Source organism: Coffea eugenioides, chromosome 11 (assembly GCF_003713205.1).
Source record: "Coffea eugenioides isolate CCC68of chromosome 11, Ceug_1.0, whole genome shotgun sequence".
NCBI classification, from domain to species: domain Eukaryota; kingdom Viridiplantae; phylum Streptophyta; class Magnoliopsida; order Gentianales; family Rubiaceae; genus Coffea; species Coffea eugenioides.
The window spans coordinates 2,709,442-2,781,530 of NC_040045.1; the positions used below are offsets into that span (position 1 = coordinate 2,709,442).

At 35.9% G+C, this 72,089-nt stretch overlaps 3 protein-coding genes across 7 annotated transcripts; 1 reads left to right on the forward strand and 2 right to left on the reverse strand.

The window, feature by feature from the left end:
- The first annotated feature begins 6,323 nt into the window (after positions 1-6,323).
- On the forward strand, positions 6,324-21,690 carry LOC113753834 (helicase-like transcription factor CHR28). 3 transcript variants are annotated; one of them, XM_027298093.1, is made up of 14 exons: positions 6,324-6,538; positions 7,064-7,205; positions 7,313-7,538; positions 7,628-7,702; positions 7,781-7,966; positions 8,046-8,419; positions 9,357-9,428; positions 9,510-9,587; positions 9,682-10,573; positions 14,834-14,964; positions 16,010-16,231; positions 17,200-17,733; positions 18,490-18,699; positions 20,566-21,690. In XM_027298093.1, the coding sequence occupies exons 2-14, from the start codon at positions 7,101-7,103 to the stop codon at positions 20,707-20,709; spliced, it is 3,249 nt and encodes a 1,082-aa protein (XP_027153894.1). In that variant the 5' UTR covers positions 6,324-6,538; positions 7,064-7,100; the 3' UTR covers positions 20,710-21,690. The 3 variants fall into 3 exon arrangements, with proteins under 3 accessions (XP_027153894.1, XP_027153896.1, XP_027153897.1); XM_027298095.1 differs by lacking the exon at positions 6,324-6,538 and having other exon boundaries at positions 7,117-7,205; positions 7,303-7,538; XM_027298096.1 differs by lacking the exons at positions 6,324-6,538; positions 7,064-7,205 and having other exon boundaries at positions 7,493-7,538; positions 7,632-7,702.
- A 1,768-nt stretch (positions 21,691-23,458) lies between these two features.
- On the reverse strand, positions 23,459-25,301 carry LOC113753200 (protein ASPARTIC PROTEASE IN GUARD CELL 2). The gene has a single exon (XM_027297300.1). It carries the CDS (start codon positions 25,153-25,155, stop codon positions 23,584-23,586), a length of 1,572 nt encoding a protein of 523 aa, XP_027153101.1. The 5' UTR covers positions 25,156-25,301; the 3' UTR covers positions 23,459-23,583.
- A 13,511-nt stretch (positions 25,302-38,812) lies between these two features.
- Positions 38,813-48,395, reverse strand: LOC113751809 (probable protein arginine N-methyltransferase 6). Of its 3 annotated transcripts, XM_027295955.1 has the most exons (14): positions 48,055-48,395; positions 47,313-47,378; positions 46,934-47,002; positions 46,446-46,481; positions 46,099-46,164; positions 43,272-43,340; positions 43,088-43,165; positions 42,504-42,582; positions 41,927-42,021; positions 40,666-40,759; positions 40,356-40,558; positions 39,642-39,760; positions 39,475-39,526; positions 38,813-39,221 (listed from the first exon to the last, which is right to left on the reverse strand). In XM_027295955.1, the coding sequence occupies exons 1-13, from the start codon at positions 48,355-48,357 to the stop codon at positions 39,484-39,486; spliced, it is 1,320 nt and encodes a 439-aa protein (XP_027151756.1). In that variant the 5' UTR covers positions 48,358-48,395; the 3' UTR covers positions 38,813-39,221; positions 39,475-39,483. The 3 variants fall into 3 exon arrangements, with proteins under 3 accessions (XP_027151756.1, XP_027151757.1, XP_027151755.1); XM_027295956.1 differs by having other exon boundaries at positions 38,813-39,526; positions 40,675-40,759; XM_027295954.1 differs by having other exon boundaries at positions 38,813-39,526.
- Between the last annotated feature and the right edge of the window lie 23,694 nt (positions 48,396-72,089).

Below are 72,089 nucleotides of genomic sequence, written 5' to 3' on the forward strand. Positions count from 1 at the left end.
AAGTTCCCCCTCACTCATTGCATACAAAATTTTTAAGTGCCAAACTTATAATCTCAGAATAACTTTCCCTTTCACATGGCATCCATTTCTTCCCCTTTTTATCATCATAAAATGAGAGTAAAATCCAGCAACCATAATCCATAATGTAGTTGCCATAACAGAGAATTCAAAATACCAATCAAAAATAGAGAAATGATATCAAAATTCAGCAATCACCAACATACCAACATCAATCATCAGTAAAAAACAGAGAATTAATACCAAAAGAAGTACCAAACAGAGAAATATTAACCAAAATACATTAGCAATTCAACTAAAAACCATCAATGTTAACCAAGATCCATTAGTACAGAATACTTGAAACATCAAAAGAGAAAATACAAAAGATGCATCCTAATATGAAGTGCAAATGACCCTAAAGTGCTTAAAGTGTGATCACAAAATTTTGAAAAGTCATAACATTTAAATTTCGAATTATTGTCACTTCTAATTTTAAAAATATTCAAACCAGACAGATTTTGAACTTTTACAAAAAGAAAAACAAAAATTTTTGAAAGTATCATCTTTGTGAGTAAGAAAAATCACCCAAGTGTATCTAGAATAATAATCAATAATGACTAAGCAATATCTCTTGCCACCCAAACTAGTAATTTGTGTAGGTCCAAACAAATCAAGATGTAAAAATTCAAATGGTCTTGAGGTAGAAACACATTTTTTGGGTTTAAAAGAGACTTTGATTTGTTTTCCAAATTGACAAGCATCACAGATTTTGTCTTTTTTAAACTTAATTTTTGGCAAAACTTTAACAAGATCTTTTTTTAAAAAATTTCTTTTAACAAATTCATGTTGAAATGACAAAACTTTCTATGCCACAACCAAAGATCTTCATTTGAAACTTTAAGACATTGAAGGTTAGAGGAAATAATATTTTCAAGAATCACGACATAGATGTCATTGAATCTTTCTCCTTTGAAAATGATGTTAAATTTTGAATCAAGAACTAAGCACTCATGGTTCTTGAATAAAATAAACAAATTTCTATCACATAATTGACTAATACTTAGTAAGTTATAACTCAAATTATCAATCAAAAGAATATTATGAACAAGAATCTCACCAATCTAACCAATATCTCCTACTCCAATTGTTTTAGTTTTCATGTCATCTCCAAATGTCACTATGCCACTAGATTTTGGTTTGAACATGATGAATTGTGATGGATCACCGGTCATATGTCTTGAACATCAACTATCTATGAACCATTTGATTCCTTAATGATGTTCATCAAGTTCACCTACACAAGAGTTCAAGAAATAATATTTGGTACTATTTAATTTTTGGGTTCTCGAGAGTTAGCATCATGTCTAACTATCCACATGCATTTGATAACAAAAATTACACATAACCAACGAGTTATTTACATAAACAGGTTTAATAAATCTTACTTGTCTTCTCTTATAAACAGCAAAATCATTTGCACAAGAATTTATCTTCTTCTCATAAGTGCCAAGATGAGATTTTGTTCCATTTCCTTGAAAGCAGTTTTGTTTCTTATATTGGAGAAACTCATTTAAATTATCCATTCTTTTTTTTCAGATTACCTTGTTCCTCTTTAACATTTCACAAAACCTTATATTTCTATCGAGTTTATTTTGTAAATCAATCTCATTTTTTTTCAAGAAATCATTTTCAGTTTTCAGTTCCTTGTTTTCTTGAAAAAGACGTGTATTATCCTGAAGAAGAAAGTCAATTTTATGTTTTAATTCCTTGTTTCTAGCATAAGATTCTTTCAAATTATCATGTAATTTTTTAATGAAAAATTCAAGATCATCATCAGTTTCATCATCACTATCAAATTGAGGACTACAAGTTGTTACCTCATCATTTCTAATAGTTATGAAAACCATTTGAGCAGATTCTTCTTCCTCTTCAATTTCACCATCGGAGTTGCATTCATTCCATGTGATTTTGAAGTTGTTGAATCTTGATTTCCTTTCAGTTTTTCCTTCTTTCTTCTTCTTCATTGGACACTCACTCATGTAGTGTCCAAGTTGGCCGCATTCATAGCATTTGTCAATTTACTTTTTATTGGTCTCTTGCTTTTCTTTGTTTCTTGAAATGTTGAATTGATTGGAATTCGAATTGCTAGGTCCTCCTTTTCTGAATCTCCTTCTATTGAGGACTCTCTTGAAACTCTTTGTGATGAGAGTTAGATCATTGTCATCTATATCTTCATCATCCAATGAAACAGAGTCATTTTCATCTTGAGATGTTTTTAGAGTAATGTTCCTTTTTACCTTTGCATCTTTTTCTTGCTATACCTTAGTCTTGAGTTTCAACTCATAAGATGTTAGAGAATTTATAAAAGATTTAATAGGCATTGAATTCAAATCTTTTTCCTTTTTAATAATAGTCACCTTACTCTCCCAATTCTTGGACAAAACATTCAAGATTTTTTTATTTTTCTTTCCTAAGGAGTATTTCTTTTCTAACAACTCTAGATCCTTAATAAGATCATTAAATCTACAATACATTTTATCAATATTTTCATGAGATTCCATCTTAAACGACTCATACTTAGTAACCAAGATAGATTTCTTTTGTTCTTTAACATTTTCACTATTTTCATGAATTTCTCTCAGTTTATCCCAAATTTCCTTTGCTGACTTACAGCTTTTGACCCTAATAGATTCATTTGAGTCAAAAGTACTATATAACACATTCATAACCTTTGCATTTAAGGTGAAGTGGGTTCTATCATCACTAGTCAATTCATTTCTGGTTTTTGATTTTGGTCTATGAGTAACTTCTTCTATTATAGAGGCATCATATGGATCTTCATTAACAATAAATCACAATTCAATATCAATCAATTGCAAGAAGATAATCATTCTTTCCTTCCAACTCACATAATTCAACCCATTAAACATTGGAGGTCTAGTGACAGATTGTCCTTAAAAAACATGGCATTATTAATTGTCATCTTACTCCTAAACCGCTTGAGTTTAATCTCTAGAAAACCAAGTTCTGATACTAATTGTTAGCCCCGAAGACAACCTAAGAGGGGGGTGAATTAGGTTGATTATAAAGCTAATTAAGTTATGAGTACTTTTTGCACAATATGAAATTTACCCTCTTTTCTAAGTGATCACACAATGAATCAATCAATGAATGAACAAAATCACTTGAGAGAAGCAGAAAATATAAGTAATTTAAAGATCACAAGATAACAATAAGTAAATAAGAAGGGAAGAATTGTAAACCAATTGACTACCAAACTCCTCTTGAGCTTGTAGATCAATTCAAACAAGTTTCTTCAAATTGATGAAATACAACCAATCTTGTATACAAAGGAAGGCTCACTTCCTCGTTGCCCTAAACTTCACTCGATCAAGTTAGAAAATTTTATTATCCCTCAGGACAACCCTCACAGAGCTACACTATTGAAATATTCACTCACAAATGAAAAGCTTACAATGAACTTCACGCCACCAAGGCTACAAATCTTTCTTGGAGAGTATTTTCGCATTAAAATTACTCTTTATCTTTTGTATCTTCAGTGTGCAAAAGTGATTTGAAGTTTCTGACCATGCACTATTTATATAAGACCAAAAAAATGCTTCATTAATGCTTCCAATGGATAGAAAGTAGCTGAAGAGTCAACTAGCTGTTGGGAGTATCGGACGTCCGGTACTTCTGATACTTGAGTCCGACAGCAGGCAGTGAATTTGAAAAATCTTGTTCAATCCTTTTGGACGTCCGGTACCTCTAATGCTTTGCGTCCGAAAGCAGACAGTGAGTTAGAGGGAATATCTTAATTTTTTTGGATGTCCGGTGATAGAGTTTCTCATGCGTCCGAAGTGCTGCATTGTTTATCGGACGTTCGATGTTGTCTTCGTGAGCGTCCGACAGTTTTTAATTTCCTTTATCTCTTTCAAATGCTCTTGTTCTTTGAATCAGATTTGCTTCATAGATGAAAATATTTCTTGAAGAAATATTAGTATCATCCAATTGTTTTGTAAATATCAAAAGTTAGGGACCAAGATCAATAGTACATGGATTGGAGGGAGGGAATGCAAATGAGAGATTTCAGATTTGAATCCTCCTACTTACACTATGAAAAAAAATGAAAAAATTAGTACCTATACTAAATTTTAATTGAAATTTCATGACATATATTGACATTTTAGCACCTCATATGTTTCTTAACTTTCTCAACTTTTTTCTTGATTATTACGACAACATTTTAAAGGAAATATTTATGATACGAGTTCTTTCCTATACAAGTTTTAAGTGAACAAAGTCAAATAGTAATTAAGAGCATTCCTATATATGTATACACATGGATCATTAGTTAGTTCCATCACTAAATCAAACTGATTGAAAATTTGCTTCACTGTATTTATTGAAGACTAAATTTGTTATTTATACTTACAATATATAAAGGAAGGAGAAGGGGTTTGGAGTAAACATTTATTGTCACTTTATAAATTTCTATTTTTACTCTTAAGAAAATTTACTTTTACTTTGACTATGTACATACATGTTGTCAAGATAACCACCTGGGGGTATTTTTTTCTTCTAACTATTTAAGCATATATTTTCACTCCTAAGCATTATCTGTTAATAATTGTTTTTTATCATACAGATTTGCTTAACTACCAATGTAAAATTATTTTATGAAAATAATTTAAAAGATTAACGCTTTCTTTGGCAATGAAATTTTTATATAAAGTATATGACCATAGATATTATGTACTATTTCTTTATTGCACACACATTGAGTGTGCATTTAATGCTAATATTTGTTACCAAATACGCTGGTGAGTTACTTATATTCGTAACTCCTATCTATGTAAGATATGATTCATTGTCTCTTCCTTTTTTTTTTTTTTTTTTCTAAGCAAAAGCTTAAGTAGCTAACTAAATCTGGACCCTTGTTTGGCAAGTAAGTTCTTTGCTAAATTTTTATCCTACAAGTTTTTTTAAAATAATTTTAACTACGGTAACTTCAAAAAGTTTCTAAAAAATTTTAAAGATTTGTTTAATGGGTGCCTGTTAAAATATATTTTAAGTGTTATATTTTTGGAATTATATTAATTAGAAAAAGTAAATAAATACAAGGGATGGTAAACAAGATTGAATAGGAAAAGTATATAAATGTAAGAGAGTATAATAATTGTCAGTATATGTATATATATGGTAGGTTAGGTGAATACTAGGTGTATTAATGAGTGTTCTAAAGACATCAGTTAGAAAAATCCAAATTTTAAAATACATATCTTAAATAAACACACGAAAAAAGTTTTCCGATGATGGGGGAGGGAGTGTAAGTCAAAAGTTTTGGATTTGAACCCTCCTACTTACACTAAAAAATATTTTTTTCTTTTCTTTTCTTTCTTCTTCTTCCTCTCCTTATTTTAATCCACTACTACTTTTATTGCCGGACGGCACCGGTAATTCATTTTTTTTTGTCTTTCTTTTCCTTTCCCTCCCTCCCTTCTTCTTTCCCTTAACCTACTGCTACTTTTGTTGTCGACTGGCACTAGCAATTCATATTTTTTTGTCTTTCATTTCCTTTCCCTTCCTTTATCCCCTCCCTTCCTCTCCTTGGCACCGACAATTCATTTTTTTGTCTTTCCTTTCCTTCCCCTCCCTCTTCTCCTCTCCCTTTCCTCACCACTCTCTCCGTCCTTCCTGCTGTTTCGTTAGGTGACCAGATTGCGTAGGAGGAGGGGGAGGGTGGTGGGAAGGGAGGGGGAAGGAAATGGCGGGGAAGAGGGCAGGATGGAAAGAAGGGATGAGGAAGGAGGAGAAGGGGAGAGCAGAGAGAGGAGAGAGGGGGGGAAAGAGAGAAAAAAAACAAGAAAAGAGGACTTTCGATAGAGGTGTTGGTGATGGTGGTCAAAAGTGGGAAGAAAGGGAGAATGAAGAATAGTGATGTGGGGAAGGAAAAAAGAAGAGGAAAGTAAAGGAAAAGAAAAAAGAAAGACAAAAACAAAAAAGAAAAAAGATTTTTACATATCTCAAAAGGTTTTTCTACAAATTTTACTGTACGCTACCATTCTCTTGCCTAGACTTTTTACATCCAAATCAAGTTTTTACTCTCAAAGAAATAAGGGGGGTTCATTTTGCAACTGTTTCAAAGATTTAGCAAGTTTTACAATATCTCATACCTCAAAGGGTCTGGAACGAAAACTAGCCTTCATAAAGTGCACGTTTTCTGCGGTTGCTTACGTATTGGAAGGCTCTTTTGGGCCAAAAGTACAAATAAATATAATCTTTGGGAGTCATGGAGATGGGAGGAGACGACAGCAGCATCGTACGAACAAGTGAAAGTGTACTTTCAAAGGTAAAACCCGAATTAAAGCACAAACCCAAGGTCCCAAACCCGCCCTCCTTTCTTTCAGTTGCTTCAGATTGTAGAAGAAATTCCCAATAATTCCTACTGCTTTTCTTCACAAAAAAATTGTAATCTTTTCTAGTTCTGACTAAATAATCAGTGAGCTGTTGGCTGTACAACACTCCACCCGAACAGGTATATTTTTGAACAAAGCCCTTCTTCTGTTTATTAGCATTTTTTTTGTTATTTTTTTCTGAAATTTGTTTGTTTGTGCTAAATGCTTGATTTAAGAAAGGCCCATTTGATATTTTGTTGGGAAAGCATTTATAGAGGTAATTTGATTTGCCATTGAAGAGAATTTGCTAGTCTTTTCTTATACTTCTTGTATTTGGGTGTTAAAAATTTGATCTTTTTTGCTTTTCATTTTGTTATTTGGTTCTGTTCTAAACTTTCATGTTGTGATTGCTTTCAAGATGAATGTTTCATGTTGGCCCAGGTGACCATTTGGTGGATTTTGGGATTATAGTTTATTTGCATTCATGTTGCAATTGTTTTTGGGAATGGAAAGTAGGGCAGCTTTATTTTTATTTGATGGTTTTATTTTTTATTCATGCATACTTATGTGGACTGAATTTTTAACTGGATTATCTGTCCTTTTGCTTATTTTTGCCCTTTATTGGGTGGAATGTGCCTTTTTTTGGGCCCTTTTCTCCCCTAAAGGAGCTGTGGGAATTCAGGAGACATGCATTTATTTTAGATGTCTGACCATGGAGATCCTCTGCACTTTGGGGTGGACTCCACTAAAAAGACCTGGCTTTATTGGCCATTTGGAGAATTGCTTTTGAGACCATTGCGGCGTGTGGTGAGTAAAGATTTTGTCTGTTCTCATGTTTACGCACAGTTGGTCATTGAGGTTATTGTTATTTTGTTGGTCAGAATAACTGACGTAATTGTGATAGTTAATTATAGGTTGGATCCTTGTTTGGAAGCTCTTCTAAATTGGTCTCTGCGAGAGAAAATCCGCATTCAGCTGGAATGGCTTCAGTAGATCCTATTGATATTAGTTCATCTGACGATTCTATTTTGCGGGAGATAGATGAATATTTTGATGAGTCGCCTTTAAGGGACTCTGCAACATCTTCCAATGCTAGGAGTCTTCCTAATTGGGCATTGACATCTTCGTCAAATATGGCTGGTGAACTTTATGATTTTGACGTCAATCTCTGCAAGTTTTAACTGGATTGTTGAATTGTGACATCAGTGCATGCTTGCTGAATTTTGTAGGTAGGGGTTCTACTTCATCATCCAATGCTAGGACTCTTCCATCATGGGCAATGCCATCTCCATCAAATACAGCAGGTTTATAAATGCCAAAGTTTGAAGGTTTTGATTGGTATATTGAAAATGATTTAAATTAATGCTTGTCCAATTTAACAGTTAATGGCAGTCCATCTCGAACAGCTTCATCTCCTAAAAGACCATTTGCTTCTAATGGAAGTTCATCGCATTTTACTTCCCCTGGTATTTCAAAAGCCCCAATTCATGCAACCACTAGTGGCAATCTAGGAACTTCCTATTCACATACAGCTGGAGTTGACAGCTCAGAGTTTTTGAGTAATTATGGTAAGATGGTTCCACCTCTAAACTTTGGCCGTAGAATCCACAACGGACTGTTAATTCCAAATTTTGGTCCTTTTTACAGATGATGAATGGCGTTCTACTAAGCGGGTGAGGTGGACGCATCCTACATCCGTCCAGACTTCCCAGCCCAATTTCAGATCAAACAATTTGGTTGAGGACGTGTCTAGTAGTCACTTTCGGGAAAGTCATGGAAACGCTTCCCAGTCCACTAGGCCAAATTCAACCAATAGCTTGAATTATCATTTTGGCAGGGGCACTGATGATGCGGTTATGTATGAAAACAGAGGGAGTAGGGTGTTACCTCCATCTTTAGCATATGGTAAATATACTTCAGCTACTTATGCCAATTTGAGTGAACCATTACCTCATAGGGGGTTAGGCGAAGAAATGCAAGCTGGAAATGATGAAAGAATGATTTTACAAGCAGCTTTAAAGGCAAGTTTCAGTAATCCTTTGTTTAATAATTCTGTTATATCTGGTTTGACCTGCCTTCATAATTTATGTTAACTGGTTTCCCCACACCGTATTCCTGCTGCATAACCAAAGTGTGAAATTTTTGAATTAGGTTGAAGGGCTAGCCATAGTTAGTCATCTTGAGGTTGGGTACTTAAGTTCAAAAGGGGTGGAACACTATATATCAAGTGTTGTCTTGTGTTTTTGGTGAATATGTTGGCTATGCATAGCCAATGCATTGCATATGAGCCCCGGGGGGGGGGGGGGGGGAACAATAATGTAGGAGAAGTTGTGGTCCAAAAAGATTATTCTATGTTTGTTTCAGCTTGTCTTTTTTATTTTTTTCCGAATAATCAAATACATTTGAATGATATAACGGCTTGGCCGAGACGTCTCCACTGGAACAAGTTAATGGAAGTCTATCATCTGTGCTAATTTTGTTTTGTGCTTCTATCAGAGAAAAGCTTAGCATTGGATTCCAAAAGCTTCTTAATTTTCCTTTGTGTTTGAATATTGTCTGGTTTCAATATGTGAGTTTGCTATAAATTTTGGGATCCTGAGTAATTCATGAATAATGTAAAAGCTGAAACAGAAATCTGTGATGTGGTCAAAGTAGCATTGCTTTAACTGGAACAAACTGTAGAAATCAATAGTTGAAGCTCTTCATAACAGATAATACCTGTTTGGGTAAGTATGGATCTGTGAAGTGCTTGTGGCAGCCTCTTACATCTTCTTGCTGATACTGTTAAAAGTTTTGTATGCTGTTGATCATCAGGCAACATGCTGTAGTGATGCTTAGATTTTTTGAACTTTCTTGAGAAGTGGGATCTGTCTTTATTAATTTAGATTTGATATATGGAATCACCAAATAGTTAATAGTCAGGAGAATTAACACATATTGTTCTCTTTTTGTGGGCAGGGTATTAACCAACCTACACGTGAAACTGATCTGCCTGAGGGTGTTTTATCGGTTTCTCTGCTTCGGCACCAGGTTTCCAACCTTACCTTGAGTAATCTGTTATATTCTTAAGTTTTAAAGATCTCAAGGATAAAATGTATTTCCCCTCATCAGAAAATTGCTTTAGCATGGATGATGGAGAGGGAAACAGCGGGTGTTTATTGCTCGGGTGGAATTCTGGCGGATGATCAGGTCATACCATATAAAGTGTTGTTTGCATTACTTTGCATATAACCAATTTCAACCTTAGACAGTAACACTGGCTCATGATCCTATTATCCTACAGGGCCTAGGTAAGACCATCTCAATGATTGCACTCATACAAAAGCATAGGTCTTTACAGGAGGATTCTAAATCAGAGAAGTTATCTACTACCAAAGCTGAAGCCTTCAATCTGGATAATGATGAAGATGAAAATGCTGGTAGGACTCCTGAGAAGCCAAAGATAAAGGGAGAGTCTGACGATTTGGAAGAGCTTTCAGGACCGAGTAGTTCCATGACTCAGTTTCGCAATAAGAGGCCAGCAGCTGGTACATTAGTTATTTGTCCAGCAAGTGTGCTTCGACAATGGGCTCGTGAGTTGGATGAGAAAGTCTCTGAGGAACACAAGCTCTCAGTGTTAATCTATCATGGAGGAAACAGGACGAGGGAACCTTCTGAATTGGCAAAGTATGATGTGGTTTTAACAACATATGCAATTGTGACGATTGAAGTTCCAAAGCAACCTTTGGTTGAGGAGGAGGATAATGACCATAACAATGGAGAGAGATATGGATTATCTTCTGAGTTTCATGTGAATAAGAAGCAGAAGAAAGCATCTTGTAACAAGAAGGTAAAGAAAGGTAAAAGAGGAACTCAGTCTGATGGTGGCGCACTTGCGAGTGTGCGTTGGTTCAGGGTGATTTTAGATGAAGCCCAGACAATAAAAAACCACAGGACTCAAATTGCTCGAGCTTGCTGCACACTTAGAGCAAAAAGGAGGTGGTGTTTGTCTGGAACACCAATACAAAATACAATTGATGAGTTATTCAGCTACTTTAGGTTTCTGAGATATCATCCATATTCACAGTACAAAGAATTTATTGCCAACATTAAGCTTCTGATATCTAGAGACTCGATTCGTGGTTACACAAAGCTTCAAGTCGTCCTGAGGGGAATAATGTTGCGTCGAACAAAAGGTGCACTGATTCTTGTTATTCTTGTTCATTTTCTTCTTCTTCATGTCTTAGTTGTGGGCATTAGCTGGTCGCATTGGCTTGTGGGAAGCACACATATATAACTTGGTGCTTGTAGCTCTCATGTTTGAACTGGAATAGTGTATTTGCTGTAGATATAAAGGTCAGAATATGTACAACCTGATAATTTTTGTGTCGGATTCTATTTGTGCAAAGCAGTGTGAATGCATGTTCTTTCAGTTGCATTGTTTTTTCTCCATTTCTTGTGCTGCTTTGTGGGCTGGAGTTTTTCTATTTTCCTATGAAAAGTATGAGGTGATGCCCAATCCAGTCATTGAGTGGCATGCCTTTCTCTTCTTTAAGATTTATGGGAAGTGGAGGTGTCAAATTTCTCTCTTCTCCTTAAAAAGAAAATCCTCTGTTTTCTCTTAACTTAAAAGTCCCACTAGACTGGGGATTTCCTATTGCTGCACCTTATGCGTCATGGAAGTTTTTATTGTTTGTTGAGCATGAAAGTGCTAGATAAGGCTTGGTGCAGTCAACTTGTGCAAAAGAATGGCTAAAGTATCAATAATTAAATGTATGATTTTTGGCTTCTTTTATCTGGAAATCTAGTCAAAATGAATAAAATTGATGTAGCAGCAGTTGGTTTTGTGTTAGGTTCAGATTGAAAATGGTGGTTAACTATGTTGCTCAGAGTGAGGTGCAGGTGTTGGATACAGGTACATATCTAGGTGTTGGATTCATTTAACTCTGAAAACTAGGATATGGGGACACGTCTAGATATGCGGACACGGGTATGTGGACACGGCACAAAGATAGGTTGGATAATTAGATCGTGGAAATTGCTCTGCATATGCATCCTTACCCTCTTCATCTTTGCCTCAATCCTCTTCCAATCTCTGCAATCCTCTTGAAGTCAAAATTATCAGCCTCTTTCACAAAGATACAAGCATGGATGAATAGCAATTTTAGATGAAAGCCAAGTCCGAAACAGTCAATGCACCAAATCTGTCTGACCACATCCGATACGGATCCCACACCCACGCCTGTCTCTTGTCGACACGGGTGCGCCAGGGCTGAACGGAGGGTCCGAGCAACATAGGTGGTTGATATAAGTTGAAATTGGTTAAGCTTAAGGTAGGACATAAGGATGATATGACAAGGATTGTGATAGCTTCTAGAATTTTTTCCCCTTTTTGTGCTACTGTAAAAGGAGGGATTGTTGAGGAAGGCACAGAGGAGGCAGCTGACACACATGCACAGAGACACAGAGAGAGGGAGTGAGGGGGAGGTGGGGCCTTGAAGTGGATCCTTGCCTCTTTTGTGATTTTTGGGTTTTTGATCTCCTTTTGGGAGGACTTAAAATCGTCAGGAAATCATTTCAGTTCCACGCTATCCTACCGCTACTTTCCTTGTTTTTAAAGTGTAACTTTCCTTCTAATACAGCAGAAAACCAAGCCTAACATGGCAATTGAAAAGTTGAAATTTATATTGCTTTCCAAGTTCAAGTTCCTCACAAAGCAAATTAGGTCTAAGAACAGGCCAACATAAATAGTTCTTAATGACTGCCATACCGTATGGAAACTTCTAAGTATTGCAAAGACATTAGTTCCCTATAGCAGTCAATAGAAGGGAGAATTATACAATTGTTGTGTCTAATGCTGTTGAAAATCCAACAATTTTCCGTGCTTTTGTGACGGAAGTCTAAGATATAAAACATTGTACTCTTGAAGCATTAATGAATATGTGAGAAGGAGAACTTAGTGAGTCAGCTGGGTATCCTGTTAGTGATTGAGAAATGGAGCATAATTTCACAATCTCATGACTTTATAGGTGAGGTTGAGTTAAATTGATAAAAATGGAATTGGTTAGAGTATGGCAGTACCTTTTAATGATCTTGTCTTTGTTTTTTTGACAATATCTGCTCTTATACTTTTCAACTCATTGGTTCTTGTTACTTATCCTTTAACTTTCCAGTGGTTGTTGACCCAATTACCGTGTGCTGTTAAATTTTCGTCAGACATAAAGTTGTTACAAAGAGAAGCTTCACTGGATCATATTGTTTCTTTTCTTGATGTGCGATTATTGGTTAAAGGGAGCTAATATACTTATCTTGGAAAGTTAGTTTTGACATAACGTTTGAAGAGTTCATGGGTCTAGTATTCTGAAACGGCATTGTAGCCTATGTCACCTGAACTTGGCTACAGTTCCCGCAAACATGGCTACTTCAGTACAAAATCAATGGTTGGACACGGGTATGGCAGGGCAAAGGGTAGAGTCCGAGTAACATGGATTCTGACAGGGGATCATGGCAGTTCTTCTAGAAACAAATTGTGTGGCAAATCAATGGAATTCGTAATTTGGCTAGCAAAATAGTGGACAGAATGCTAAGATTTCTGTGTTAGACATGCATTTCTCCAAAATCATTCACAGCAGTTCTTTTTCTTTTCTTCCACCTTGTAGACATTTCTAATGGTTTCTTCCCTTCTCCATCTCTGTGAAGTTCATGTGTAAATCCTGAACCTTGTCTTTCTTTCCTGAGTGTTTGTTTTCTTCCATATGTTCATCATGCCTGAATTTGTTTTTCCTTCTTCCCTTTCTTTCTCTCTCTACACACACACACAAAAATGCATATATGTATATGATATATCTCTTAAGAAGGAAGTTGCTCTTATTCTTTGTCATCCCACATCTTAAACGTTATTCTCCTGTCTGGATTTAGATTTTAGTTGGATGATGATTTTTGTCTGCTCTTCCAGATTCCACATATCATGTTTGAAATTTGCTACTGGTTCTCTTTCTTGATGTAATTATATTGGAAGACTGAGTCCTCTAAAAAGATCCAGGTTTTCCCTTCTAAAACAAATGGCTTTTTGAGGGACAATTAATAATAATAATAATAATAATAATTAATTATTATTATTATTATAACAACAACAACATGTTATCAGTGCACTAATATTGAAAACTCATAAAATGTAAGCCTAGGGAGCATCTTTTTCTTAATTGGTTGAGAATGTTGCGGGCTTTGCTGATTAGATGTGGTGTCTAGTAATTGAGAGGGATTTGGTATGTTGTTGGAACTGAACGTGATGTTTCTGGTTTCATTGGGCTCAATGTGCATCACTTGATATAGTTGGGAAGAGATCTTTTGGGAAATTTTGGTGGGATTCAGGTTTTACAGAACAGAACTGTTTCTAGTATTCATTGGATCTCGTTGGGGAGCAGTTTTGCTCCTTGAAATTGTGTTTAATTGCTTTTCTTCCTATGTATTTCTTTTCATGCTTGTATACTAAGCTAATCTTTTCTAATTGTTAAAAGTTCTTTTCAAAATTAGTTGTTGTCAGTCTTGTTATACGTACTTCTTTTCTCTTGTCAATGGATCTATTTTTCTGCTAAAGAAGAATGTACTGTCTACGGTTGGAGAAATATCTGTAAAGAGTGTGTTTTTCTTCACAGTATAGTGGCTTTTAAAATGTTCTTCAGTGCTGAGAATGTTGATTATTGAACTAGACATCACCCATTAATGTCAACAGATATTCTTGATTGATGGAACTTTAGGGCAAAAACATTTAAATTATCCGCTTGCGGTGTCCGTCTTGATATTCTAGTTTAGGTTTTATTCCTTTTGCTCAGTAATCATGCTTTTGCGTCATAACCATAGTGCAACAAAAAAAAAAAAAAAATTCTCTCTCAGCCATCATGTTCTTGGTGGTGATATTGATTGAGTGAGACAAACTCATTGGTTTCTTCTTCGTAAATAGAAATTACGTGACATTTTTGGTCACTTATAATGATGCAATCATGCTGTGGTATTATTCTTTTTTCCTTCTTTTCTTTGAAGAAACCTTTCTGATTTCCCCTTCAAGTTGGATAATTAATTTTGATATGGGACTTTTGCTTTCGAAGTATACACATCATTTCATTCTGCAAAATGACGAGTGAAATGTAGCTTGTATTTACCTTTATGTTGGTGGCACATGCCAGAGTCTTGTTAAAGTTGCTTTTTCATTTTTGTCTCAATTTGCTGCATGCTCTATGTATAGGGATTTAGTATGTCAATGTCATTTGTCTTCCTTTTCACTCTTTATCTGCATAATAACCTGCTTGTGCTGGGAAACTTTAGGGAAGTCCTCTAGTCTTCTTTCCTCATAGTCCCTCTTGTTGCTTGCACATTTGCTTTTTACATTTGACTGATTATTGTTGATGTGTTGTCAAATCACTTGTACACAGATGCTAATAATCTTTGGCTTGTCACAGGAACATTGCTTGATGGGAAACCTATAATAACACTACCACCCAAAACTACACGTTTGACCAAGGTGGACTTCTCTGCTGAGGAACGGGCTTTCTATAACAAGCTAGAAGCTGATTCACGCTCGCAATTCAAGGTGCTTGTTTATTCTTTTTAGGAATGTTTTATAGCAGAATTTAGTACTTGAGTCTAGAGCATTGGCAAGTTTTGTTTATGTTAAGTTAGAATTGCGGTAACTTCCATGTTGTATCTGGTTTGCAATGAATTGTTAGGTTAAAAGCTGGCTGGAAAGTGGTGGGTATCTTTTTTTTCCTGCCCCAGAGGGGGGGGGGGGGCTGGGGTTTGGGGTGGTTTGTTTGTGCATGGTTGCTTGATGGTTAAAATGGTTGGAATATCTTGAATGTCAAATAGGAACGATTCGCTGACAATGTTATTGGCATTTTGGTCTTTTTAGTATTTTAGCATTGCAGGGTAAAAGATGCACTTGTTTCTTGTTGGTTGAGATTGGAAAGAAGAGGAGTCCGCTCTCTGAGTCACATCTAGAATGCCATAGGCCTTATGCCAGGGTTTCGAAAATATATTTGTGTCACAAAATTTTGAAAAAGTTCATTAGCAATTAGGAAAGAGAATAGCAGCAATAATGAAATCTAAGGAGACTTTTGGAAAAACCTGTGGCCTCTACCATCATTGGATTGCTTGACTTAGAAACATTTGATAACATATTTGCGATTCTCTGGAAGTATTTGAAGATTCTAGAAATTCTTTAAGTCAAGGAACTTGGTTCAAGTGAGTTAAAAAGGGACAAAGTTTATCCAGTAGTGGATTGTTTACTATTTTGTTGATTTATTTCCAGTTGTAACCATTACCTCGAATAACGCACTCCAAACTGTTTACATGGACTTCTTGAATTTATTATACTCAACTTATTTTCTTCCCCTTTTTTCGTTTATTTTTTGGTTTGTGCTTTTGTTCTGCATGAACAGGGAAAAAAGGAGTGATTTTTCTCTGACCTAGAAATGGAATATAGTCTTTAGTTCATTGTTGATCTCCTCTGTATAACATGAGTTTGCATTGGCCTTTTAATTTTTACTAGTTGGGTAAATACCAGAAGTTTAGACCATGTCTATTGGTTTCATTCAAGTTTTTTTCCATGTGTCTAAGGTGTTGAACTTTGCTTGCAGGCTTATGCTGCTGCTGGCACCGTGAATCAGAATTATGCAAATATTCTATTGATGCTTCTACGCCTTCGCCAGGCTTGTGATCACCCACAACTTGTCAAAGGATTTAGTTCTGATTCTGTGGGAATAGAGTCCTCAGAAACGTTGAAGAGGCTTTCAAGACAAAAAATTCAATATTTATTGGGTCAACTTGAAATGTCCTTGGCCATCTGTGGTTCATGCAATGTGAGTTCAATCATCATCCTTCTCTCCTTTCTCATACCTATTTCTTTTAACCTTCATCTTAGAATTTCTTCATTCTGTCTTGCGCTTATATGCTTATTGCAGCTTTGTCTTCTAGCAATATGTTGATGCCTTTGGTCAATGACAAGTTCAGTTGCAGTTTGGTGTTTGTGGTGGACACGGGTACTGCACGACACGAACATAGAACATCACTTCAGAGATTAGGATGTTACACCATTTAGAACATATTTTATAATGATTATGCATGCATACATACATCTTATTCTGGCTCTTTTTGAACATTGTTAGCCACGTGAAAGTAACCAAATGGAGTAGAAAGCATATTGTGCTTCCCTTGTAAGCTTCGTATTTTTGCATCCAACAGTGACTAGTTTTGATTTTACTGACTTGAAAATCTTACTGATAAGGTGCTGAAAAGCTAATTGGGGAAGTTGGGACCATGTGTGCATAATGTCTACATACATATTAAGAATATAATGCATATGTAAAGGATAACTTTTTATTGTATACATCATTTAGGTAAACTTATCCTATTTAGGCACAGACATTCAGGTATTGAAGCACTATGCAGTTATTTTACCATGTTTACATGTTTCTTGAATTAAGATAATGCTTTAATTAAGTGATTCTCCTAATCTTTGCTACTTTTTCTTGCTTGTTCTTATAAATGTGGCATTATGACGTATTTGTGCCATTTTTTACTTTATAGAAGACTCTGCTATATATTTTGTGATATTCTAGATGAACATCTCACAAGTATTAGTAAGTGGTGAATGTTTGGTAAGTGAATGACTGAGGTTTATAGCATTCTAAACTTCTCCAGTGTCAGTTTAGTTGTCTGTTCTTCTTTGTGTAGTTATTGTTTTTTTACCTTTCATCACAGAAATTCTTGATGTTGTTTGACTTTGTCTACTTTCTTAATCTGATTCCTCTGCTTCTTATTTTTGCAGGATCCACCTGAAAATGCAGTTGTTACTATTTGTGGGCATGTTTTCTGCTTTCAGTGTGTGTCAGATTACTTGACCGGGGAGGACACTACATGTCCTGAATCTGGATGCAAACAACAACTTAGTGCTGATATTATCTTTTCCAAAGCTGCATTACAGAAATGTCTATCTAGCGACTTTGACAGTTATCATGCCAATATATCAGGAAATGATGAAAAATCAGCAGTGCTCAAAGATAAATACAGTTCCAAAATCAAAGCTGCCCTTGATATTATACAGTCATGTTGTAAACTAAGTCTTAGTTCAGAAAGAAATGAAATGCAACTGAATGGTGATGCTTCATCATCAGGAAATGGAGCTGCTTATTCACAGATTTCCAGACAAACAAAAGCTATTGTGTTCTCCCAATGGACAAGCATGCTAGACTTGGTTGAGATTTCGCTTAACAGTTCTGGTATAGAGTACCGAAGGCTTGATGGTACAATGTCTCTAGCGGCTAGAGACAGGGCTGTCAAAGAATTTAACACCAATCCCGAGGTTAAAATCTTGTTTCCCCAATTCATGATAAATTGATTTTTGAGATTTTATTTGTTAACAGTATGTCTTTCATGTCAGCCCATTCCTTAGAGATATTAAGGAACTCCCAAGTTACCAACTGTGGAACTAAATGGTCTGGATTGCTGTTTGCTCAAGTCATGAGTGTTGTCCTCACCTTCGATTTTCTCCATATTTCTTTCTTGAATAACAAATTGTGCACACTTATATCCAATTCTGAAATGGTCAAATTAGTTGTATGATGTGTCTGCATTTTATGGACAAGGGGGTTTTTGTATATTGAATGCAGCAATATATTTATTTATTAGACTAGTCAAATTCCTAAAATGATGGCATGTTGTGGCCGCAAAATACTCATACAGCTGTTATGGGTAAAGCTGCATAACCTGCTTTCTAATAAATTAAAGAAAAAAAAAAAAACAATGAAGTACTTTCTAGAGGAGCTGGCATGCCAAATAATTGCATATGGGGCGCTGATATGTATAAGAAGTCTACACGCACACACGCATATAGATTTGGGAGAAGGCTTGTTTATTCCTCTACATGAGATATATGAGGACACAGGATAACATCTATGAAGCACCATGGTAGAACTTTACATGTGTACTAGTGCTCCTTTTTCTTGCTCTAATCATCTCTCTTTTATATGTGAAGTGGATCCTTTGTTGTGTTTTGTCTTTTATTTTGTTTACTTGTCTATTGTATGTTCTCTATATCATACTGTTTATAATCTTGCAGGTGACTGTTATGTTAATGTCTTTAAAAGCTGGAAATCTAGGTCTTAATATGGTGGCAGCCAGTCATGTGATTCTTTTAGATCTTTGGTGGAATCCGACTACTGAAGATCAGGCTGTTGATAGAGCTCATAGAATAGGACAGACCCGTCCTGTTACTGTTTCACGGTTAACCGTAAAGGATACTGTTGAAGATCGGATTTTAGCTCTCCAGGTAAAATATAACATTTTTTTGTTTATGTAATAAGGTCTGATTGTTGGGTATGTTGGCTAATTTCTGATAGTGCCTTTTTTCCTGAGTGAAGTGCTCATCGTTATTGGTCAGTAGCCTGTGATATATTATAAACTTTCATCTTTTTCACTTGAAAGAACCTGCTCATTGTACCTCTCGTTTGGTCTAATTAGTAACTCTGTGTAAATTCCAATTTGCAGAAAAAAATGTATAGTTTATTCCCCATAGATATGGTCTTCTAAAACAGTATCCTTATTTAATATATGCTGGCCCTATTGAGTGTGTAGCACTTAAAGCTAAGACAACAAAGAAAGCAAGGTATGCACGACTCCCTGAATCACCTTTTTTTTCCTGGTTCCTCTTGGTCATGATTGTTGTCTAAACTGCCCATCTCTAATTCCCCTTGTTCTCTATCGAATTATTTCGGGTAATGTATGGTTACTAAGAAATTGCTGAAGAACCAGTTAAAGGACCTGCTCTAGAAAATACATTCTTCAATAGGAACAGTGAAGAATGAGATTGTGAAACTAGCCCTGGCGCAGCTTTTTGTCATTCGTCTTCAAGTGAATCAAACTGTACATGTACCTTTACCTGATGCTTAACGAACTGACCAGGTTATGATAATTAACTAAGATTAACCAAGACAATAGAGTTACAATGTCATATGACAGGGTTGCTATAACAGTTTTTGTTCTCTTAGCTGCACAAGGATTGTATGTGAGTTCATGTACTTAAAAAGTGTAGAATGAGAACTGAAAGTGTTTATTTATATTTTCTTTTTGGGTCTTATTTCTAAATAATAGTATAGAGTTAACTCCGTAATAAATGATAGTTATGGGAGAATGACAAGAAGAAAATTTTGGCAAATGTTTGTGGAGTAAATGGGTACTGATTGGGTGTCAGTTTTATAATATTAACAAAGCAAGAGAGAGAGAGAGAGAGAGAGAGAGAGAGAGAGAGAGAGAGAAGAAAAGAAAAGTAAAACACTGCCAATGTTATCCAATTATCTATTTGATATTTATAGCACAATGAAGATCAAAATTTGCTGTATTTACATTTTTAAATTCTCTTATAAAGATGTAGATGTTAATTCTAACTTAAGTTAGTGTTTGAAAAGTTTGAAACGTCTTTTAAAAGTATAATTTGGTTTCTCCTGATTATTTGTTAAGGCATATCTTAGATATACTTACAATTCAAACTTTATAAGTGCATGTTTAACATCATGGTTATTCTGCTTATTGGTAATCAGATAAATGTAGTCCCATTTTGCTGGCTAAATTATGTAGTTGTCCTGATTAAATTTTCCACTATTAAAAGTCAAAGATCATTGCTTGCCAAATCTCTTTTATGAATTTAAATTAGTCTTAGAGACTCTCAAATATTGAAAATGAGCTGGAGGATATTATTGTGGGAGGTCTGACTCCATCCCCTTCGGCTCTTTTAGTCTGGGAATAACAAAAAACGGTATTTACACATCACTTTCACATTCCAGAGTTGAGAAGAGCTCGCTGCTATGGTCTCTCTGAGTAGAATTGTTACGACAGAATAATGAAGGTGGTTTAGTGATCAGAAGAGATCAAGTGTTAGGCTTTTATGTGCATGGGGATTATTGTAGACTGAAATAAAATACGTTACATATTCTGGCAATTACTAGCTTTGAGCAGAGTCTCACAACTGAAACGTAGTGGTAGTTCAGTTGTTTTGATGAGTTCACTGCTGGGGCTTCTTTGTAAATTAGTCTTTTATGTATTAATACTAATTTTTATTCCCTAGTAATCATTGCATTGTCTTTGCCATGCAAGTTTCACTTAATTGGATATGCCATAATTAGCCCCTTTTCTGTTTCAGGAAGAAAAGAGAAAAATGGTTGCATCTGCTTTTGGTGAAGATCCAAGTGGTGGCTCTGCAACTCGCTTAACTGTAGATGATCTCAGATTTTTGTTCGAGGGGGAATCAGGGCGGACACGGTCATCTGCAAATGGCCTGCTTTAGAAGAACACTGAAAAAGTTGTGGATTACCTGCTGAATGATGATATCCACAAAAAAAAAAATTTTTTTGGTGCACCTGCACTTCCTGAGTATGCAGCCCTATTATGTAATTGGACTGCTATATCTTGGTGCATTTCTAGTGGTTAGCAACTGGTTTTTTGCAGCCAGAAATGCGAATTTCTGGCTTACATCGATTAAAAATGTTTAATTTTCATGTACAGATGTTTCATATTTTTAGTAATGCATATTAGACATGTTAGAAGTGCAGCTATCAGCAGGCTTGCAGCATTTCAGCTCTTGCTTCGATGCCAGATGTAGGGGGATTTATGTCTTTAGTTGTTTTGTGGTTTAGGTTAAAGCAACTGGATATAGAAGCAAAAGCTTTTGTAATGGGATCATGAGAAGCAGCCAATTTTGAGTTGTGTATATTGCTGCAGTTTGTTGAATTTCAGGTGCTGCTTAATGTATCATATCCAACGAATCTGAAGAAAGACTGCAGTAGGCTAAAATGGTTGTTCAAATGCAACCCTGGATGACCGAATCTTGCTAAAGGCTTACACTTGAGTAGACCCGATCTTCAAAAATTCAATGGTTCAGATTGTGTCACACCATTTCATCAAATAGTGTGGTACAATCTGAGCCATTGAATCTATGAAGATCAGGTCTACTCAAGTTTTGGCCCTTGGTAAAATGCTGCTACGGCCGAGCTTGCCGTCCTTACAAATTCGAAAAAGGAGCCCATGTACATTTGCCTCAGTATTTGCAGTGTTTTGTAACAGGGATCTTCCTGATTCCATTCCCTATATTTTCCCTAGCATTAGACTTTGCAGAAGGAACAGGACTACTATGCCCTCTCAATAGCATTGCTTCATGTTTTTGCCAGCATAGCTGCATAGGAATATATATTTTGTAGTGATAACTGCATCTGAAGTCTATTTCCTGCAGTATTGTCCCGAAAGAAGAAAAATGATTTTAAGTACTTAATTGAAGCATATATAATACTAGTCCATGCTCTATATATTTTCCATTATTTAGTGATCATATCTTTACATTTATTTTTTTCCCTCGCTAATTATTTTTCACTAATTGTTTGTAATTAAGCAAGATTATTGGCCAAGTACTCTGAAGAGAATACGCTCCCAGTTTCTGTCCAGACTCGTACTATTTAAATTCTTCTTTTGTTTGGTCTTTTTAAATTCTTCGGAAAGTGTATCTGTTTTCCTTTCGCGGTATAAAAAGGTGCAATCAATTGAAGTAAATAGGGAGTTTGGGGAGTTCTACTTTAATTTATGCATCTCTGAAACCCCCCCCCCCCCTCCCCAAAAAAAAACCAAAAAAAAAAGAAAAAAAGAACACCAATATGAGTTTGGTCCTACGTGAAGTTCTAGTTTAAAGCCAACAGTAGTTTCATGAACACAGTTCTAGAAAATGTCCTAAAACAGTTCTAGTTTAAGCCCAACAGTAGACAACTTTTTAGGAGCTAAACTGTTTTGACAAAACAACCAAAATACAAAAGTAAGAATGAAGTATATCCTCAAGGAGCAGGATCATAACGTCTGAGCAAAAGGGTAAATTAACTTTTATTGATTCCCTTCCTTTCACTAATTTCATGAACAAATTGTGAACTTTTGTGGGCCTCTAAAGGTCCTCCATTATCCCAGTGTGGTAAAATTTGAGACAACAAAAAATGTAGCATTAAGAGATGTTCAGTTCAGTTGTGTACATTTCAGCTGAAAATCAGAAAGTGTTTTGAGATAAAGCCTTAAAACATTTTTATCCTCATTATGATCTCCAGTTGAAGAAAGAGCAATATTTGGATGTCAATATCTCAATATCTCAAAAGAGGCAAAAAGCGGAGTAACCTTTGCAAAAGTCATTGCTTGAATGGATGAATGTACCAATTAGGCTGCAAGAAAGGTAGACCAAAACCCCTAGTGATGGCTTCACATGTCCACCTGCATGGTGGATCCCTCTTCTCATCATTTTAACTGCCAATCTTGTTTTTTGTGAGGTAGGAATCTTGGAAAAATTTGGAAAATTTGGAAAAAGATTGGTGGGGTGTTGGGCAATGAGCAAGGTATTTTGTCAGGGTCTTGACCATTCAGCAGTAGCAACTTTGAACCATTTCCACTTTTTTTTTATGTTATCGATAATATTTCTATAACCTAATTAGAGAGGGGAGTTTAAAGAGATTAGTAGGTATAAAAATCTAATAAAATTAAAGGGGTGTTCTGACACCTCTTTTGAATTTTTTTGACTGCAAGTGAAATTCGAATCCTTAACCTACAAGTCAAAGAGGGATTTAGTTCCTTTTTAGTGACCACCGGCTCGTTGGTTAACCATTTCCATCTCTCACTCAGGACTATATATATATATATATATAGGAAAGAAGTGAAAAGGATTCTCTTGGATCCTCTTGTCTAAGAGAAAGAGCCCTAAACCCTGAAGGAATGGCCTTTCTGTGGGATACTTTTGACTGACTTCATCTGTCCTACAGCCAAGATTTGACTTTTGTTTAAGGCATGCTTTTCTATATAATCAATGCCTTGGCTGCAATTTGCCCTTTTTTGCCCTCTAATTCCATACCTTTGCGCGTGAAATGTGAACTAATGGCAACCGTGCATGGGAATATGAAGAAAAAATGGATCCTTAGAAAGTTGATTTTGTTTAGCACCGTTATTACATTCCCTTTTCTCCTTCTTGAGGAGTAAAAACACACTTTAGGCCTCTAATAGTAATCATTACATGCCTAGAACAAAAGAACCATATAATATTCATACCATACATGTCATATTAATAATTGTAACCTTGTATCCTAGTACAATATATCCCACTAAACTTTAGACTAAGCAAAACTCACTTTTTACAATTTTTGGCTCAGCAAACATTAGGTCCAAATCCTACAAATCCATTTGATCCATCAAAAGAAATTTGAATGCCTTCTTGCTGGATGTTTCCTATTATGGAAAGTCCCGTGGGTGATGGAGCAAAAGCAAAACAGAAGGTACCCCTTTCATCCACTGGAATTAGAAAATTTCTAGCCGGAAGGGTCAGGATTGGCCCGCCCGAGAGGAAAAATGATACTGTTGGTACCCGAACCGTTACAAACCCGTTCAAATCATAGCACGTGTCGAATATTGAAACGGCGGGAGCTCGGGGAAGGCTGGCGGTTTCCGTGAGAAATGCATCGCGAAAAGCCACATAAGCTGCCGTAGGAAGCCTTGTGACGGCTGTGCCGGAGTCCATCACCACACCACCATCTCCCAATTCGGATAACCGAAAAACATCTTCGGATATGGGTAGCTGCATGCCTCCGACCCCTAAACCCGACAGCCCGATATAGTAGAAACTCGGGGCCCGTGGGTTGCGAAGCAACGGTACCCATGCAGCACCCACGGGTAATGCTCCGCGTCCGAACTCTAATGACCCGGACGAGCTGGTGCCCCGACTTACAAGACAATAAGTAAATGCTCCACCCGTTTGCCCACCTAACTGACCCACAAGCGACATGGATCCTCCTCCAAGACCCAATAAGCCGGCAGCTCCAATAAACATGCCCCGATTCATATGACCGCATCCGATAGCCACATTTTGGACCGTGGTACCACCGAAAGAAAGTGTTTCGAGGGCCAGTGTGCCCTTTGTGTATGATCCATCACCATACATAACCTCATATTTGCACCGACCTGAATGACATCCGGAGTTTTCGACCCGATCACATATTGAGGATCCACAAGAAACCCCAGCAAACGAAGCGGAAAGAGACGGGTCAAAAACCGGGTCGGATTGGTGGTAACACAAATTACAAGGTTGACATTGGACCCACACAATGTCACTGCCGGAATCAACGACCATGTATTGGTTCCTTGGTGGACTACCAACGCCAATCCTAACAAAATATTCTCCACTCCCCTGCTCCATCCCTGACACCACCTCCGTCCCAAATTCCTCCACCCCATAATTATTTGTAGCTTCTTTACTCTCCCCACCGCCACCATTGGTGGCGGCTGCTGCGGCGGCCCCGCTACCGGAAATTTTACTAATGATGGCAGCAACCCTTTTGACGTCCCTTTTCATGCGGGCATGAAAACGGTCATGATGATCAACAAAATGGGAATATCCCATCTTATCTCTGTGAAGCAGCTTAAGCCTCCACTTCTCATTCTTTCCATCACCACTACTATGATTTTGCTTGTGTTCTTGGTTCAGTTCATCGTCTAACACATCCGTTGGTATTGTCTGGATTTTCGTTATTTTGGTAGCCAAGATGGTTTCTCTTACAGGGAAGTGTTCGAAGGCTGGGTAAGGTATTGCATGGCCGGCCGAGGTGGCGGTTTCGGTGGTGGCTGAAGTTGGCAAAAAAGAAAGGTTTAGCAGCAATAGTAGTAGCACCACCACAACTAAGGAAAATGATGGTTGTAGTAGTGGTTGTAAGGACACAAGTAGCATTTTTTTGGCTTAAAAGTCCGGGTGTGGAGACTAGAATACTGAGGTTTTGGGTTTTGGGGAAAGGGTGGAATGGTGGGGAATTTATTTGCTTTGGGTTTTGGGAAGTGATTATTTGAAGAGGGGAGAGAGGTGGGGTGGACGCCAGAAACCGGTGTGGGGTTTGAGAAAGAGGTGGGAAATAATTGAGTGGTGGGCTTCTTCTTCTGTGGTTAGGCCTGTACGTTTAGGTTTTATATTGGATTGACTGTCTTTTGTTGTCTGTCTAGTTGCTAATTAAACTGCTAATTACACACACACACACTTGTTTGTTGTGTACGTGTGTCTATATATACACACACGGCTGAACATGTCAGAAATTGACTATATATATATATATATGTTGTGTTTTGAAGAAAACTACAAGTTAAGAACACGATATTTCATTTCTAGAGGACAATCAATGTACATGACAGTGTCTAAATTCATAGGAAATTATTCCACAATTTACTTGCTCACACTAAAATCCAATATTCTGGAGATCATTACTATATCTGATTGTCATTTACTGTTTGTTTTCTTACCTTCCCAATTGGTAACAGTCAGAAAAGAGCTTGTCATAAGCATTCTTTGGACTGTTTTGAGTAGAAAATAGAAACTGCATGGTCCCTTGGTCATAGTCTCATTGGCCAACGATTTGGAGACTTCTTTTTACCTTTTGACAAGAAACCCCACAAATACAAGTTTCCACTGCTGTTTGAATTATGATGATATGGAGTTATGAGCAATTTTTGGTTTGTTGTGTCTCTTATAACAGTGTCTCGATTTCATCTTTGTGGTAAAAACTTGCTTTTTGGATTGTCAATGGCTATATTATGTATGCAAGCCATTACCAAGAGGTTGCTATAATCAAACTTATTTTCCTTCCTACTTTTATACATGCAAGTGCTAAATTATGCGATCAATTTTGTTAGTTTCAATTTTTTGATCTAAGCAAATTACCCAATTTTGATGAATAAAAAGTGCCCAAGTTAATTTAATCTTGCCCAAAATTTTCACTTATTTGTCTAGTGATATTCTTAGCAAAAGCTAAACTATTTGATACTTGCAACGTGAAACTAGTAGGATTCGAACGTTGAATCTGAATGGGATGACCCTTTTTTAAGAAGAAAAAAAAAGTACAATTAGTATTCTTATATTACTTATTTTAATGATGATTTACATCATGCAAAGTGGAGTATGATTAAATAGGTATATTCTACTGATACAATAATGATACAATAAGTCCTTAATGAATGTATGCTTTTTCTGTACTGCTAAAAGGACAGCATTATAAAGTACATTGTACAGTATATATATATAGAATTAATATTGTTTATTTTCTTCGTAACTGCCTAGAAATATCAATTTGTGGTTCCCAACAATAAGAATGGAAGTGGTCACAAGCAAAGTAGCAATCCTACTAGGAAGTGTAGGTCCAAAATATGTTGAAAAGAGAAAAGGTACTATATATATATAGCATTTATGCTTTCGTAGAATTGGCCCGTTGTCAAGTTAATTTGGAAAAGAGGCTTTAATTGGAATAACTAGGAAGAGGGATTTCCGATAAATGTCTCTTAACATGGTCAAAAGGTGAAACAAGTCTTTCTGCATGTAAAGTTTAGCCAAAAGGACTTAGAAATTTGTATCATGAGATTATAATTTTCCTTATTTATGTTGTTTGGTAGATGGAACTTCTAGCATTATGATTTCTTCCCTAAGGATTTAGATTTTTTTTTTTTTTTTAAATCCTCCCTCCCCTCTCCACCAGTGTTTTCAAAGGCTTTTTTTTGTGAGACCTCCAAGGCAAGTCCTAGGGAGGGGCGAGCCTCAAATGCCACAGGGCAATTGAATAAAGGCGCAAGTGTTTTTGGGCATTTGCCCCATTCTATGGGGCATGCACCTAGGCATTTAGGGCGTTAAGCATTCGGGAACTTGTGGCGGTTCTTTTTTTTTTAAAAAAAAAGTTTGAACTTTGTTTTGCTTTTCTTTCTTTCTTTTTTTGTTTCCTATCTCATTCATTCTTCATTAATCTTAAAAAAGGATTTCATTTGTTTTCTCTTTGAAAATTGTTTGAAAAAAAATATATAAAGTAGAAGCATTTATGACTTCGTTTCTTATATTTTTTTCCTTTTTGTTGATGTCAAGGTATAGTTATTGTTTACTAACATGACTAGATGACTAATGACTGATTTAGACTTTAGATTTTGATACTTCATGATTTTGTTTTTAAAGAAACATAGGCTGTAGCTTCAAACAATTGATCGTTAGCCTTATAATTTGAACGTTTTGTCGTCTTGAAATTCTATAATTTTTAACAAAAATGCATTAAAATGCAAGATTATGATTTTTTTCCTTATAATGTTTCTATAATTTTCTTTAATTTTATCAAGATTTTGTATTTATTAGTAATTATTATATACTATATATTTACTATTATTATATATATTTTTTATCCTTTTAAATATATAGAAAAATCAAAATTTGTGGGGCTTACGCCCCTTGCCCCGGGGCTTTTGCCTCATTTGAGCGAACATTAAACGCTCAATTAAATGCTTTCACCTTTTAAAATATTACTCTTCACACCCTTCTACCTCAACTATAAGATCCAGGATTTGAACATTGAATTTGGCAACGGCAAGCATTCTAAGATCCCTCCCCTAGCCATGGGACCGGATATAAAATTATTCACAAGAAATCTCAATATCAATTTTGTTAATCCAGGTTAAACGACGGGTCCTATTTGGTTGACAGAATATGATTTCTCTCCTTTATTTCCTCTGCTTCTTTTCTTGTTATATATACATGAGTTGCTCTTTTCTTTTTTAGTTATCTACACTGACAAATTTTAGCAATGGGCATTTTTGGGTTCACAGTCGATTTCACTTTTCTTTTTGATGCTATTTAAAATTGAAGCTTATTCATGGTTTAGCCATGTTCCTTTGTCTCTAATTTGTCCTTGCTTTTCAGCATTTAAAATTCAAAAAAAAAAAATTTGTCCTAATCTTTGAATACTTTCACCATCTTTCTCTACATGATTTTTGCTGAATACTTTAGAGCTAGCTCTTCATAAGCTTCATTATTATGTCGGATCTTCTCCGTGTGTACGTCTAAATTGTCTACCCTCACAAAAGTCTAGTCAAAGCATTGCTTCCTATTTTTATCTGCTACTGCTAACTAAGCCTATTGTTGACATGTCTTGGACATCCTTTCACATGATTTCCGGTTTGCCACACAGGAAGTCAAGTCCGGTTCAAAATGCAAAAGTTCTGCAGCGCAAAATAGGCACAATTATGCAATTGATTTGCGAAAAACTAAGATTTATTTTTTTAGGGCAAATTGCATGTTATCCCCCTATGATTTAGTATTTTTGTACATAACCCTCTATGGTTTCAAAAGTTATACATAACCCTCTCAAGATTTGGATTAAAGTATCAAAGTTACGGAAATGATCATTTGTAATGGAACCTTTAAAAATATCAAAATTACCTTTGTTTAAAAATTAAAATAGTTGAAGTGACCAAAATATATAAATATAATATACATGACGCACTAATTCCGTATGATTTTATGTTTTTATCATATAACTCCCTTATGGTTAATGATTTACCATATAACCCCCTTATAATTTTTAAAATATACACATAACCCCCTGAAGTTAATAAATAATTATCAACTTTACATAGGGGTATTTTTGACATTTTAGGTGACTCCGTTATGGCTTGCAAATTTTGTTATTTTAACATTTTAATCCAAATCATGAGAGGGTTATGTATAACTTTTGAAATCATGGGGAGTTATGTACAAAAACACTAAACCACATGGGGGTAAAATGTAATTTGCCCTATCCTTTATATATCGATAGTATATACACTGTTACCATTGAATGTATAATAATTAATTTGAATTTAAATTTAAATTTAAATTATATATATATCATATATCCAACCGTGAAATCCTATACAAATATACGAGATTAATTCAAAAATTAAACTCAAAAAGCAAAAAATTGTAACCTTTACAATAATACAAGTATTTAATATATGTGTAATTTTCAATCTACAACCACTCAAAATTTGAGAATATACACCACATCTGAAAATTTTATTTTCTCCTTAGACCTGATTTGATTTGCAAATTATTGTAGTCTATAATTGCATAATATTTGAATGGCTACAAATATTTTGATGTAGAATGAATTAATGCTAACTTTTAACTAAAGATCTACCAGACTTTTGTAGAATTGATACAAGTCTTACTTTTTTTTGCAGCCTACCAACACTTTTTTACAATTATGTCTTATATATTAAGAGACCCTTGACATTAGTGGAGCTTCAACATAATTTATAGTTTATTTGAAAAGGCATAGATTATATTACTCCTATGTTTCAGGCTAGCCTTCCTTGGAACACCCTATTAAGCTTTTTGTACAGTAATATATTAAATTTGATCACTTCTGCTTTCTTTTTGTATATGCATGAAGAGCCACCTTTTGTACCTAAAAAGGACAATAAATCTTGAGCTTCTTTAAGTCCAAAGTGCATATTCACTTTATTAGTGATTCTATTACTTCTAAACACAGGCATGTCTTAATATAAAGTTTGAAACCTATGTGCGGAACTGCATCAATTAACTTTAATGTGTTTGCTGCAACTAAAGAACTTTTGCTTTGGGAATCACCATCCTAAGGGCATAAAAGCAGGCAACGGAAATTTCTGTCCATTTTTTTTAGTAACTTTTTTTTAGTTAGTTTTAAGCATATAATTTTGGGAAGGAAGCAATCTACATACACAAGCTTAAAAATATGTATGCTAAATGTTAATTTTTAATTGCAAAATATTACTGGTTTTAGGAACATTAGAGATATATAACAAGCTTTTGATCATCCATTGACTTATATATTTATTTTTTATTTTTTAGGTAGGGGAGAAAATGAAAATTTTAAATTGCGGACCTCTAATTCCTTAGGTCTCAATTTGTATTTATTTTTTTATTGTTAATTGAGTGACAGAGACTCTCCCCCTCCCTTACCTTTATTTGTTTTTATTGTATCGACATTCTTTTACTTTAATCGAATAAAAGTACTTTGCCTAAATATCTGAATGCTTTACGAGATCAATCATATGAAACTCGAAAGTCGAAATGCCCACATGGTCTGGTCAGTTTTAAGAAGAATTAATGCTCTTTAATAATTATATGACAATAAACTCAATTTGAATGATTTCAAGACTAAAGTTTTTTTTAGGACGAAAATTTAGTGATCAAGTAAATTAAAATTGCATGTTCATTGCTTTTTTAATTTTGACTAGATTAGGGAGAGGGTTGGATTAGATGGTAAGACGAGAGCGACTGTAAATAGGAAGTTTTCGATTTGAAATCTTAATAGAAAAAAAAAAACTCTGGCTAGATTAACAAACCTTGTAGACAAAATGATTAAAAAAAAAAGTTAAAATAGTTAGTCGGAGTATGGAGTAAACTATGGTACTGATACAGGACTAAAAAGTTTTACTGCTGAAATCTCGAGGTAAACAATGGTTGTAATTACTAACTGGCAATGATGCAAAAGAGGTCAAAAATGGCCTAGTCCCTTTTATCCTTTGTCTGTGGGGTGTAAATGAACTGTCAAGTATACTTTGCACCATGATTGATTTGACCAATTCGTGGGTTCATATAGTACTATCATATATTATTGTCATCAAAAGCATAGACTTGGTTTAATAAGCCCATGCTCCACGTTTCTATTAATTAATTTTTATAAAGCAGAAACCATGAATATTTATTCGGCAAAACTTTTCTTTTAGCTTTAGGCAATACATTTTTAAAAATGGTAAAAGTGGACGCAGCCCATACATGGAGCTCAAACCACAATATACATATATATATATATAAATATATATATTTGTCTCAGCGGTTATAGAAGATAATTGCGAAATCATTTAATAAGTGAATTAATTAGTTGGCTTTTGCATAAAGGAGTGCCTAACGGGTACTTGTTGAACAGTCGTTAAAGTGTACTTCAAATATAAGATTTTTAGAACAAAAAATTAAAAAAAGTGTATAAATGTGATGGAAAGTAATAATTATTAATATGCCAACGGAAGCTCATTAACCGCGCGTTAGAAAAACCCTTTGCAGAAATAGAATTATCCGTTGTGGGTAACATTCTATTTTTTTGTATTCATCATTGCACAGCTTCAATCATCGTATATATACTTAAGTTTTATGCTTGGTTTTTTCTACGTTTGTAGGCAAATTTTTTATTCAAAGAATTGTCACTTATATCGGTACGCCAAGACAAGTACAATTGGAGATCCACAATAATAATCCTCAAGTCCCCTTTGTTTTAGTCACCCAACCCATGGGTGAAGTCTTGGAAATAAACTTTCCTCTACCAATTGTTCGATCATGCCCTCTTCATGAAACAAGTCAATTTGGCTTTTTCTATGTGCAATGCATATTTTGAATTTTTAATATGCGTATGCTTGAGAGAGTTATCTTTGCAAACTATCCATTTCTTATAAGGTGACATTTTTTGTGTAATGTAAAATACAAAATATGACAATATAAATGTCACTAAGGGGCTATAGATATCCTTTGAGAACACAAGGAAATACCCAAATTTGCCAGAGCAATTGAGACACTTTTGCAAGGATTTTTTTTTAAAAAAAAAAGTTAAAAAACCTTGGAGGGCCATCTTGGACTTGCTCACCAGCCTAATACATTAGTTTCTAGTCAATGAAATTGTAGTTTGGAACATAAAAATCCAAAACCAAAACAGCAATGATAAACAAGCATGCAGCATTCATAGTCTGACCTTCCCAAATGATTGTGGAGGCCTTTCAACTTTTTGTTTGGAATTTAATGATTGAAGCTGTTAAAAAGCGTGCAAAAATGCCGGGCATGGGTAGATAAAAAGATGTGATAACAAGAACCTCATGCACTGCATTTTTTCCTCCAGCATGAGATGAATAATAATGACACAACATGAAGCTTCCTGGAGATGATAAGATGCTGTACCACGCATTAAGTAAATTATAACGTGGGGCAAAAGGCCATTTGAGTGCCCTCCTTTGCACCCTACACAACACGCATAGAGACTGTAACTCTAGGTTTAATTGGTTGTGGGCTATTGCGATGAAATGACCGGAGCAGGTACGGTTGAGATTTTCATAAGATTGTTTGATTATTATTTTTTTTACATAAGCTAGTGTATGCTTATATAATTTTGTTGTATACGTAAATTTTATTCATGTACACTAACTCAATAAACAAGTGTAATTATACTTGTCACGCCTATATCTCACGTCGAATGAATTGAATATTGGTTCGTTAGTAATTAATAGTCAAATTGTAGGCTAATATAGTTTAGCTTAAGCACTTTAAACTTGTAATTTTCACTCAAAAATTATTTAGCTAGCCATTTTTCTTAGATGTTATGGTCACCATGGGTTGTGAGTAGTCAATTGTGCGTTGTTTGGACTTTGGTACACGTTCATTATGGTGCACAATTTACAATAGTGGCATGGCCATGTTTTGCACTAAACTTGTGAAAACGTTGGATTGTTGAAACACTAAAAGTAGCTATGGTTTTGACCACATATAAAACTTAATTGAGCTTCATAGAATGATTCAAAATTGTAGAGGAAAAGCATTTGAGTCATGCGTGCAAATCAGTGTATATTTGTATCATACATGTGCAAAGTGCAAACCCATTTTTACATTCAAAAGCTTATATAGTTTGATTTTTTTTTAAGTGGTAATTGGAGAACAAATTGCCCCAAAGTTTGGGTAGTGTACTAAGTGATCTCCACAGTTTTCAAGAAACCAAAATTGATCTCTCTGAAGGTTCCAACTGTGACCCAAGTGGTCTCAAAGTTTCAATGGTTATAAATTTGGTCTTTTTTCAATTTTGGCAAAAAGGAAAATATATAGATAGAATTAGCTGAGTTACTGACCATGTTGAGAAATCATGCGGGCATTCACTAAGAAGACAAAATAAAAGATTTAGAATTGTCTGAAAGAGTTACTTTGTAATAGAGATCCAAAATTTCTAATTTTCCAGAACAAGTGCAAGTTTGAAGCTGTGATTAACATTAGCATGGAAGTGAGAAATGAGTAAATTAGGAATTCCAATAGATTTTTAGGACAACAGATCTTACTTTTTATTTTTTTTTTAAAGTATCATCGAAGTGACTTTTACATGACCCTCACCATTAGAGAATGCTAGTCCATGATCTAACAATTGTTTTTTTTTTTCCAATCAAGATGAGAAATATTAGGGACCAAATCCTGTCAAGTGTCCTTTTCTGATTGAATTGGAAACTTTAGCGACCAAATTAGTTGTTGTATTCAAGTTTTTTCAAGCTGTTATTGCTTGACTGTTGAGATTATTCTTGGCAAAATGCCTAAACTTTGGGAACCAAAATTGTGACCTAATCAATTTAATCACAGGAAGTTTTTTTTGCAGAGTACAAGTTTTACATGAATATGCGAGTGCTTGAATTTTACTGATTAAACTTGTTGCTACTAGTTTGAAACTCTTCAGATATGGATCCCAAAATCTAGTTTATTCCTAGTTGTATTCCATTTTGTTTGAAAGAAAAAAAAATCCAGCTGGAAAGCAAACATGACTAAGGTGGTGAAAATATAGTGCTAAGATTCTTTTGGACCTAATGAGACCCAGACTTGTCCGCGGGAAGGGGATGGGTGTCACCATTCCACATCGAAAGATCGTGGGGTAGTTACTCTGAGTTTAAAGTCCACAGGAGAGCCATTCTGTCACCAATTGGTTGAACGGTCTCTCTTTGTAAGTCCCCCTTAGATTGCTTTCGGGCCGATTTTCCGATGCTTCCTGCGTCGGTCTAATTGAGTGTAAGTGTGTGTGTGTTTCTACCGCTTGTGGAAGAAAAATGAGACCCAGACTTCTTGCCTTATAATTTAGTGGTTGCCTCCACACAAAGACTTTACTACTAGCTTGAGCAATGCATCTGTAGGTATAGAAGTTCTTAACCTCATTTCCATCAAAGTATTGAAGCTAAAACTATTAAAACGGTTTTATGCATCCAGCTTAAGTGTATTCTTGGAATTCATGTAGTTTTGGGTCATTTTAATTGGCAATAACAAATAATTTTGCAAGAATGTTTTGAGTATTCTACACGAACCCTTATAGGGAAGCAATTGTCTAGTTGTTTGACTCCGCATGCATAGGTTTGGATTTGTATGGTACCACTTCTTGCTAAGTGCTCCACTATGCCAATTTTTCCATTTATTTACACAAAAATGATACCAAGAAATGTTCCATAAGTATTTTCTTCTATTTCTTTATATTGGCGAAAACCCTTATTCTAGGATTAGGGAATTGTACTATTCAACTTCCGTATATAATTTGATTGCTAGAGTTATAAGTCATTTTAGTTTTGTTTTCCCTAGTATCCCTTTTCTCTTAGACAATATGTTTCTAGGACCATTACAAGTGCACAACTTGCGACATAACTTAGTGTAACTTGAGATAGAATACACACTATAGTTCTTATTTTCACAAGTGAAAATTGAATCAATTTGAAAGAATCAACCAACCACAAATCCGTATTCCGAGTGACTCACAGCCTCCCTCTCGCCCAAACTGTTTTATTAGATATATTATAACTAAAATTTCCCTTTTTTCGATCCATTTCCTCCATCATCGTAAATCATAGTTAGATTTAGGGATACTACAGTGAAGCAAAAGTATGGTTTTAGAACCAATGTATTAAATTTGTGAAAGAAACAACTTTTTTTATTCAGTAATTATGCTAGAGAAAATTAATTTTGATATGGAGATTCAATCATGCTAGAAAACATTTCCACAATCCCAATTCAAGCTACCATATCTAGGCAGAAAGAGTCACAAATTCGAATCTCCAACCAGACAAATAGCTAACTGTGTGCTGCAACAATTTCCACTGGCTCTACGTTAAGTCTTTAATCTACGTGCAGTTCAAAGCGAAAAGAAGCATTAAATTAACTGCAATTATTCTAATCGATACATCAACTTTATGGTTAGCACGAGTTATCTCCCAGAAAGTTATTGTTCTTTTGTTGTTCTATTGATGATAAGCTCATCATGCATTAGGATTAATATAATCTAGCTCTAAACTAAATTAATGCTAGGCAAAACCAACTTTTTCTTCTCTTAATCAGTGGAAGGTTTGTTTGAAAAGTAAAGATTTCATATAATCTCTCTTTTTAACCGATAATGGCGGCTTAGCTCATCTCATTTGTTGCCATGCAGCCAAAATATTATCACGATCATTCATCTAAGTTGAATTTTGCCTAAATGATTGCTCAAGGATACCTCTAGAATCAAATATATGTTATATCATGCAGCCAAAAAGTGTAAACCATCTTAGACATGATAGAATTTGAATTTGATTCTGGGCCATACCATCAATTGATTGATGAAAATAAAGAAATCCATCTTTGACAAGATGATCTTGTTCACGAGTTTTGCTAGAGAGACTTCAATCATTCAGATTGTTGCGATATGAGGGCTTCCGAAAGACTTGAATTTATTTGATAATTAAAATTGATGATTAAATCTAACTAAACATTAAGGAACTGAAAAAAACCTCAATACATTAGGTAACATAATACCCAAAACTAACGAAAACTCAAAGACAAGAAACCCTAGGCATAGGAGTTTTCAAAAGAAATCGAGTTAAGAAAAAATATTGAACTTTCTTAATGTAAGTAAATGTTAAATATATAGTATAGTCTAATGGCATTATAATATACTATTTAATATATATTATAGTTATCTCAATTATGAGCTTTCATCGCCTCTATTAATAAACTAAACGTAAGTTGCTAAGTAAGCAAAAGGTTGGGTTGGGTTGGGTGGTACGGAGGGAGGGAGTGTAAGCAAAAGGTCTCGGATTCGAATCCTCCCGTTTACACTAAAAAAATAAATAAATAAATAAAAAGCAATATCTCAATCCATTTAGCTTTTTGATTTCCGCTAGCTTTAGTAGTCACTAGACCATGCTGGTTCAGACAACCGAACATTAAAATTATTGTGTGTTGAAATTGATAAAGATACTAAATATCTGAGGGTGTGGAAGAAGATTAATTAAGACACAAAGAATTTTCTAATAAGTTTATGCTCTTAAATTCGACAAGCAAACCCTAAATGGATTGGGCAGGAAAATAGAAAAGAATTTGGAGTGGGAATGTCACAAACGAAAAAGAAAATGGCAGTTTGGGTTGCATATAATATAGGAGTTGCACTACTTTCCAATAATTGAGCAATTATAACACCTAAAAGTTGTAGTCACTAAACAAATCCTTTTTCAACAGTTCAATAAACAATATTGTTTTAAACTTTGTGTTCCCTCTCTCTCACTCATACACCCACACACAGAGACACACACAAAATCATGCAGATGTAATTCTTAAATGTAAATATGTGGAATATCAGTAACAAGAAACAAGGTAATCAGAAGAATCAAGCATAGACAAGTAGAGGATATATGGTGTTAATTTCTCTTCTAAATAAGTCTCTAAAATGGAAAAGATAATTGGATCATAAATGGCAATTTGGTGTTCTAATTAATTGCTTAGGAACATCAAATTTTTGCATTCAAAATATTGCCATTCTAGATGGGAATAGATCTAAAACGAATTTTATTGTTATAGAAATTATACCCTTGAAACCCTAAGCATAATTCAGATATTAAATTGCTTAGAGGTGATTGCAATTGTTTGTCAAAAATAGTGTGTTGGTGATATTCATTGAACTAAGGCTATGAAGTTTCTGATCAACTGGTCAAATAATTGCAAAATAACAACAATGACAATACTAATACAATATTAATAACAACAATAACAACAATATTTTTTTTAATAAAAAGCAAATTTTATTAACGAATTGCTGGAAACACTTTTTGGATAATAACAACATGTTTCTGTAGTCTGCAGCTATATCCAGAAAGCTTGAGGAAGTTATAAAATAAAATAAAAGGCAGCTTTCTGTGGTAATTGTGATTAGATAAAATCTGCACATGCACATCTTATGCAAATAATTTTGAAAACAAGTGAAAGTGTCAAAGAACTCCTACAATTACAGCAAATCTTCCATTTGAATCAACCAGCTCTTTAGCCCGAAAACTGAGAATCAAGTTTACGTTTGCCAATCCATAATCTTATCTGTTATATCTGTATGTATATGGTTAAATGGATTCGGCTTCTGATATCTTGCTAAACTAGAACAAAACGAAACAAGGATTATGGAGTGTGAGACTCTAATGATATGTATGCTTGGAGCCTAATTATTCATTTCTAGATATGTTAGTGTCATAGTGTGCCTGTTAGAGATTAAGAAATTCAAGTTTTCTTTAAGTAAAGGAGGGTTTAGTGATGCTTCTAGGTGGTCGACAACAGTAGTTGTCAACAAGATTTTTGTGATCAAAGTTTGATAGCAATCATCTGCTTGTTTTTTTTTTCCTCCTCCTTTTAAACCCTCCCAGATCGATCACAATCATCTGCTTGATGTACTATAAATATGTTTGAAATAGTAGACTAGTAGTACAGTGACTTTTTGAGGCCATCGTAATGGAGAGGAAAGAACTCCAATATCAATTGTTGGATGTACTTGGTTGCCAAGTGCTTTTTTTAATACCTGATACAGACAAAAATGCAACAACTCTACAGCACTTTCTGATGAAAAGTTCCAACCAAATTGTTAATAAGAAAGATTTCTTGGTCTTCCATAAAATGTTTAGTAATAGTTGAGTGCTGCATTCAAACATTGAAAAGGATACTGCGTATAATCAAATTAGAATCCTTGCTGACACTTGAATAGTAATCAAAATGAACCAATCCTAATGCCTTTTGAGGCGAGAGGAAGAAGATTAGGGAAATAGACAATGAAAATTATTACATCATGCTATTTGAATTTCCAAGATTTGAATGTATACCAGAAAACATCCTACTAACTGCCTTACTGATGAGTATAAACTCGTCTTTGAACCCATAATGATAAGAATGATCTCCTATATAAGCTTTATAAAGCTTCTTTGCATGATCATGAATGTACAGCTTACATCTTTAGGCTATCAAGTTAAATGCATTTCTGTTCCAGAAATTTACAAACTAACAATTACGCACTCAATTATCATCAAGCACTAGACAAAATCAGATGCTTCTTATCGCACAAGGGGTTCATCAAGTTTGAGTCTCTTGATATTTTCATTGGCTAAGCCAAAGTGAGACTGCAGGCAATACCACCTAAAAGTTTCCATAGACAATACAGACTACAGCAGTTAACCCTCACATTACTATCGAGAGGCACGGTCAGATTTGAACATGGGCCAAGCCTAAAATTTACTAACGGGCATTCAACAAAGTCAAAATTCCTGATCATGTTTGTCTTGTAAACTTTCCAGTAAAGTCTGATACGCATCTACTTGAAACCACGAATATATTTAACAATCCATCGCCACATTAACGGTTTAACCAACATTTTACAAACTAAGAAATTGTTACGTAGTGCATAGTGATCAAATTTACAGATATCCAGTTTCTTTCTTTCAAAGACAAACACACACTGAAAGAAGTATAGTCTGCGCATATACCTACTACCATAACAAAGATGTAAAAAGCCTGCTTCATCTCAAAAATTTACCACTCGATCTCACATTATCACAGCTGGATCCAAAAATACTAGACAGATATGTCAAGATTCATAGCAGTGTATAACATAGAGAAACGTTGGGACACCTTATAAATACTACAGAAATATTCAGTTAATCAACCAATATTTTTCTCCTAACTGGCAGAATAACTATAAGCTCAACAACAATAAAGCTAAATCCTAGAATCGTCAACAACAATAAAGCTAGATCCTATCTGCCACAAGGCATAAACAAGAAAAACACAACACCTAACCTGAATCCCAAGAGTCACAGTTTCTGCTTTTACCTATTTTCCATGTATGACATTCTAAAAGTATGAGTTACAGGTACCACCAACCATTCCAGGGCACCAAGGGTCATTGCAATTCTTTCAGCATCTTCCTGTACTTGATTTTGTACAAGAAAAACTATTAAAATTTCACTTTTCACAGTCAAACATATCCAATTACTTCTCGAAGCTTCAGGAAGTAATGACAGTAGAAATGACGTGAATCCACCAATATGTTGAAACTCTTAAGTGGGCAGTGAATCTAAGAAGCAGAACAAATTAGCACACAACAGCCCAAGAAAAGTTCCATTTGAAATCCTCTAGCTCCAGTTCATGAACCCAACAAATTAACTCGGAAGGAATTACCTAGCTAGCTCATCGCATAACTGACTCTTTTACAAATGATCGACCACCAGATCTGCAGGAGCAAATTCACTCTTAAAAGATTTAGGCTCGGTATAAGATAAAACAAGAGTAAAGAAACAAGCAAATCGAAAGTTCTAAAGTTTCAAGAGTCATAAGCTTTAACTTACGCATATTCAAGATGGATATTCATGAACCGAGCATTTTCCTTGCTCTGTGACAAAGTTACAGAACCTTCAATAACTTGATCTTGCTCCACATCTATGGGATCATAGAAGTATATCAAGGTCTGCCAAGCAAAATGGGGTGGAAGGCCCAAAGTAAGTTTCACATCAAAGAGTCTAGATCCAAAAACACTGCAAATGCTGATGGGGATATAAAAGGGGGAGTAAGTCATCAACTTGCTAACCCAGCAACAGGAATTAGCCTTTGAAAGTATAAAAAGAAATCATGAGACTAAATCAAGTTTAGAATTTGTAATAGTTATCAATGCCAATGAAGAACCAATTTCAGCAGCAAATAGCTTACTTCTTGGCAATAGAAAGAAATCACGGACAAAATTTCTTCAACAGACAGAATTTTCTATGGAACTTGCTGAAAAGAAATCAAGTTACAGACAATTTCTCACAATTATCACTGATATATAATTTCCAGTTCCATATATAACAAATTACAAACACACTTGGTCACTCCTCCAGAAACAGAAAAGCCCAAAAACCCAGATAAGTACTCTACTACAGGTAAGATTGCTAGAAAACTAGTCTAACTGCAAATTAGTTGCACAAAATAACTCAAATGATCGGAAACCAAAAAACACTAATAGTTTATATCATACACACATTCTTTGGATGTCAAAATTGTAAAGAAAAGCAGTAGTACTGCACCTGTTGCCAGTGTGTTGGAGGATCCTCAGGTGCAGTTGAAAGCACAAGTGCTTCATTGGGATTGGGACGCTTCTTTCGCTGATTAGGATCAGTAACATAGCCGTTGGAGGATGCATTGAATGAAGATGTGTCATTATTGGAAGGATTTAGATCAGGCCCGTTGAACTCCACATCAAACCAGAAAGCAAAACCATGGAATGGTGCTGCAAAGCAGAGAGATTTACTAGGTGATCATTCCACTAAACAAAAGTATTCAAGATCATCAACAATATGATGTACAAAACTAAAAGAGATGACAAGAGATTCTTACACAATTTACCTCGCATCATTGACTGAAACCTAAAGCTTGTCGTGATTGACTCTAGCTCATGAACTGAAACTGTATAGCAGTCCACATTTTTTACCTATGACAAAGTTGAAAAAGTAATTAAGCAACAATTCATGCACTATATAACTTTCCATCAGAAAAAAGATGATGTACCTCTGCACAAAAAACAATCTAAACTAGAAAACAACAAACCATGTTTCCAGACATCATAACAAGCATAAGAAGTATGGCAAAACAGGATACCCAGTTAACTACCACAAACATTTGAAACTGTTATTCTATAAGAATCTCAATTAGTAAATTGCATGTGTCACCAAAAGAAAAACCATAGAATACTCAATGTCAGAATGGGAAATGCAGACTGAGCATCAGCATATTGGCATTACCAATCATGTGATAAAAGAAAAAACTTTTCAGATGTTTAAAGGCACAAATGGAGCAAATTTGATCAGATAATATAACTCTAGATGTGAAATATGTTAATAAGAAAGTATAAATTCTAGGTTACAAAATTGTTGTCCCCTTTGCTCTGAGAAAAATTTAGCTTTCTGGATCTTACATCTGAGTTATATGTTTCTTTTTGTGATCCAAGAACCACCTCTGCTTTTCTTTCTTGGAATGTAATAGTTGGAATATAAATATGAGAAAATTATATTTTAAGGATGTGTTTTGGAATATGTCAAAGTATTACCTATAGCATTATATGAAGTATCCCAAGAGAAAAAACACTTTACACTTCAAAATTAGACTTCAAGAAAGAGAATATCATTTCCTTTAGGATTTTCTGCTAAAAATTAACCATATAAAATAACTATAGATGTGAAATATGTTAATAAGCAAAGTATAAATTCTAGGTTACAAAATTGTTGTCCCCTTTGCTCTGAGAAAAATTTAGCTTTCTGGATCTAACATCTGAGTTATATGTTTCTTTTTGTGATCCAAGAACCACTTCACCATCTTTTAGCTCCTCTGCTTTTCTTTCTTGGCATATAGGTTTACAACAAGTTTTCACTAAATTCCCAGTTTCAAATGAGAGCTTAAACATATGGCTGTGCAAAAGGTGACACAGCATCATAGAAGATGAAGTGCCACCAATGCAAATGCATGAAACCAGTCCCAATTAGAAGGGCAAGTCGGAAAATGATCTCTCTGCTAGATTAACCGTGAAAAGTTCATATATGGTTAAAAATACAAATAGTTCAATGAATGCCAACAACAGAAGGTGATAAGAATGAAAGCTCACCACATGAGGCCACGTCAGAACATTTTCTCCGCTAATTGTCTCCACAGATGGCTCTTCAAATGCACACTGTTTTGCTAATGGTAGCATTGCAGACACTGTCATGAAACCAGATTTTCACATAAGCCTCCAATGGAGTTATTCATAAAGTCAACTAAATGGTTATTCTCCAGAAAGCATAAGTATCAAAGACATGATAAGGAAACAATTAAGTACTCAATCCAGAGTGCAATTTGTATTGCTTCAGCAATTGACCTGGAATACCTCCAATAACTTTGTTTGCCAGGCCAAGAAATAACAGAAAATCTGTCCATTAAAGGACCATTAAAGTGAAAACTTCAGGTAAATAAAACCCATTTATGCCAGATACCCACTATTGAAAACAGAATACACAAGACAAGCAAATTTTCTAAGAAAGCAAAATGAACGCCCGATTATACATTTTCTAAATTATCTCAGGTAAGAACAATAGTTTTAAACCCAAAATTACTTCGTTACTCATCAAGGGAGCTTCCCTTGCATAAGATGCATAATCAAACAGTCATCAAGAATAAAGCACCAATCTTGCATAGGTACTCACTATCAATTCCATACACATTGCGCCAAAAGTCAATGCTATCAGAATATCGGTCTGGATGTGTCACAGGTGCCATGTATAACTGTAGAAAGTACAAAATACCAAACCAAAGTGAATCTCTTTTCAAAGTCCAGATAACTAACACGAAAGAATGAGTCTATTATCACATACTAGACTGGATGTATTATGTGCATAAGAATGATACTACCATGATGCTCTTTGCAATTTCACTATTCTTCATGTTGAAAGAAAAAGACAGAGACAAGATGTTCACACAATAGATCTTCAGTTATCAAACTGACTACCAAAATCCATCTTGGCCCCTATCAGGTCATTCTAACTAGAAACAACATATTTTCTAGTTGAAAAAATTACAAGATTGGCAATGGATCTTTCTAGTTTCAAATTAAAAATGAAATGGTAAGGGCAGTCCCGTGTCATCAATTAACAGAAAACTCAAGTGTTGTGCCAATAAAATTCTCCCTGATCCATTTTCCTAGCCTGATTTGTTACAAACCAGGTGAACAAAATTTTGCATTAACAGTTGACTGCAACAATTTGGCATACTAAGGAACAAGTCATCATACCGTGGCATTTGAAGGAAGAATCAGACCTCCAGGTTTCAGCCAACGATCTCTTGCTCTAATCACACTTCCTAGCATGCTCTACAAGGCACTTGCATATCAAATTAGAAACAAGAAAATTAAATAGTCGAAATGCACTTTGATATTGGGAGGGGCCATATGCATGGCATCCCTGTTTGTGGATTACCTCATAAAGAAGCATGTAGCCCATCCATTCAGAGATGATAACATCGACTTCTTCATCAATTTCAACATCCTATGATGAACAAAACAAGACATACTCATGTCAAGAAAGCTTAAAAAGAAACATTTCCAGCTAGATTCAAAAGGAAAGGGAAAAGAAGAAAAGAGAAGACTCGAAAAAAGGTGAACACTTTCTTTCCTAAGGGAGTTTAACAAGAATGAAAGAGTAATGAGAGGACTTGTAGATACAGAATCCACAGTCTTTTCTGTCCAACTTTGACAGGAAAAAGGAGAGAAAATGTAAGTAAAGCTGGTAAACTTTCTGAAATGCCAATTTTACACCCCAAGAACCAACCACCAACCCCCCCCCCCCCAAAAAAAAGTAAGGACTCAACAAGAAAATTCTAACCAAAGTCCTTAATCATCCCACTCTTTTCATCCTAAATCGTCAAACCTCTTTCTTAAACTGTCAAAGCAGATTGGACAAAGTTTGTCATGTAACTCTCTGTTTTTCTTTTTTCTTTTTTTTTTGGTTGCCTCTCATAACTTCTCTCGTCTATTCTTTTCTTCCTAAAACTCCAACATAGGCCTTATTCAAAAGTACATAAGATGACTAATATCTATACAAAATAACAGCAAATGCAAACTGAATCTGATGTCACGTGTTAATATCCCAAAGCTCATCCCCAAACGCACTGAAACAGTCCAGTCAATGGAAAATTTCCAATCTTTCCTCTTAGTTTGCATGCAAAGATACCCAACAATTAAGAAATAATAATGCAAGTTTTTATAGCAAGGGCTAGGTTAATCGTGCTGTGTCTAGCATGCATTTTGTTCCACTAGCTCTCAAAAACATAACTGTTCAATGTGTCGAATGCTAGATGATGCAAAAATTTGAGTACATAAAGAAGACATTCTGTTGCAGAAGGCTTGAGTATTTGTTTGATATACCATTTGATTAGGCCCTTGCTTTATTCCCTGTCCTTTTGTCTAACCTGGTTCTCCAATGTGTAAACAGATTGGCACTCCTTCGCTTCATTTTATAACAAACCGCTCACTAATCAATAAGAGGGGTCGAGGGATTGGCGGGGAAAGGAAGCCAAAAACAACAGCAAATAACCAGCCTTAAATGACAGGGCCGAAAAAAATAAAAAGAGAAACCTTGAATTTAGCTTTAAAACTCTGGATGTCATGAACAAGATGTAACTGAACCAGAGGAAATACTTAACAAACATTAAAATGCCTGTGACTTAGAAAGTGATTTCCATTAAACCATGGCCTCAAGCTGAAAGAACGTATCAAACAATTTTCTCCAATTTCCATTTCCCATAGCTGATACGATTGTACCGCCCTCATAAGAACATCTTAAACAAGAGACCTAAAATGCAGCTTGCCTCATTGCAGTTCTTGTTCACAATATGACATAGCAACTTTTTTCAGGAGACCAATAAATAACTCCAGGTATAGTTAATTGCCAAAAAAATATATATATATCACCAAATTAAGCAAGTTTATCATTCAGCTATTGCTTGTGAGTTTCTGCCTAAGAACACATTAACTAATGTCAACAATCCTGCTTCAAAGAATAACAATATGCAGATTTGAAGAATGCACATACTTTCATCTTGATGAAGTATAATAGACAAGTCACGCTATAGAATTCTCAAAAGAAATGAAGAATCTAGACCAAATCACATGCATTTACAAATGTGCATAATCTCTAACAAAAGTAATGAATAACCTAATGGCACTGTCATACTTTTCGTCATAAACAAACTAATCTTTCCCCTGATCCCTTACTTCTACCTATAGATAAATAAAGCCTCAAAATCACACGTGTTTAAAAACCTTCAGGTGGTTATCCAGCTATTCAAACATGATAGAATGTTTATTTACTTATTTCAAATCTCAGCTAAAACTATTACTGACAAGTAGCTTAAGGAATAGAAATCAATGATGCACGACACAGAGACACGAACAAAATTTTGATAAGCCAGAGATAGATGAAGACAAGATGCACCGATAAGTAGAAAGAACAGATACCATAGCATGAACTTAAATGCAAATTCTTTGTCTAAAAAACGAGCTAGCATAGAAGATTTGCAAGCCATATAAAACCTATCAACCTATATGATTTGTATCTTTACTCTTGAAATAACTTTACCAACAGAGCAAATGCCTACTCTAATTATCGAAGCTCATCTCTAATGCAAATATAACTCTTTCAAACCCAATAATCATCAGTAATTAACATACTCTTATAATAACAAGAGTATGTTATAATAGGTAGCCATGTTATAATAGTAACATACTATAATAGGTAGCCATGTTATTCGTAATCAACAAAATAACATCAAGAAAAATAATATGATCAATAGTTGACAAACACAAGACAATTATGAGCAAAACTAAGAAAAGCAAGTTCTTTCCGTCCTAACACACACAAGACTAGATCAACATAAGCAGTATAGCACTCAAGTTATGATCAAGACATGTTAAGGATGGCACATTCCTCGGTCTAAGAAATTGGGGACTAGAACTATACTTGCATTTATATATTATCTTTTTGGAGCTTACATATACAAGAATTTCTGCTTCCAATTGCAAAAGTCAGCTGATCAAATTCTGATCAAGCCAGCAAATGTCAAGAGCTAAACAGAAGAAATATCAAACCAGCAAATAGTGACATAGATGCATCTTTAGAAGCAACACAAATGCTCGTTTACAATATCAAACTCTAATCTAATCATCCAATGCCAAATAACAATAAAATCAACCCAACCTTTTGTAAACAAAATAGCGACACAAATGCTTGTTTACTAGTGACCTACCTCAACACGCCCATGTAAAACAATGACCGTGTCAGATAAGTTGTTAGCCTTTATCACTTCATTTGCCTGTCAATCAATTTAAAATATAATTGTCAACTCATAACCATGTCCTTCTAGCGGAGTTTCAAGCAATGTTAAAATCAAGTTGTTGCATAGATGCATTTCTTCTGCAACATACACTATGTCTTTAATGAAAAACTCAAGAACTAAACATGTAAAACTGCACAATATTAAAATGCCAAAGCAGGTACTAATGATGACCGTTGTTTCTGGTATAAGAAACAACTTGAGGCATTTTTCATTTTTTTAAGTCAAAATTTCTTTTTCCCCCCAAGAAAAGAAAGTACCTGTATGGCAATGTCACTGGCATCCACTGCATACACCTGGAAAAACAATCATTATCATCAGGGTGATAGCAACAGAAACAATCATTAACATCAGGCTGATAGCAACAGAAAGAAACAGTGATAGAGAATTGTAATGAAATCTCTTTAAGCAAAGAAGACAAGAAAAATGGAAAAGCTTCTCTTCTACAATATAGATAATCAATGTCAGCCCACTTTTCCACAAAAAGTCAATGCAGGCATCCTCACATCTGAAACTCAATTCCAATGCTTTCGTTATCTCCTTGTCTTTCTGAAGGAAAAGCATTTTAATATGCACTCTTAGCACTTAGGTGGGATGTGAAAAATTTTATTCTAAATGTAGAACAACCTTTCCTATGGCAGTCTTTGACTTGTTTGCACCACATTCTAAGGGCCAAATACTATTGATGTACAACAAGACTTTATGTGATTTAAGCATGTAACAAAGATTAATCACAAAGATATCTTACTCTTTTAGCACCAGCCTGAGCACAAAATATGGAAAGAATCCCTGTTCCACAACCAACATCAACTACAACCTGCAAACATGATTGTATGAATTTGAGAAGTCAAATATTAACCAGAAAATTGCATCAGTTAAGAATAGTCAAGCTACAATTTTCATGGATATATCCTCTTAAAGAGTGTATAGCGTGAATCTTAGGCACGACTACCATACGAATTTCATAAAAGTATCCCACAGAGATCCTTTACAGGTTTAGCATCTTCTGTCTTATAGCTACTACATAGATCAACCTTATCTGATGTTATTCAAATATATGATAACATAGGAATAGACATTAACATCATTCATCACAAAAATTAACCCTTTTACGGCTATCAACTCACTTTTCCTGCAATGTGACTCTGATGCTGCAAAATTGCGTTCCGGTAAGTTTCAGTCCGCGCACGATCCTGCATGGATGAAGCAGATTAACACATCATTCAAGCACTACAACGAGTAACACAATCCCTAGTATTGCGAACCATTTGCCACCCCAAATAGACCGAAAAATTAAAAACCAAGATTTTAATCCCCACAATTACAAGATTACAGAAAAATTAAGTTCCCCACAATATAAAAACTGAGATTTTAATACCCACAATTACAAGATTACAGAAAAACTAAAAACCAAGATTTTAATCCCCACAATTACAAGATTCAAGAAAAATTAAGTTCCTTTCCCTAACAAGACAGAGAAACAACCTAAAACAAATAAACAGATCAACAAATACACCTCTTTTTCTTAACAAATTCTTCAAATTATTCAAAAATTCAATTAATAGTAAAAAAGTTAAACTTATACAATAAAATGTAGAACCTTTCCCAAATTACAAAAACGTAAACTTTTACCAAGATTTTAATCCCTACAATTACAAGATTACAGAAAAACTAAGTTCCTTTCCCTAACAAGACAGAGAAACAACCTAAAACAAATAAACAGATCAACAAAAACACCTCTTTTTCTCAACAAATTCTTCAAATTATTCGAAAATTCAATTAATAGTAAAAAAGTTAAACTTTTACAACAAAATGTAGAACCTTTCCTAAATTGAGCAAAGAATTCGGAGGAAAAAGGGATAGTACTACCTTGATCATTTCTTCGTGAATGCCAACGTGAGCATAGGAGTGAAAATAGGCAACATCAAAGTCCGTGCACGGCGGAGGCGGAGGAGCCCTTTCTTCTTCTTTTTCCTGCTGCTGAGCGCCGTAGTAATTACAAACCCTACTACCACTACTATTGCTACCGCTGCCATCTCTTCGCTGCCTCCCGCGGCTTCCCCGCCTTCCTCGATGCCCCGCTGCCACCTGACCACCGCCACTGTGCTGGTGGTTGGTGTGGTGGTGGTAGCCGTTGCTGACGTAGTCTCCCATCGCCGGTTGGCGGTACATTGCGGTTGATCTCTCTCTCTCACTCTGTGGGTGTCTAAAATACACACACAACACGCAGTAGCCAAGGGGAATACCAAAAACTGAGTTCTGTAAATAAGATGTCTGATGGAGGACAAAATTGTCATTCCACTACTTGTCAACTGTCCCCATTTTTATTTTGAGCTAAAAAGCTCGATGGTCACGTTGTAATTCCATTGCTTGTCAACAGTCCCTTTTTTTTATTTGGGCAAAAAAATCTCGACGGCATTAAACTATTCCTTACATTTACTTTTGACCATCAAATTATATTTTATCTCAATTCAGTCCTTCAACTAACCAACCAATCCATGCATTCGTGGCCATTTAATCAAATTTTGTTCTTAATCTATAAAATAAACCTAACACTTATAAATTACATATCAAAACCTAAGGGTAAATATGTCCACTAAACTTCTTGACTTGAAGGCAAAATTTCAACAGCCACTAAACAATTCTGACAGTACATTTTTAGCCATTCAATTATTTTTTTTATTCAAAATGGCCACACAACTCACAAATGTGTATATTAGTGGCCATTCCATCCAAATTTAGTGTTAATTCTAATGGAACGAGTTGCATGTGCACTGCACACGTCAAAATCCATACGTAAATTCGTCCAAATAGATGAGACAAAAATCTTAAATAGCCATTAAACTATACAAACAATAAATTCTTAGTGATCTTTCGTCCAAATTGACCACTCTATGTGACAGCCCCACCTCACCCTAAGGCGAACCAAAGGGTTCAGCGGACCGCCTGCCCAACTCTCGCCAGGACTACGGAGTCAAATCACTCAAATCCTAGATAGGACGTGCGAGAACTCAACGAAAACGTACAATTGGAGACCACCCAGGGTTAAACAGAGTTTACCAAACCATACGGAAGTACGGGACGTCAATTAAACACTTACACATAGATTTACATCGGAGTCTTGAACCAATGAACCAAAATACAAGTCAGAGTATTCACGTTATACAAAATACAATTAGGGTTTCAGTTACAGAAGAACATAAACAAAAGAAGTCCTACAACTGGCTCAACTCTTTTCTTCCAAAAATCTTGGTTTCAAAACATGGAACCCTGTAAGGAAAAACAAAGGTAACAGAAAGGGGTGAGTTTGCGTTCAATGAGGTACCAGACATATAGCAGTAAAATCATGGCATTTCACATTTAACAAATCAGGTACAAATGCCAGATGTAAAGTAAAGTAATTCGAACCAATTATTCAAATAGGAAGGATACAGGTGGCTCTCAGGAGTCAAATTTCCATTTGCTTCATCGAAACTTGATCGAAATAATAGTTGACACTCCGTCAACGCTAAAGGAGTAACCAATACCGTAGATTCCACTTTCTCCGATTCCTTCCACCTCACATACCCCTACCGGGCCCGAAATTCAATCAGATCAGAAATGGTAATACTCGAGTATATCGGAATCAAGGGTCTCAATACCCAAAGATCCCAAAACAGACTACCGTGGTTCGTTATCTAATCGACCAGACCCTTGCCGGCCCGACTCGAGTAACTGGCCACATGTATTGAGTTCAGAGGTCACAGAAAGGTCGTTAGATACAAGCTTCCAAACGACGTCAGAACAGATACAGATACAGATAACAGATTCAGATTCACATCAAAATTGACATATGAACAGACAAGAAAACGAGTGTGATAAAATACACCCTCGTCTCAATCAAAATAAACAGATAGTTCAGTAATTCATATCACAGATTGCACGTACAGAAACCGAGTTAAACAACAAGTGAGGGGAGCGGTACACTCATCGGTTCAAGTACGGATACTTCAAAAATTTTTACTTCAGATTGGCTTTAATTGCCAAGAAACCCTAAAAGAACCAAAGTAAAATAATTGAAGGTTCTACTTCCAAAATCGAGTATACAGAATGCATATGTGAGACTCGACTACACGTCGTACGCCTTTCCATGGTAAGTACTAGTACAAAAGAATAAAATATGACTTTCAAAAGGCAACTCAAACCTAAAGAGACTAAGCGGCCTAGAAAATTGGACAGCATTTTCCCTAAGCCACGTCGTACGTCATGGCTTCATTATTTTCCTCAGCTAGTCCCAAAGTCACACACAAAATAAGTTCATTCAATAGCCGTTCAGTAAGCTCCAAGTAGTACAAGTACAATTCAAGTTAGGGAAAAATCCGGAAATGAAAGTCAAGCCCTAAAATATTTAAATAAGCACAATAAAACTCGATTACAAGTCATAAACCAATTCCAAATACCACCAAAATAGGGCTCCATAAGAATGTATAAGCACTAGAGTAAACCAAGAAAATCCGGAAATGAAATTAACTCTAACCCAAAAAAAAAAGTTTTTAACATCATTTTACGGTTCTGGCACCATTGGCACTACACTTATCGGATGGAGGTGAAAGATACACCGTTTCGAAGCTAAGAGATAGGGTTACAATGTTGCAGAAGGCTACTTTGCCCAGTTTTGAGTGTAACCAGGTCAAAAATGCAAGATACTAAACCAGAACCACAAAAACAGGTTCACAAACCGCATTCTGGTTCAAATATCATAAGTCAAGCTACCTAAGTCCAAATCAAGTGATTCCAAAGCCATCCGAAAGCTAAAAAATAGGGTTACAATTCATCAGAAGGCACCAACAACCAAATCAGAAGCATTCCCAACCAAATTAACCAATTACAGACGCAATTATCAAATTCTGGTAGAAACAGGGCAGCAGGGGTAATTCAGTCTTTTCTCAAGTTACGTTGCTCCGATTGACATGAAATTTTGCAGGCATCTCTAAAATATCATTTCCTACAACTTTCATGTTTTAACCCAAGACTAATTCGGTCTCTAACCATGATGAACAGTGCCGGGCAGAATGTAGGACATGAAACCCTAGCTTTCCAATTTTCCTTCCAAAACAGAAATTTCCTGCAATTAACCACTTTTTCCACCTTCTAACTTCCTTAAATATCATTTCCAATCATCATACATGACCACATAATAATAATCATAGGAAAACTGAAAAATTACCAATGATTTTAAAACTTCACCAATTCAACCAAAATCAAGATATAATCCATAAAATTACATCTTAAACTACCACCAATCATGAATTAAACATCATTAGATGGAGGAGAGGGGTTCCTTCACTACTCACCTTAGCAACACAAGAGAGGGAGCAACTAATCACCTTAGCCTTCTAAACAACTCCACTAAACACCTCACAATCACTCACTTAAGGTTTTCTATGGAACAAAAGCAAGATTAAGTGGTTGATTTGGTAGATTTGAGCAAGATTGAAGCAAAAACTTGAAGAGTTCTCTTTCTTTCTTTCTTGGAGAGGGCCGGCTATGAACTTGCAAATTTGGAGTGAATTTTGGTCAATTTTTGAGTTATTTTAGTAAAAGGGTAAAAGTATGAATAGTAGTCAAAAGTAACCACTAACCATATGGTGACACTTGTCACTATAATTAATGCATCTCTATCACTTTGTTTCCTCTCACACCAATCCACTTGGGTAACTTCTAATTATCTCTTAGCACCGGATAATTTAAACCCAGTATCCGAAACTTAACCTGGTTGGCCGAATTTTTTCGAATTTTCCGCACTAGCGGGTCCCACGTCCGGTATACGCTCTTAATTTCTCAAAACCTAACCGATACTAGAAAAATCATCTAAGAATTATATTTACTCATAAAACTTATTTTCACAATTTTTCGAATAAATAAAAGGTGAAAAAGCATGCAATTAAAAGAAAATAAAACCTAGCATTTAAGAAAATTACGGGTTCTTACACTCTCTCTCCCTTAAAGAAATTTCGTTCTCGAAATTTTCTTCTCACGGAATATATCAAAATCTGCGTTAGACGGCGGATCATACCTTCTACGTTCTCAGACGAGTCAGAGACCTGAAGTTGCTCTAGGGAATTCACCTGAGTCGGCACTTTCGATCCAGTCCCTTTCCCCTTTGTATGTTCAGGGTTAGTCTTGATTGGTTGCTGGGTTCTTTTCCCTTCGCGTAGTATAATTGGGCAGGTAGCAACCCGATGATTGGCGCCCCCACAACACAGGCAATTTCCCCTTCTTTTCCAACAATTCACCTCAGTATGATTGATTTTTTCGCAATAGCCACAAGAGATTTGATCTCCTGGTGAGGCCCCTCTCGGAGTATCTCCTTTAGGTGACCCCAAAATTCTCACACCACTAGTTTTCCTACCTACCTTAGCGTGTGGCCTACCTGACTCACCTTGTTCTTGCCTTTGAATGTCACTAAGTGCACTCCTTTTCTTTGCATGGAGGGTTTTCACCTGTGCACCTGAAATTTCTAGCCTTCTCTGGCACTTCCGTAAAAGTATTAATTTGTGGCCTTGCTATAGTTTCTGCTAAAATTCCTTCACATTGCCTTTTCAGTCCTATGTTCTCGTGCAGTAGCTCAATTTTCTCCGAGTATTCACGTTTCCATCGCTCTTCCCAGTACTCGGCTAATCTCTTTTGAATCTCTACTTCGTTTCCCAGCATCTCGATTTCCTTTTACACACCAACCAAGTGTGCCATTTCACGGATTCGGTGGAATTCAAGTGATAGCCTGCTAGGCAAGTTAATGAATCATAATAAGTAACTAGGTATAAGTGGCAATCTAACCATATAACTGTTAAGTTCCTTTGCTCCCAATTCAACCACAGAAGATTAAACGTAGATATGCTCAAATGAAATAGGCAAAAAGTAGAACCTAGTCAGGACAATATCTTATGATACTTTACCACGTATCACGTATATACATATTGAAATCTTACAACATACTTCGTATATCAAGATTTCACACCTTATGCCACATCTTTGTTTTTACAATCTCCCTACCTACTTCCATAACTCTTAATCTTGGTACTCTTATCATCAAGCCAAGTTCATACAGGATATTAGTGGATAGGTCTTAAGGAAATATAGGCAAGGGTCGTCCGTCGAGGACCAAGCTATGGGTATCAGATATCCAAAGTGAGGTAGAGACCTAGATCATTGCAGTTAGGCCATCTCAGATCAAATAAATGCTTATCAAATCCTCACAGTCATAGCAGTCATAGCAAAGAAAATAGGTCTTAGGTGTGAATGTTTCAAGGTACCCTACAGGCTAGTCACCTTCTAGAAAACCCTAACCAGACTAGTATGAGATTAGTCAATGATAACACTTCCAGATTCAACCCTCTCGATCCGGCTAATTACTAGGTCCAATATAAAGATCTTCCGTGCCTTGTCCTTGGCCATCAAGACTTACCTCAGATTCAATCAAGATACAGACCCTTGGTCTAGAGCTCTCCACCTTTTTGTACCCAGATCCAAGAATCTAAACTAAGATAATTTACAACTCGAGCCGGCCGGTCCCAAGAGTAAATCATCCATATTATAGATTCCTACCCGACATACAGATCTATCTTCCTCAAGTTTCATGCTAAAGATTTTTATACTTATAACATGCCCGGTTCATAACTTATGCTCAAAAGAGCACTTAACCCTTTTAGACACCTTCACCAAAAGCAGGACCATAACACTATTTGGCCCCAAACTCACTCCGCGCAGAGACCACGCGAAGCGGCTCTGATACCACCTGTGACAGCCCCACCTCACCCTAAGACGAACCAAAGGGTTCAGCGGACCGCCTGCCCAACTCTCGCTAGAACTACGGAGTCAAAGCACTCAAACCCTAGATAGGACGCGCGAGAACTCAACGAAAACGTACAATTGGAGACTACCCAGGGTTAAACAGAGCTTACCAAATCATACGGAAGTACGGGACGTCAATTAAACACTTACACATAGATTTACATCGGAGTCTTGAACCAATGAACCAAAATACAAGCCAGAGTATTCACGTTATACAAAATACAATTAGGGTTTCAGTTACAGAGGAACATAAACAAAAGAAGTCCTACAACTGGTTCAACTCTTTTCTTCCAAAAATCTTGGTTTCAAAACATGGAACCCTGTAAGGAAAAACAAAGGTAACAGAAAGGGGTGAGCTTGCGCTCAATGAGGTACCAGACATATAACAGTAAAATCATGGCATTTCACATTTAACAAATCAGATACACATGCCAGATGTAAAGTAAAGTAATTCAAACCAATGATTCAAATAGAAAGGATACAGGTGGCTCTCAGGAGCCAAATTTCCATTTGCTTCACCGAAACTTGATCGAAATAATAGTTGACACTCTGTCAACGCTAAAGGAGTAACCAATACCGTAGACTCCAATTTCTCCGATTCCTTCCACCTCACATACCCCTACCGGACCCGAAATCCAATCAGATCAGAAATGGTAATACTCGAGTATACCGGAATCAAGGGTCTCAATACCAAAAGATCCCAAAACAGACTACCGTGGTTCGTTATCTAATCGATCAGTCCCTTGCCGGCCCGACTCGATTAACTGGCCACAGGTGTTGAGCTCAGAGGTCACAGAAAGGTCGTTGGATACAAGCTTCCAAACGACGTCAGAACAGATATAGATACAGATAACAGATTCAGATTCACATCAAAATTGGCATATGAACAGACAAGAGAACGAGTGTGATAAAGTACACCCTCGTTTCAATCAAAATAAACAGATAGTTCAGTAATTCATATCACAGATTGCATGTACAGAAACCGAGTTAAACAACAAGTGAGAACTCACCGGTTCAAGTACGGATACTTCAAAAATTTTCACTTCAGATTGGTTTTAATCGCCAAGAAACCCTAAAAGAACCAAAGTAAAACAATTGAAAGTTCTACTTCCAAAATTGAGTATACAGAATGTACATGTGAGGCTCGACTACACGTTGTACGCCTTTCCATGGTAAGTACTAGTACAAAAGAATAAAATATGACTTTCAAAAGGCAACTCAAACCTAAAGAGACTAAGCGGCCTAGAAAATTGGACAGCATTTTCCCTAAATTTGCTTACTTTTCCAGCCGTCATGGCTTCATTATTTTCCTCAGCCAGTCCCAAAGTCACACACAAAATAAGTTCATTCAATAGCCGTTCAGTAAGCTCCAAGTAGTACAAGTACAATTCAAGTTAGGGAAAAGTCCGGAAATGAAAGTCAAGCCCTAAAATATTCAAATAAGCACAATAAGACTCGATTACAAGTCATAAACCAATTCCAAATACCACCAAAATAGGGCTCCATAAGAATGTATAAGCACTAGAGTAAACCAGGAAAATCCAGAAATGAAATTAACTCTAACCCAAAAAAAATAGTTTTTAACATCATTTTGCGGTTGTGGCACCATTGGCACTACACTTATCGGATGGCGGTACAAGATACACCGTTTCGAAGCTAAGAGATAGGGCTACAATGTTGCAGAATGTCTACTCTGCCCAGTTTCGAGTGTAACCAGGTCAAAAATGCAAGATACTAAACCAGAACCGCAAAAACAGGTTCACAAACTGCATTCTGGTTCAAATATCATAAGTCAGGCTACCTAAGTCCAAATCAAGTGATTCCAAAGCCATCCGAAAGCTAAGAAATAGGGTTACAATTCATCAGAAGGCACCAACAACCAAATCAGAAGCATTCCCAACCAAATTAATCAATTACAGACGCAATTATCAAATTCTGGTAGAAACATGGCAGCAGGGGTAATTCAATCTTTTCTCAAGCTACGTTGCTCCGATTGACCTGAAATTTTGCAGGCATCTCTAAAATATCATTCCCTACAACTTCCATATTTTAACCCAAGGCTAATTCGATTTCTAACCATGATGAACAGTGCCGGGCAGAATGTAGGACATGAAACCCTAGCTTTCCAATTTTCCTTCCAAAACCGAAATTTCCTGCAATTAACCACTTTTTCCACCTTCTAGCTTCCTTAAATATCATTTCCAATTATCATACATGACCACATAATAATAATCATAGGAAAACTGAAAAATCACCAATTCAACCAAAATCAAGATATAATCCATAAAATTACATCTTAAACTACCACCAATCATGAATTAAACATCATTAGATGGAGGAGAGGGGTTCCTTCACTACTCACCTTAGCAACACAAGAGAGGGAGCAACTAATCACCTTAGCCTTCTAAACAATTCCACTAAACACCTCACAATCACTCACTTAAGGTTTTCTATGGAACAAAAGCAAGATTAAGTGGTTGATTTGGTAGATTTGAGCAAGATTGAAGCAAAAACTTGAAGAGTTCTCTTTCTTTCTTTCTTGGAGAGGGCCGGCTATGAACTTGCAAATTTGGAGTGAATTTTGGTCAATTTTTGAGTTATTTTAGTAAAAGGGTAAAAGTATGAATAGTAGTCAAAAGTAACCACTAACCATATGGTGACACTTGTCACTATAATTAATGCATCTCTATCACTTTGTTTCCTCTCACACCAATCCACTTGGGTAACTTCTAATTATCTCTTAGCACCTGATAATTTAAACCCAGTATCCGAAACTTAACCTGATTGGCCGAATTTTTTCGAATTTTCCGCACTGGCGGGTCCCACGTCCGGTATACGCTCTTAATTTCTCAAAACCTAACCGATACTAGAAAAATCATCTAAGAATTATATTTACTCATAAAACTTATTTTCACAATTTTTCGAATAAATAAAAGGTGGAAAAGCATGCAATTAAAAGAAAATAAAACCTAGCATTTAAGAAAATTATGGTTTCTCACACTCTAACTCACCAAAATAGTGAACTGGGTCATTAGATCTATTATTTCAAATAACACTCTATCCAAACATGCCCACTAGGTCATTAGCGAGTTTTAATTCAAAATTTGTCATTAGATCTATTATTTTAATTTAATTTCAGGGTGCTTGGAAATAATTCACAAGAACTTGAGCATATAAATTTTTTGTCAAAACTTATAAATTAGAATACACTAAAGCAACTATTATAGATTTTAAAATTTTTTGTTAATTTAAAACTATAGATTGGAAAAAAATTGATCTTACAAAATTGTCCTTGTTTTTGGTACATGAAATGCATATATCACTCATTCCTTTAGCATTAACAGAAAAATTTGATAGAATGACCACTAGTCTATTGATTTAAGAGTTCAGTAACTATATTGAAACAAAAAATTGTTTGAATGATCAGATGTGTATGAGCGGAATTGTTGAATGGCTGTCAGAGCTTTTAGGTCAGATGGAGAAGTTCAATGGACATATTTACCCTTAGATTTAGGCACATGATTGCACGTGTTTGGTTTATTTTGTAAATTAAAAGCAAAAACCAAACAAAATGACCATGGGTATACTAATTTAGTTAGTTGAGTGGCTAAATTGAGACGAAAAATAGTTTGATGGTCAAAAATCGACACAGTGAATAGTTTAATGGCCATCGAAGGATTTTGCCCTTTTTATTTTTTCCCACAAATATTTATCAAAATTTTAATTGCTCTTGGTAGTAATAGTTGGGTTAATTCCACTTTGCAATATTCAACTATACTTGCCTTCCCACTATTATCCCTAAACTTTAAAGTGGAACATTTTAGTCTTTGAATTATTAAATTTGTCTTACTTAAGTAAAATCGTTCAAGGAAACTGGATAAGTTTTATACTTAAGCGGAAAAAATTATATGGCTAACGAATTAAATTGCGATAGATTTTATATTTTAGGACTAAAGTAAGACATACTTTATACTTTTGATATTAGAGTGGGAAAGATTTATATGTCGAGTACCATATTTTATACTTTTGAGATTAGAGTGGGAAAGATTTTATATGTTGAGTACCAATACGTCCTACTATAAAGTTTACAATAGAGGACAAAATTGTCATTTCATCACTTGTTATCGATTTCCTTTTTTTCACAAATATATGCCAAAATTTAATTGTTGTTGGTATTAGTAGTTTACATTTTTTTTCAATGACATATTTTTCCTATCAAAATCATGATTTGTATTATTAAAAAAAGCACATATTTTAATATGAATTTGTTAATTAATAAACTCTTGAGAACTAAAATGTCATTCGTTAAATTAGTAAAAGAAGTGCTCTTGAAATGCTATAGCATAACATATACACAGATCAGTTGTAACTTAACTGAATTTGAAGCAACAATTTTCTTTTTAGATTTTTTAATTTGATTTTTCTTCATTATTTGTTATAAAGGGACACGTAACCAACTTAGTCTAAAGCTATAGTTATTAAACTCAACTCGGGAAGCAACCTGATTAGTGTTGTTCTAATGTAACTAAAAAATTGAAAAATCAAGAAAATAGGTATATTCAATTTGAAAAAATGAATGCCAAAACCAGATTTAAGAGTGGGGCATGTAGTAGTTTTGGTAGTTTAGACGTAGAACCGGATACCAATTCACACTTCATATGAGCTGCAAGTACTCAACTCGATTCATTTTAGGGGTAAAACTATAAATTTATTCTTTAGGGCTTAATCCTGACTACTGCCTCTAGCCTTTTGACTAGAATATTAGGCTTGATTGAGTTTCTGCAGCTCTTGTTGAGTTGCATTTTGGCATTTTTGTACAGAGATTGAGAACTTAGTAATTTGGATAATTAGAAAGATGGCTTTATATTGGTATATGTGTAATTTATGAATTTATTAAAAAATTGCTACCTACTCACTTATTTGGTTCACTCAGCATGCCTTCTTTTCTTGTTCATCTTATCATTTTTCATGAAAAGTTTTGATTTTTATTCCTGGGTTTTCTTTTTTTTTCGTCTGAGATTCTGCAACTTTTGTTGAGTTGTGTTTTGACATTTTTGTATAGAGATTGGGAACTTGGTAATTTGGATAATTAGAAAGACGGCCTTATATTGGTACATGTGTAATTTATGAATTTATTAGGAAATTGCTACCTATTCACTTACTCTACAATATTGAGTGTAAAGCAAATGTTAATGAATATTTCTGGTTCCAAGTCTAAGAATGCAACCTTATCGAGTATTTCCTGGGTATTTGTTTCATCCTAGTAGTGTGATATCTTGATTTTGTGTCCATTGTCTTTTTAGCCCGATTGTTTGATGTTTATGTTCATCCTAGACAATTGAAACTGTCTTAAACTATTTCAGTTGACAATAAGATGGTCCTTACTTTAAAGAATAGCAAGGTTAATGTTAATTATTGAATCTGGTTTTAATTTGTTTCTATTGACATATGTTTATTTGTTTGTTTTTAGTTTATTGATTATGTTCTGCTAATCAAGAAGTGGACTTGATGAATATGTTAGAAAACAAAATTTAAATACAAATGACTTAGTGTTTCTTTAGCTAATTTAATTAGTCCTTTTGATTTTAATTTTAGTAGTTGAGGACATTTTTCTTTGTTTTTATGGCGTTTTGTTTTGGTAATCAAGGAATTGAATGAACTTAATGTATTAGCTATATATTTAGTCTATTTCCAATTTCACTTTTAAGTAAGAGCATATATGGTTTATTATAGAGTCCGAGTACCATTACATGGATAAAATACCATCTTAACTACCATCTTCTTGGAAGGTACATGTCTCCCTATATTCGGTCTATTTGCGAGAGGTTGGAATTATTTCTAAATATTGTGTATATTTTGATAGGTTTGAGCTACTTGAATGTATTGATTATCAATTTATTTTCCTTGTGATAGGGTATAAACTATAGTACATTTATAAGCATAAATTGCTAGTTAACTATAGTATTTGAGCTTTATTTTGAATAGAAACTATTTAATTTTGTCCTTATATTATTCTAATATGTGAAGAGCTTAATTGGAGAGAAATTGAACCAAAAACGTGGTGCGACGAAACAATAGAAAAAGAAAACATGAAGAGTAAGAGGTTTCGCCGAAATGACATGTTTCGCTATTTTGGCAATAACTTGAGGTACACAAATCGGGTTGAGATGATTCTTATGAAGTTAAGAGAATTATGTACAATTTCAATAGGACATCAAAGTCCAGTTCTCACACTTTCATAGTCAAAAATTTAAAATATTGAAGTATAGTTTTGCTACAATGCTCGTCTAACCAATTCTCAGTATGTTGGGTATATCTCAATGTCTAGACCTCCAAATGATATCATTATTACTATAGCATTGGAAAGCTAATTTAAAGAGCTACAACTTTTTTGTTTTGTGCAAGAGCTGATTCGGTCTATTTGATTGAGTTATTTTGGCTTCAAATAGTGATCTGCTTGCGGATCTGTTATAATCGGCGCCGGTGTTCATTTTGGTCTTCTCGCTGATGTTCCTCTAGTCTTGGCCACTTTTGAACTTTGACGCAACTCCAGTGTTGGAGTTAATACCAAAGTTTATGTCACAGTTCATTAGAAAGTTGCGTGAAATCATTATTTTTCAGCTTCAATAAGCCTAATCCTACTTTGTTTGGGATACTACTTCGAGAAACTATAAATAGGGGCTATCTAAGACATTTTTAGAGGTTAGAAAATATTAGGCTAGCACTAATTTATCCTTTTTACATCTTCTTTTCTTGAAAGATTGAGGAAGTATGGAAAAATCAAAGAGGAAGATCAAGATGGAGATCGAAGCAAGGGAAATTGAGAAGTTTTCTTTACTTTTTATCTTCTTTTTTTAGCCAAACTTTGAATTCTTGGTTTTAATTATGAATATGTCGAACAAAATTGTTTCTAGGGTTAGGGTTTTGTGAAGGAGATTTGATTATTTAACTTAGTTAATTTCTTAACTTTTGCCTTGATTTACTTATCTTGGCTTAATTACATATTTGTAATTCGCTACCATAGATATGCTTTTAGGGTTTGTATTGAATTAAGAAAAGATATACAATTGTGCACTAGATAAATAAATACACTTAGCCTAATCACGAGAGTGAGTGAGGGCTAGTATAACGTAATTATATCACCTAAAAGGATTTGATTAAATACTTATGATCTCAAGAGAGACGCAAGATTTAACGAGGCATAACTTAGATGTGTTGAGAAATAATTTAAGATACTTGTGTGTGATACATTATTGGCATGTTAATAAAACAATTGGATAATTAATTCAAATGTCGGATCAAAATTTGAAACCCTAGACTCGTGTCAACTATTTTCTTAACTCTTTTTAATTTGCCTTGATTATTTGTTCATTTTTTTATTTATAGATTACAATCCCTTTGAATTTGAATTTTATTAGTTGTCTAGAATAATTAAAGTAGAAAAATTAACTTATTCCTGTAATATATTCCAAGTAATTCACTACTACAATCGACTTAGTGCACTTGCAGGAATTTGCCGATCACCTTGTCAACCCGTCAATTGACAAATTCTGTTGCTTCTCATTCGGCAAATTTTTTAGTGAGGAGAGAATGACTTACAAGTTTGTGTAACAGCCCCACTTTCCCCTAAGGCGAACCAAAGGGGTTAGCGGACTGCCTGCCCAGCTCTCGCCAGGACTACGGTACAGTATAGAGCGATCTTTCACGTTCCGGAACTTATAACGCGCGCAAATAAGGCAAAAGGGCAAAATAACCCAAAATAAAAGAAAATGAAACCCGGAGTCGGCCATGAATAGTAACCGACTCATCCGAACCCAACCAAACATCGAATTACATAAACCACATAACATTTAGCCTTTACAAACCAAAATGACATTTAAAAGTGATACAAAAGTCGCTACATATATGGTTTGCCAAAACAAAAGTGAAAACGGCCCTAATGATACATTTAGGGTCCCATTTTATATACAATACAAAAGAGTCATTCATCTAGTTCATTCGGCAACCATTTATCAAAATTCATTCCAAAAGAGTCATATTCCTGTAAGGAAAACAAAAGGAACGGGGTGAGCTAATTGCCCAGTGAGAATACAACTCAAGCAACCAAGTTCATGGATACCTCAAGCTTAACAGTCCAATTTACCAAAATAAATAAAGCCACACATTAATAATGAGGATAAAAGGATACGGGTGGCTCTCAAGAGCCCATTTCCACGCTTCCATTCTTGATCCAACCTCATTGACCCTCCGTCAATGTTGAAGAGTAACCAACCGTAGACTCCTCTTCTCTCCCATTCCTTCCACCAAACATCCCCCTACCGGGCCCGCACTCCAAACACTTGCACTGTGGTATTACTCGAGTATACCGGAATCAAGAGTCTCTCATACTACAAGATTCCTTATAACTTTACCCAAGGCTCATTAATTTTCACGACCAAACCCTTGTCGGCTCGATTCAATCAACTACCAATGGGGTTGAGCTCAATGATAACATTTGTAGTCGTTGGATACTTGTCCAATCGATATCAAGTCATGTATTTCATTTCATATATCAGTTCATATAACTTTCCAATAACTTTCCAATAACTTTTCAATAACATGTGAAACAATAAGTGAGAGTGATAAAGTACACTCTCACATCAATCCATTAACATACAACATCTCAAGTTCAAATATCAAAGCCATATAATAGCACACAAGTGAGTAGTACACTCACCAATCAATTAAGTGCTATTTCATGCACTTCCGTCAGGAGAATGTCGTGAGCTATCGTCACGCCCTAGAACATGTAAACAAATACCATAAGACTCGATAACGAGTCATAAAGTCAAACCAATTATCGCCCAAAAGGGTTTCATGCATGGACATTCAAGGGTTAAATACTTAACCTTTACTCAAGTCGAGAATATAGTTTTCTAAATCTCGAGTAAAAATTCGGGCAGCATGCCCTTTGTGTTTACCAAATTTTCCAGCCATAAGGCTTCATTATTTTTCTTCAATCACAACCCAACAACACACATATAAGCATTTCATGTCAAGAGCCGTTCCATAGCTCACAATATCATAAAACAAGAAACCATACCGAGCCATAAACAACACCAATTCACAACCCCAATAGGGTTTTATAAACATATACAAGCATGAAAGCAAACCAGAAATTAAGAAAGGCTTTAATGTTGGCCTTGATAAGAAAACCGGTTTTGACGTCATAATGCGGTAATGGCACAACTCTCTCTACAATTATCGGTTAGGGGTGTAAGACCCACCGTTTCGAAGCTATGAAACAGGGCTACAACAATGTAGAAGGTCACTCAATCCAGTTCCTGACCCAACTAGGTCAAAAATGCCAAACACTAAACCAGAATCACCAAAACAGGTTTGCAAAACACAGAAAACTGTAATCGGTATATCTCAGTCCATACAAGTCCAAATGCCGAAATTCCAAAGGAATAAGTTAGCTAAGACATCCAGCTACATATCCTTAGAAGACACCAACTTCAAAATCCAAACCAATTCCAGTCAAAACAGGCAATTACTATCGCAGTTCAGACATTCTGTGCACCAAAAACAGCAACAGTAAAAACGGCATAACTCACTCTACACTTGTCCAATTTCCCTGAAATTTTGTAGGCACACTAAACTCATCAATACCTACAACTTTCATGTTTTGAGCAAAGTCCAATTCGGCCTCTAGCTATGACCTAAAATTTCGGACAGAATAGGGGTTCAAGAACCCTAACTTTTCACATTTCATTCCAAATCCAAAATTGGTTGCATTTAACCACAATCCACACCTACTAGAGCCAAAGCCCCTTATTACCAACCATCATACTAGTCCAAAACATCAAAATCATATGAAACCAGAAAATTCATCATAAAATGGAAAACTTCACCAAAACTCTTCAAATCAAGAAATAAATCACATTTTCCAACACTCAAGCCACTTCTAAGCATAATATAACCATCATTAGGTGTAGTAGGGGGGTTCAAGCATCACTTACCAAGTAACAAGAGAAAGAGAGATGTTGGCCACCTTAGAGCTTCAAACAAACTTCACTAAGACACTTACTAGCACTAGAAGAAAAGATTTTATGGAGTGAAATCTAGTTTAGGCTTTTGTTTTGGTTGATTTGAGCTAATTGGGAGCTTGAAAATTGAAGAAGCTTTCTTCTTTCTTGAGCTAAGAGGGCCGGCCATCCAAGAGTGAAAAATGGTGATTTTTGGGCAATTTTTGGATATTTAATCCTTTGGTCAAAAAAAGTCAAAAATTGGAATAGTAAATCTTAAAATTCACCCAATGAGAAAGTGACACTTGTCACTCTCATTAATGCATTCCTATCCTTCTTTTCTCTCTCACATCAATCACTTCACACTCTCTACTAATCTCTTAACACCCGATAAATTTTAAACAGTATCCGAAACTTAACCTTATTGGCCGAATTTTTCCAAACTTTTCGCACTAGTGGGTCCCACATCCACTATATATTCTTAATTTTCTAAAAACTCACCAATACTAGAAAAATCATCTAAAAACTATAATTACTCATAAAATCTACCAGAAAAATATTCCTAGACCCGAAAATGCAGAAAACATGCAATTAAGGGGAAATAAACCCTAGGAAAATATTTAGGGTTTTACGGGTTCTCACACTCTCCCCCCCTTAAAAGAATTTCGTCCTCGAAATTTTCCTTCAAATTTAAGGTATCCAATGGCCTGTACCTTCTCCGTCTTCAGAGTCAGAAGAAACGAGGTTCTTCATTCCAGTCCCTTCTCCACTTGACGGTGCAGGGTCGGTCTGGGTTGGTTGTTGAGTTCTTTTCTTTTTCCGCACTTTAATCGGGCAATATGCAATTCGATGCTCAATGCTCCCACAGCGCAGACATCTACTCCCCTTTCTCCAGCAATCATTCTCAGTGTGATTGGCCTTTCCGCAATAGTCACAAGTCAAGTGGAAAGTCATCTTTTTGCTTTTCGGAGAAATCTCCCCCTGTCTGGTTTGGCTTTCATTGACAAATCTTTTATCTACCGCCCCCATTGTCCATGGCGGCCCGAATAACTGGTTCACTTTCTGTACTTTAGAAGGTGTCATTGCTTCGCTAGGTTCCTTACTCACGCTACCCACTGCACCCCTTTTCCGTATTTGGGAAGCTTTCACTTGCACCTTTGCATTCTTGATGCATTGAGCCTTTTCCAGGGCCTCCTCGGAAATCCCTTCATATTTCCTTTTTAGCTCTAAGTTTTTGTGCAGGAGCTCAATTTTCTCTGTATACTCGTGCTTCCAGCGCCCTTCCCATTATGCGACTAGGTTCTTTTGGACTTCTATTTCGTCTCGAAGACCCCCGATTTCATTATACATCTCAACCCTACGTGCCATTTTACAAAGTTGCTGGACCTCAGATGGTAGCCTGTCGGCAAAACAATGGGTCATAAGAAAGTCTTGATTACAAGTAGCACTCTTGGTCCATGTTCGGTTCAGGTGTTGTTTCCTCCCTTTCTTCTCTTTGACTCTTGGTCTCGTTTTGTGTCACTGCTATGACCATGTCCGCGGGTTTTTTTTTTTTTCCAAAAGGGTACTTCCATGCATGAATGCAATAAATTGACTAACATAACAAAATCTATCATACCAATAACATATCGCATATAACACGTTATATTAAAAGACGGATAAGCAGGTAAGCAAATATAGACTTAGTCATATACAGTCGAAAAGTCATCCCAGTACCAGCCCGTCTGGTCTCTCACGTCACTTACTATCCAAACTAGATGTCCATTGATCTCTTGTGCTCATCTTAGTCAGACAAAGCCTGTTCACGTGTCCAAAATACAAGGCTTGTTTCCAAAACACAGGGTTCAAATACCTAGTAGCTTGCATCACCTCAATTCTGGGGTACTCGGGCACGAGAATCCGAAATAAGATAGTTCACATCTCGAGCTGGCCAGTCCCAAGAGTAAACCATCTACAAATCAAAATTCCTGTCCGACATACTTATCTAGGGTCCTTAAATATCATGAGAAAGATTAAAGACCTATAACACTTCAAGGTTCATAGCTTATGCTCAAACGAGCACTTAAACATATTCATGAAATTAGGACCACAACACCACTTGGCCCAGTCTCACTTCGCGCAGAGACCACGCGACGTGGCTCTGATACCACTTGTAACAGCCCCACTTTCCCCTAAGGCGAACCAAAGGGGTTAGCGGACTGCCTGCCCAGCTCTCGCCAGGACTACGGTACAGTATAGAGCGATCTTTCACGTTCCGGAACTTATAACGCGCGCAAATAAGGCAAAAGGGCAAAATAACCCAAAATAAAAGAAAATGAAACCCGGAGTCGGCCATGAATAGTAACCGACTCATCCGAACCCAACCAAACATCGAATTACATAAACCACATAACATTTAGCCTTTACAAACCAAAATGACATTTAAAAGTGATACAAAAGTCGCTACATATATGGTTTGCCAAAACAAAAGTGAAAACGGCCCTAATGATACATTTAGGGTCCCATTTTATATACAATACAAAAGAGTCATTCATCTAGTTCATTCGCAACCATTTATCAAAATTCATTCCAAAAGAGTCATATTCCTGTAAGGAAAACAAAAGGAACGGGGTGAGCTAATTGCCCAGTGAGAATACAACTCAAGCAACCAAGTTCATGGATACCTCAAGCTTAACAGTCCAATTTACCAAAATAAATAAAGCCACACATTAATAATGAGGATAAAAGGATACGGGTGGCTCTCAAGAGCCCATTTCCACGCTTCCATTCTTGATCAACCTCATTGACCCTCCGTCAATGTTGAAGAGTAACCAACCGTAGACTCCTCTTCTCTCCCATTCCTTCCACCAAACATCCCCCTACCGGGCCCGCACTCCAAACACTTGCACTGTGGTATTACTCGAGTATACCGGAATCAAGAGTCTCTCGTACTACAAGATTCCTTATAACTTTACCCAAGGCTCATTAATTGTCACGACCAAACCCTTGTCGGCTCGATTCAATCAACTACCAATGGGGTTGAGCTCAATGATAACATTTGTAGTCGTTGGATACTTGTCCAATCGATACCAAGTCATGTATGTCATTTCATATAACAGTTCATTTAACTTTCCAATAACTTTTCACTAACATGTGAAACAATAAGTGAGAGTGATAAAGTACACTCTCACATCAATCCATTAACATACAACATCTCAAGTTCAATATCAAAGCCATATAATAGCACATAAGTGAGTAGTACACTCACCATTCAATTAAGTGCTATTTCATGCACTTCCGTCAGGAGAATGTCGTGAGCTATCGTCACGCCCTAGAACATGTAAACAAATACCATAAGACTCGATAACGAGTCATAAAGTCAAACCAATTATCGCCCAATAGGGTTTCATGCATGGAAATTCAAGGGTTAAATACTTAACCTTTACTCAAGTCGAGAATATAGTTTTCTAAATCTCGAGTAAAAAATTCGGGCAGCATGCCCTTTGTGTTTACCAAATTTTTCAGCCATAAGGCTTCATTATTTTTCTTCAATCACAACCCAACAACACACATATAAGCATTTCATGTCAAGAGCCGTTCCATAGGCTCACAATATCATAAAACAAGAAACCATACCGAGCCATAAACAACACCAATTCACAACCCCAATAGGGTTTTATAAACATATACAAGCATGAAAGCAAACCAGAAATTAAGAAAGGCTTTAATGTTGGCCTTGATAAGAAAATCGGTTTTGACGTCATAATGCGGTAATGGCACAACTCTCTCTACAATTATCGGTTAGGGGTGTAAGACCCACCGTTTCGAAGCTATGAAACAGGGCTACAACAATGTAGAAGGTCACTCAATCCAGTTCCTGACCCAACTAGGTCAAAAATGCCAAACACTAAACCAGAATCACCAAAACAGGTTTGCAAAACACAGAAAACTGTAATCGGTATATCTCAGTCCATACAAGTCCAAATGCCGAAATTCCAAAGGAATAAGTTAGCTAAGACATCCAGCTACATATCCTTAGAAGACACCAACTTCAAAATCCAAACCAATTCCAGTCAAAACAGGCAATTACTATCGCAGTTCAGACATTCTGTGCACCAAAAACAGCAACAGTAAAAACGGCATAACTCACTCTACACTTGTCCAATTTCCCTGAAATTTTTCAGGCACACTAAACTCATCAATACCTACAACTTTCATGTTTTGAGCAAAGTCCAATTCGGCCTCTAGCTATGACCTAAAATTTCGGACAGAATAGGGGTTCAAGAACCCTAACTTTTCACATTTCATTCCAAATCCAAAATTGGTTGCATTTACCCACAATTCACACCTACTAGAGCCAAAGCCCCTTATTACCAACCATCATACTAGTCCAAAACATCAAAATCATATGAAACCAGAAAATTCATCATAAAATGGAAAACTTCACCAAAACTCTTCAAATCAAGAAATAAATCACATTTTCCAACACTCAAGCCACTTCTAAGCATAATATAACCATCATTAGGTGTAGTAGGGAGGTTCAAGCATCACTTACCAAGTAACAAGAGAAAGAGAGATGTTGGCCACCTTAGAGCTTCAAACAAACTTCACTAAGACACTTACTAGCACTAGAAGAAAAGATTTTATGGAGTGAAATCTAGTTTAGGCTTTTGTTTTGGTTGATTTGAGCTAATTGGGAGCTTGAAAATTGAAGAAGCTTTCTTCTTTCTTGAGCTAAGAGGGCCGGCCATCCAAGAGTGAAAAATGGTGATTTTTGGGCAATTTTTGGATATTTAATCCTTTGGTCAAAAAAAGTCAAAAATTGGAATAGTAAATCTTAAAATTCACCCAATGAGAAAGTGACACTTGTCACTCTCATTAATGCATTCCTATCCTTCTTTTCTCTCTCACATCAATCACTTCACACTCTCTACTAATCTCTTAACACCCGATAAATTTTAAACAGTATCCGAAACTTAACCTTATTGGCCGAATTTTTCCAAACTTTTCGCACTAGTGGGTCCCACATCCACTATATATTCTTAATTTTCTAAAAACTCACCAATACTAGAAAAATCATCTAAAAACTATAATTACTCATAAAATCTACCAGAAAAATATTCCTAGACCCGAAAATGCAGAAAACATGCAATTAAGGGGAAATAAACCCTAGGAAAATATTTAGGGTTTTACGGGTTCTCACACTCTCCCCCCCTTAAAAGAATTTCGTCCTCGAAATTTTCCTTCAAATTTAAGGTATCCAATGGCCTGTACCTTCTCCGTCTTCAGAGTCAGAAGAAACGAGGTTCTTCATTCCAGTCCCTTCTCCACTTGACGGTGCAGGGTCGGTCTGGGTTGGTTGTTGAGTTCTTTTCTTTTTCCGCACTTTAATCGGGCAATATGCAATTCGATGCTCAATGCTCCCACAGCGCAGACATCTACTCCCCTTTCTCCAGCAATCATTCTCAGTGTGATTGGCCTTTCCGCAATAGTCACAAGTCAAGTGGAAAGTCATCTTTTTGCTTTTCGGAGAAATCTCCCCCTGTCTGGTTTGGCTTTCATTGACAAATCTTTTATCTACCGCCCCCATTGTCCATGGCGGCCCGAATAACTGGTTCACTTTCTGTACTTTAGAAGGTTCCTCACTCACGCTACCCACTGCACCCCTTTTCCGTATTTGGGAAGCTTTCACTTGCACCTTTGCATTCTTGATGCATTGAGCCTTTTCCAGGGCCTCCTCGGAAATCCCTTCATATTTCCTTTTTAGCTCTAAGTTTTTGTGCAGGAGCTCAATTTTCTCTGTATACTCGTGCTTCCAGCGCCCTTCCCATTATGCGACTAGGTTCTTTTGGACTTCTATTTCGTCTCGAAGACCCCCGATTTCATTATACATCTCAACCCTACGTGCCATTTTACAAAGTTGCTGGACCTCAGATGGTAGCCTGTCGGCAAAACAATGGGTCATAAGAAAGTCTTGATTACAAGTAGCACTCTTGGTCCATGTTCGGTTCAGGTGTTGTTTCCTCCCTTTCTTCTCTTTGACTCTTGGTCTCGTTTTGTGTCACTGCTATGACCATGTCCGCGGGTTTTTTTTTTTTTCCAAAAGGGTACTTCCATGCATGAATGCAATAAATTGACTAACATAACAAAATCTATCATACCAATAACATATCGCATATAACACGTTATATTAAAAGACGGATAAGCAGGTAAGCAAATATAGACTTAGTCATATACAGTCGAAAAGTCATCCCAGTACCAGCCCGTCTGGTCTCTCACGTCACTCACTATCCAAACTAGATGTCCATTGATCTCTTGTGCTCATTTTAGTCAGACAAAGCCTGTTCACGTTTCCAAAATACAAGGCTTGTTTCCAAAACACAGGGTTCAAATACCTAGTAGCTTGCATCACCTCAATTCTGGGGTACTCGGGCACGAGAATCCGAAATAAGATAGTTCACATCTCGAGCTGGCCAGTCCCAAGAGTAAACCATCTACAAATCAAAATTCCTGTCCGACATACTTATCTAGGGTCCTTAAATATCATGAGAAAGATTAAAGACCTATAACACTTCAAGGTTCATAGCTTATGCTCAAACGAGCACTTAAACATATTCATGAAATTAGGACCACAACACCACTTGGCCCAGTCTCACTTCGCGCAGAGACCACGCGACGTGGCTCTGATACCACTTGTAACAGCCCCACTTTCCCCTAAGGCGAACCAAAGGGGTTAGCGGACTGCCTGCCCAGCTCTCGCCAGGACTAACGGTACAGTATAGAGCGATCTTTCACGTTCCGGAACTTATAACGCGCGCAAATAAGGCAAAAGGGCAAAATAACCCAAAATAAAAGAAAATGAAACCCGGAGTCGGCCATGAATAGTAACCGACTCATCCGAACCCAACCAAACATCGAATTACATAAACCACATAACATTTAGCCTTTACAAACCAAAAATGACATTTAAAAGTGATACAAAAGTCGCTACATATATGGTTTGCCAAAACAAAAGTGAAAACGGCCCTAATGATACATTTAGGGTCCCATTTTATATACAATACAAAAGAGTCATTCATCTAGTTCATTCGGCAACCATTTATCAAAATTCATTCCAAAAGAGTCATATTCCTGTAAGGAAAACAAAAGGAACGGGGTGAGCTAATTGCCCAGTGAGAATACAACTCAAGCAACCAAGTTCATGGATACCTCAAGCTTAACAGTCCAATTTACCAAAATAAATAAAGCCACACATTAATAATGAGGATAAAAGGATACGGGTGGCTCTCAAGAGCCCATTTCCACGCTTCCATTCTTGATCCAACCTCATTGACCCTCCGTCAATGTTGAAGAGTAACCAACCGTAGACTCCTCTTCTCTCCCATTCCTTCCACCAAACATCCCCCTACCGGGCCCGCACTCCAAACACTTGCACTGTGGTATTACTCGAGTATACCGGAATCAAGAGTCTCTCATACTACAAGATTCCTTATAACTTTACCCAAGGCTCATTAATTGTCACGACCAAACCCTTGTCGGCTCGATTCAATCAACTACCAATGGGGTTGAGCTCAATGATAACATTTGTAGTCGTTGGATACTTGTCCAATCGATATCAAGTCATGTATTTCATTTCATATATAGTTCATATAACTTTCCAATAACTTTCCAATAACTTTTCAATAACATGTGAAACAATAAGTGAGAGTGATAAAGTACACTCTCACATCAATCCATTAACATACAACATCTCAAGTTCAAATATCAAAGCCATATAATAGCACACAAGTGAGTAGTACACTCACCAATCAATTAAGTGCTATTTCATGCACTTCCGTCAGGAGAATGTCGTGAGCTATCGTCACGCCCTAGAACATGTAAACAAATACCATAAGACTCGATAACGAGTCATAAAGTCAAACCAATTATCGCCCAAAAGGGTTTCATGCATGGACATTCAAGGGTTAAATACTTAACCTTTACTCAAGTCGAGAATATAGTTTTCTAAATCTCGAGTAAAAATTCGGGCAGCATGCCCTTTGTGTTTACCAAATTTTCCAGCCATAAGGCTTCATTATTTTTCTTCAA

What these genes read in the sequence shown, in the direction of transcription:
- LOC113753200 (XM_027297300.1), bottom strand. Translation starts at nt 25,155, where the DNA reads ATGCTACTTGTGTCCTTACAACCACTACTACAACCATCATTTTCCTTA.
- LOC113751809 (XM_027295955.1), bottom strand. Translation starts at nt 48,357, where the DNA reads ATGTACCGCCAACCGGCGATGGGAGACTACGTCAGCAACGGCTACCAC. An exon ending in AGAGTCACATTGCAGGAAAA is followed by an intron (nt 47,003 to 47,312) that starts GTGAGTTGATAG and finishes TCATGTTTGCAG; the next exon opens with GTTGTAGTTGATGTTGGTTG. An exon ending in CCAGTGACATTGCCATACAG is followed by an intron (nt 46,165 to 46,445) that starts GTACTTTCTTTT and finishes ATTGATTGACAG; the next exon opens with GCAAATGAAGTGATAAAGGC.
- LOC113753834 (XM_027298093.1), top strand. Translation starts at nt 7,101, where the DNA reads ATGTCTGACCATGGAGATCCTCTGCACTTTGGGGTGGACTCCACTAAA. An exon ending in TGAGACCATTGCGGCGTGTG is followed by an intron (nt 7,206 to 7,312) that starts GTGAGTAAAGAT and finishes AGTTAATTATAG; the next exon opens with GTTGGATCCTTGTTTGGAAG. An exon ending in ATCGGATTTTAGCTCTCCAG is followed by an intron (nt 18,700 to 20,565) that starts GTAAAATATAAC and finishes TTTCTGTTTCAG; the next exon opens with GAAGAAAAGAGAAAAATGGT.